The 72,089-nt window shown below is 33.9% G+C and overlaps 4 protein-coding genes and 1 pseudogene across 4 annotated transcripts; 2 read left to right on the forward strand and 3 right to left on the reverse strand.

Annotated features, from left to right (window-relative positions):
- Positions 1-5,522: 5,522 nt before the first annotated feature.
- On the reverse strand, positions 5,523-11,408 carry LOC107634941 (putative pectin methyltransferase QUA3). The gene is made up of 7 exons (XM_016338266.3): positions 10,689-11,408; positions 9,950-10,153; positions 9,653-9,863; positions 9,304-9,565; positions 8,758-9,132; positions 8,198-8,293; positions 5,523-6,058 (listed from the first exon to the last, which is right to left on the reverse strand). Exons 1-7 carry the CDS (start codon positions 11,136-11,138, stop codon positions 5,851-5,853), a joined length of 1,806 nt encoding a protein of 601 aa, XP_016193752.2. The 5' UTR covers positions 11,139-11,408; the 3' UTR covers positions 5,523-5,850.
- Positions 11,409-15,085: 3,677 nt separating this feature from the next.
- Positions 15,086-20,249, reverse strand: LOC107634942 (COP9 signalosome complex subunit 1). The gene is made up of 6 exons (XM_016338268.3): positions 19,678-20,249; positions 19,212-19,532; positions 18,084-18,200; positions 17,914-17,999; positions 15,780-16,014; positions 15,086-15,412 (listed from the first exon to the last, which is right to left on the reverse strand). Exons 1-6 carry the CDS (start codon positions 20,089-20,091, stop codon positions 15,233-15,235), a joined length of 1,353 nt encoding a protein of 450 aa, XP_016193754.1. The 5' UTR covers positions 20,092-20,249; the 3' UTR covers positions 15,086-15,232.
- A 2,079-nt stretch (positions 20,250-22,328) lies between these two features.
- Positions 22,329-27,230, reverse strand: LOC107634943 (putative methyltransferase PMT15). The gene is made up of 6 exons (XM_016338269.3): positions 26,114-27,230; positions 24,277-24,487; positions 23,874-24,171; positions 23,020-23,412; positions 22,824-22,901; positions 22,329-22,729 (listed from the first exon to the last, which is right to left on the reverse strand). Exons 1-6 carry the CDS (start codon positions 26,813-26,815, stop codon positions 22,489-22,491), a joined length of 1,923 nt encoding a protein of 640 aa, XP_016193755.1. The 5' UTR covers positions 26,816-27,230; the 3' UTR covers positions 22,329-22,488.
- Positions 27,231-45,206: 17,976 nt separating this feature from the next.
- On the forward strand, positions 45,207-46,102 carry LOC148569229 (uncharacterized). The gene is made up of 3 exons (XM_088484952.1): positions 45,207-45,269; positions 45,354-45,826; positions 45,886-46,102. Exons 1-3 carry the CDS (start codon positions 45,207-45,209, stop codon positions 46,100-46,102), a joined length of 753 nt encoding a protein of 250 aa, XP_088341078.1.
- Positions 46,103-71,488: 25,386 nt separating this feature from the next.
- Positions 71,489-72,089, forward strand: part of LOC107637060 (uncharacterized) — a 1,660-nt pseudogene continuing 1,059 nt past the window's right edge.

Raw genomic sequence — 72,089 nt, forward strand, 5'->3', positions numbered from 1 at the left:
TCACAGTAAACCAACATATAAAACTTTGTTGATAGATTTAAGTATTTATGGTCATATTGAGTATATATGCCTAATTTATTGAAAAAAGTAAATTAAATAACTATTTTATAGTTAATATAATTAACATTATATTAAGAAAAGAAAAACAATGCATACAAGTTATTCTTTTATTAATTAAATTATTATAATTAAAATGAAATTTAATATAACAACTTAAAATTATAATTTCAATCTTTTCGGCACGGGTGATTAAACTTGTAACGTTATTATATTTAGCCATATGTTTACAGAGTCTATTTTTAATTTGTAAGGCACCGAGATAGCTACAATCACGGAGCGAAAGGAAGAAGTTCTCCATCAATATAGTTGAATAATCGATTATATCAAGATTAAATTAAATAGTAGTCAAATGTTCAGTCATTCACATTGTATCACTGTTCCAATTTTGAGAAGAATCTAGTTAAATGTATTTCAAAAGACTTATTTAAGTCAACTACATGATCTTATCCATGCTATACTTATTTTTTTTGGTCAATGATATTTTTTGTCCTTAAAATTTAATAAAAATATTTTTAAATTTTATTTTATTTTAAATTTTTTAAAAAATTTTTTATTTTATTAAATATATTTTTATGGTTAATTTTTTAAAATATTTAAAATCAATTTAATAATAATTTTATAAGAATAATCTTTAACATTAACAAATTAAGCGTAATTTTTATGCATTATTGTTAGATTGATCTTAAATTTTTTTAAAATTAAGCCGTCAAAGATATATTTGATACAAATAAAAAATTTTTGGAACAATATTAAAATAAAATAAAATTTAAAAATATTTTTAAAACTTCTGGTAAATTTTAAGAATAAAAAATATACTTTATTTTTTTATTTATTTTTGTATTTTTGTTAATACTTATTAGTATCTCTTTATTATTATACTGGACTTTCAAGTAGGGGTGTGCATGAACCGGGTGAAACCGAATTTGATGTGACACAGACCCGACCCGAAAAATATATCGGATCTATTTATTAGATTCGAACCCGACCCTAGACCCGATGAAACCTATATACTTTCGGACCACGATTATACCGAGTAAAAACCGGGTGAAAACCGGGCCGTTAACATTACATTACCTTGATACCTTCTTATAAGCTATCATGTGAAAATATCCAAATTTTCAAGACTCCAACCATTATTTGACATGGTAAAATTCAATTAAAAAAAGATAACAAGAACCAACTCTTCTCTAAAATTAAAGTATAACCATAATCAATACTAATATTGTCTAATAATACCAAATATTTAAATCAATATAAATAACACAATATTATGCATTAGTCTAAAATCTTATGCATTTTAAACATAAAACATTAACTTATAGTCTTATAATAACTAATAACACAAAATATTAAGGTTTATAATACTTAAATTCCACATAATAATAGCCATCATCCATCACTAATAACACAAAATATTAATTGTGTATGATGACCGGGCCACCGGACCGACTTCGGATGACCCGAGCCATAACCTAGACCCGACCCAAAATAATGACCGGGTCTATTTTTGAGACCCTTATCCGATCCTAGACCCAGTAAAATCACACAAAAATAACCCCTAAAATATTCGAAAACGGACCGAATCTTTAGGCCGGGCCGTGCCATGCACACCCCTACTTTCAAGTGTGTATCGATCCCTTTTTTTCTTCTTCTCTTTTTTGACTTCTCATGCAATTTAATACCTACGTTCTTATTTAATTTTTGGCGGTATGAATGGTACTATGTCAGCTTTTAATTGCAATGTTTTTTTTTTTCGGTGGGGCTTTTAATTGCAATGTTATAACTTTTAAGTAGAGAAAGTTAACTCAAACTTTATACTTTATAGTACTTGAATTGTATGTAACTTGTGAAATTCTTAAATACATCATTAAAAAATATTAAAGGAGAAAGAAAGTATAACAAAATAAAAAAAAAGTAGTTAACATGTATCTTGAAAAGATACATTAAAATTGTTATTAGCAAAATTTTTTATTTTAATAAATATACAATAAATATATTGCAAATTTAATCGACAATTTATCAAGTGCTCTTAAAGTATATATTAGCTAAATCGAAAAGAATAAGAATTTTGTATATTATAAAGACAAACATTATTCTGTGATTAGATAAAATAAATTTGATTAGCAATGCATAAATAATTTATGATTGAACGTAATATTTGTAACATTTAAAATGTGTACGTATAGTGTGTTGATTGCAGTCAACAATATAATATAAAAAATATATAAATAATAATGAATATTGAATGGCATTGAAAAGAAAAGGCTCCACCTGATGATGAGTGATGAAGTATTCTGCCACTCTCATCACCTCTTCAATGCAAAGTGATGCTTATGGTTATGGATGTTACTGAATGTCTCAGCTACCTCTCATTCATTTATTCATTTCATTTCATTCACATTTCACAATGAATGAAGAGGGAACCATGTTTATTGCACTCTCTTATGCCATGTTAACTTCCACTTTATTATCTTTGAATTTTAAAGAGTCAGATTTAAATTCTTGACACTTGTTTAAATAGATTAGTGAATTAATTATCAGATCAATTAAGTTGGTTAATATAAAAATACTTATTTTTTTACAATTAAATTGAGTTAGATATATATTTATAAAAATATGAATTTTAAGTTTTTATTTTTAATTTAAATTTTGAGTTAAGTATTCAAACATCATCTTTATTTTGATTAAATTATATTGGATTTCCTATACAATAATCTTTTTTTAATAAGAGCTTTTAAATTTTAGATATATAATTAAAAATGACAACATAAAATAAACAGAAACAGAAAACAGTCCTTCACTCGTTCACTCTTCAATAATTTACTCTATACCCAAATTTAATTTCTTCATATCTCCATTCTCTTATCATCATAGAAAATACCCCTCTATATCCCTATTTTCCACGGATGTTAGATTATTTAGTTCAATAAGATTACATTATTTTAATATAAATAAAATTTAATAAAATAAATTTATATCTGTCAATGTCAATTATATCATATAATATAAAAGTATTCAATATCACAAATGCTAATTAAAGTATACAATATAATTATAAAAATAAAAAATTATAGATGTTGAACAGCTTATGTTTGAAATGCTTTCTAATCTTTAGATATTAATATATTTATCATAGCCCTCCTTTTCTTTTTATTAATTATTTATAAACCTTTTGTTTTACTACTTCCGTTTAATTAATATATGTATATTATAACGATAGTAATAATTCATTTAATGCAACACAAACAAACCACTTGAATTTGCAATCATTTATTTGCAGTATTATTAAGTTGGGTGAATAAGAAGATGCTAATAAATATTTTGGTACTAACTTCAAAATCCGTACTACTTCTACTACTACAGACTATTAATAAAATGGCAGTTCTCAACACCCCTCCCTCTTTATTCTTCATGATTTTCTTTTTGAAAATTATGCGTATAAGAATTTATTATTTTTGGTTATTAGCTAATTATTAATATTTAAAAATATAAAATAAAATATATTGTTAGATTACTAAATTAAAAAAATTAAACTAAAAAAATTGAGTTGATAGTTAAATAATGATAAAAATTAATAAATTCTGATAGTCCCTAACATTTCTCTTCCTTTTTTATAATCCTTTGCTAGATTTCTTTATTTAAGTTTAATTGGATCATGTAGTTGTTCATTCATTCCTTACCAAAAAAATATCCATCTATATAGCAGTTCTATAAGTGATTTCTTTTTCCCTGGATAAAACAGCTGAATTTTATTATGAAAAGTTCAAGTCTTCAAGACTTCAAGTGCTGTATGCTATACAGTGATCAGTGATGTTTCATTGTTTCTAACCTAATAATGCAACACTGATTCTTCAGACTGGGTTCATATTTAGCTGCTTTTCTTTTTTTCTTTTTCTTTGACAACGTTCATATTGAACTTTGAAGTAACGAAATAACGAATTATGCTCTAATTTGGTTTTTTGGATTACCACTATTGGGTCTCCTTACAAATTGTCCAACTTGATATCGTTTCTTAGTTTTTGACAACTTAGGCCCATATACATAAGCTTTGCAGAAACAACCAATTGGACCCAGCTAATGGTATACCATAGTCTAAACTCTAAATAGTAAAATTTTACTGCAGCGCTATACCAAAAAAAAAAAAAAATCTTACTGCAGGGAAGGCTTACACCAAGTGGCAATGACATTGCCTAGAAAACCTCAAAGTGTGGGTATGTGACCAGTGAAGTGACCAATAAAAAAGAAAGAGAAAAACCCAAATCAGCCCCTGACAATTACCTCGAAAGACAACGAGGCCCCTGACAAAAGAAAAACCCCAATCCGGCCCCTGACAAAAAAAAAAAAAAACTCAACCCGGCCCCTGACAATTACCTCAAAAGGACAACGAGGCCCCTGTGCCAAAAAAAAATTAATGTTATTTTTTTTGGTACAGGGGCTAATCAGTCCCAAAAAAAATTATCAGGGGCCGGATTGGGTGTTTTTTTTTCTTGGGGGCCTCATTGTCCTTTCGAGATAATTGTCAGGAGCCGGATGGGGTATTCACTCTAAAAGAAAAAGAAAAGTAAAACCTTCATAACCTGAGTCTGAGTCTGAGATTGAAATATTAAAATACTAAAATTTTAATAATATTTTTAAAAAAATATTTTTATTTAACTTTTTAAATTTTAAATTTATTTTTCAATTTTTATATTTATTTTAAAACAAATATAATATTAAGATATAACTTAATATTATACACTAAATACAATATAAGAACTTAATTTAGTCTTTGTCCCTTAGTTTTTATTTCTCAATTTTTATCTCGTCTTTGTCTCTTAGTTTTTATTTCTCAATTTTTATCTCTCAATCTTAGTCTTCGCTTATTGAACTAGTATAGTAATACACATGTCGACCCAATAACAATTTAAAGGTTTTGAACTAATCTACATTTCCCTGTCCAAACAGAAAAGTTCGGTTCATAGTACATTATATTACTCTTGTCCAATTACAATTCCTTATTTTCGAAGATCTAATTTCCTAGATTAATACACGTCTCTTGTTCATGCAACTTGACCATGCTAATGAATTGCATTTTTCAAAAGAGTCCTGCTAGGGAGACAATGGATTATTTGTACAATGTGTACAATGGGCTATTGAGTTACAAAATGAACATCCCCCATATTATCTAGAATAACCATCCGAGTACTAGGAATAATAAACATCTTCCCAAGAAAAAGCTTCAGCTGATGGAAAAATGTAACACTAATAGTTATATTTCTAATACTCCCTAAACCTCCATTGTACACATTGTACAAATATTCCATTGGCTCCTCATACTTTTCCTTTTCAAAATATATTATATATAAGCTTAAATAAGTTTTTGGTTTCTAATTTTTTTCTTTTGGTTTTAGTATAATAAAATTTAAAATATTTTTTATTTAGTCCCTGCAAAAATAGCAAAAGGTGAAGCAAAACGAAATCAATTTTGGTTGTGATTCTTCTTTAATAATAAGCAATGATTAACAGCTTCGAATTACATTTCATCCCTGAAGCCAAGAGGAAACACAAATAACATTGGCGTGTGCTCTTCACATAAAACTGCACAACGGCGTTCATATCTTTAATCAACACTCAAATCCTATCATTACTATCTTCTTTGTATGAATATTGAACAGGTTGGAAGGAAAAACTGCCCCCTTTTGATGCACAGAGAAGATATATTGGACATCCCCGCCAGTCAATGCCAACAGAACAGAACAGAGAGAAGGGAACTTTACCTAAATTACATAGCTGTGTTAGTGGTAATGACAATTATTGCTTCCAGAAGGTCTTTGTTGCAACTAGAATCTTTTCTTGGGCGTGTGATTCGGGCTCTTTATCGTATATGGTAGCCTTCCACCTCACTGCCTCGGAAACACGAGCAACTTTCTCTATTACTTCAGGGGTATCCCTCACCACAACTGTTCCCTCCGGCCGCAAAATTCGGTCCATTTCAACCATCAAATCAACAAGACTACATCTGCAATAGAGTCATGAAGCAATAGGAATGAGCTTATTACTTATGACAGACAATTGTTTAAATGCATGTTGGGACACATTATCATATGAAAGAAGAGAAAAAAAAATCCAATATTCACGCAAAGCTCTACAAACTAATTATTCAAACAAATGTAACCATGTTCCAGAAGTAATTATTCAATTTTACATTAATCAGCTTTGAACTTTTGATATTTGAGTGGTAGGTTTGAGAGGCTTCCATTGAATATATATAGAATTAGGTTGTAGAGTAATAGCCCAAATAGGTCCCTAAAGAATTTTACGCTCCGACAGATTTGTCCCTAAGAAAATTTAACTAGGATTTTGGGCCTGACTTTCTTCGTTATATGCTAGATACGTCCCCAGCCCAGTTTGACCTGGTTAAGACTAACGGCGAAGTCTTACGTGTCTGTTAACTTGATGACGTGTTCAATTAAGAGAGACGTGTCAAGCGCAGAACAGTTTGGTCCCTAGCCCACATGGCCAAAACGACGTCGTATCAGATGAGAATAGAACGACGTTGTTTCGAGGAGGACAATTTCATCCCCAGGTTGGATACTAGAGGCGCGAAACATTGCCGTTTTAAAGGGGGGACTTATCTGACTGATAAGGTGGTTTTGGGGAGGGACCTATATGACTGAGAAAAGGTTACATTAGTCTAAATTCCATTCGTAGACAATGTTTTGTGATTTTGAAAACACAAGTTGATGCATCCGGACCTGCTAGCATGCAAAATGCAAATCTTTCCTCTCATGTCACTCAAATTGAAAATCCTCCCTCTCATGTCACACAAAAAGTTCCAAATAATCTCATGGTAAGCTAATTGCAAATGCCTTCATATGTACGTTTAGTTGAAAATTGTATAATCCAGTCCCATAACAATATAAAGACAATTTTATATTTCTATCAAGGAAGACAGGCTCAGCAACCATTTAGACGTCCAAAGTAGACAATAGTTAGGCCCAAGGTTTAGGGGAGTGTTGGTGCTGAGACAATGGCAGCGGCAAGCAGTGGCACAGCATCCAGAATGTTCAAATTCATTCCAACTCCCGGACTGAACCTCTTTAAGAAGAAATGATGCTTTCTTGAATTAGTATGAAACTTATTATGGAGGGGATAAGACCATGTTTTGTTGTTGTGACGGAAACAAACCTCCACTTTTAATGTTTTTCTTCTTTCTACTTTAGGTTAGTGTGTCTTGAAGGAAATAGACCTTCTTTTGTTTGGTTTGGTTTATATTGCTACTAAGCTTAGCTACTTATTTGGATACAATATTTTGATACTCTGTTATGTTGGCATTTTGATATATGGTGAAACAACATATCTAGTTTGGATATACACTGTTTCTTTTATACTAATTCGCCACCATTAAATTCATTCATATTTAACTAGAATCAGCCATTGCAATACAATCATTTCTCAACCAGATAGGTTTCCCAAAAAAACACTTTTGTCAGTCAGATAGGCCCCAAAAAATATTTTCAGTCAGATAGGTCCCTCCTTTAAAACAGTTACGTTTCATGCCTTTGGCATCCAACCTGGGGACGAAAATGTCCTCCTCGAAACGATGTCATTTTGACCACGTGGGCCAAGGACCAACTATCCTGCGCTTGACACGTCTCTCTTAACCGGACACGTTATCAAGTTTAACAGACATGTAAGACATCGCCGTGAGTCTTAATCGGATCAAATTGGGCTGGGGACGTATCTAGCATATAACGAAGAAAGTCAGGCCCAAAATCCTAATTAAATTTTCTTAGGGGCAAATATGTCGATCGTGAATTTTTTGAGGACCTATTTGGAGCATTACTCTTAGTTCTATTAGATCAAGCATGCTAAGCTTCAATACAATAACACTAGTTAATATACGCTAACAAACATTTCTAACCAACTACAATAACCTTTCGATTTGGAAATTCAATCAAATTCTACTTATCCTTATAATGAACTAAATATCCCCCCCCCCCTCCCCCCTCCCCCTCCCTCTCTCTCTTCAACAAAATAAAAGAACGAAAACAAAAATGAAAAAGAAAAGAAAGAGGAAAAAAATTCCAAATGAAAGAAAGAAAAGAGTTCCCAATTCAATAGAGCAACAGCTATGCTGTTTTGTACATAAAAGTACCTGCTTTCGCCAGAAGTTGGATCTTTTATAAGCGAGCCAATGTTGGTAGCATGGAGAAGATCATAAGTACGAGGATACGTTGAAAAAGGTTCACACCTGTGTGCATAATCAGTACAGATTAGATGCAGAAAAATTCATCCATTACAACATCACATGCAAGTTCAAATGAGTTAAATGAAATGTTTTATAGAATATACTGAGCTTAACATCAAGTAAAAGTTCAAATAAGAGCTGACTGAGACATCCTCATGACAGTAAATGGAAAGGCAAACCACAAATATTGTGAACGAATCAAAACTTGAGGGCAAAAGCAACTTGCGTGCAAACTGATTCAGCCGAAATACCAGTTGAACAAAGTAGTTTGGCAGTAAGGTTAAAAGACAATTATCATTACAACAATATTTTTCTGCCACGTATCTGATTTCAAGACCTTAGCAACAACGGAAAGAATGGAAATTTCCGTGCCAAACAGTAAGACATTTGCCAAAGATCTCAATCCTAAAGATTCTGGACAATCCCTTTAAAACAGGATGCTTGAAACTCTCAGGAAAAAAACTCACCAATCATGATATAGTCCAATAAGGCCTCTGTCATAGATCACATCAAGAGTTGACGGCTTATCAGCAGGAACTACATTCATTACCCACACGGGATCAGATATCAATGCTGCTGCAAAACCTCCAAATAGAGCATTCATGTCCATAACATTGCGCACAGCTGGAGTCCCCAACTTTATGTGTAGAGATTTTTTATAGTGCATAACTCTCCTTATCCACCTTTTATTGTCAGCCTCGTACAAATGAGCCTCATTTTTCATTACTGTGGACCTTGGAGGTACAGTGTTAAGCCTCTCTGGCCACTTGGGAATCTGTCCAATAGCATATTCTCCTTTGACAGAAGATGTCCTTGTGACACACCTCTTCAATTTGAAGTACCTGTAAAATAAATAAAGCTTAATTTCACCCTTCAAAGTAATCAATGAGATCTACTAACAATAATGACATTCATCCAAGTGCTATACACCTATATCAATTTCGAAGTAGACAGAGAGAGTATCAAACATAATAAAATGAAAGATAATTCATAGTAGCTATACAGGAAATTACCAAGCTTGACTTGCATCATCTGAATCATCACATAATGCAAGACCAAAATCATTTTGGTGGGGGTGACACATTTTTCCTGCAGGCTTCTTCCAGATCGCAGTGTTACCATCTACAACTATCAGTTCATAGCACAATGCTCTTGCTACAGCCTGGAGATCAGACCATTCTTTATCTTGTTTAGCCCACTGAACAGGGGGGCCAGAAATGACCAAATATCCACCAGGACGAAGTAATCTATCCACTTCAATAAAATAGGTTGCATCTGCAAAGCATATTTTCTGCATTAGAGAAGCAGCAAGCCTTCATGATTCAAATATATGGAAAAGGTCAGTAGTGAAGAATAACTCACTGTAGGCTGTAAAAGGGATCAAACAGCGAGAACAATGAACTAAGTCAAATCCAAATGCAGGGAATGGCAGTCGACGAGTGCCAAGCATGGCAACGAAGGCTGGTATTCCTCTTTCCAGAGCAAATTGTATCTGTGATTTATGTGAATCTCTTGGAGCAAAAGACATGGCTAACATATTTTGGGCTAGTAAATATCCTCCAAAACTAGCAACCTGTAAAAGCAAGATATATATTTCATGTTAAACAGCAATAAAGTCTAGTACGATCTCAGAAACAAAAATGGAAAACTAGCTCTTACCCCGCACCCCATGTCAAGAGCAGTCCTCATAACACCGTCACGTATAGGAATGTATTGAGCAAGCTTTTCAATATACTGCTCTGCTCCATCTGGAAACATTGTACCACCACCAGGGAATATAAAGTGTTGACCTTCACGCTTCATCCATCCCTGGTGACCTTTCCTGTCAGCAATTTTGTTGTGTGGCATGTTATCGTGCCATATCTGCAAATTTGGAAGGGGGATTGAAGAATGAGCAACAAAACTAGCTTTATTTATTTCACACTTGAAAAAAAACACTTAATTCAACTATCTTTGATTTTCAAATGAATATGTTATAACTAAAGTGAGCTTCTTATATTCCTAGGAAAAACCATTTTTAAAAAGGAATTTAATTTTGATATACTGATATTAATGAATTCATAATAATAAAACATATGAAGCCCTACACATTAGGGAACTTTCTCTGTCCTAGTTACTCTAGAAACTACATAAGTTCAGTTCAACCGTCTAAAAATATCAGCAAGCATTTCGGTAATGAAAACTCTTAAGTCTCTAAATTAGATACATGCTTCAAGTTCACTTCTATGGCTAAGTAGCCATGTAGCCTTAATCCTAATTTTCTAGCTCCGAAGAGAAAGTATGTACGACGCGAAATTTTTACAATGCTATATCATTTCGCAACACGGAATCAGCTACAAGCAAAATCAAGAACGCTGCACTAAATATTAAACAAGCAGAGTTGAGAGCATAGAAGAACCTTATGCAAGCTCTCCGGCCAGTGAACCGGGATCCGGTACCCCTTGGGCGGCGGAATCAAGCAGAGAGGAGTATCAATATGGCGAGGGCAGTGTCGCTCTCTGTAGAAGTTCATCTCCCTACTCAGCAACCTGTTCACTCTCGGATCCTCGCAGGGCATGTGGTCTACCTCCTCCGCCGAGCACGCGTCAAGGAAGCCGCCTCCGCCACGTGGCTCCCCGTTCTCAATTGCCGAGACGAGGCGGAGGCGGTGGCGCGGGTCGGAGGAGCGGAGGAGGGTGTTGCGGCCCGATGCGGCGAGGGAGTCGCCGAAATGTGTGAAAGCCATGAGGAAGAATATGGCGACAAGGAAGAAGAAGAATAAGGTTATGAGGTCGAGAAGGCGCCATTGGCGGGGGTTGATTATGGCGGTAATGAAGCTGGGGCCGCTCCGTTTTGACGACAGAGCCATGTTTTGAGATCGGAAGTTGGGTTTTTGAAGTGTGTATGTTAAGTGTTTGACGAAAAGTGTGTGTGAGGTATTAGATTTGGATCTTCGCACTCACACATTCTCATACACTGTGGGATCTCATATTCTTGGCTAAATGCTGCCATCACATGTTATGCGTCGTATAATGTGAACCTGCGTTGCTTCATGGTAACAATGTCAAGAATTTTAATCACATTTTAAGTATTCAATTTAAAAATTAGTTATTTTAGTTATATCATAATACGCTGTTTTACGCTCTAAGTTCATAAAAGAATTTAATTACAATTATTACATTAACCAAGAATTTGACTTCTCCACTGTTTATTACGTGGGCGCGCTACACATCCATGTAACAAAGTTGGCCCAAGTCCAAATAGAGTCACTTACGTTAATGACGAGTGAAAACACGTGCTCGAAAACCCTTCGTTACTTCGCGCTCATTATGAAAAAATGTTACTTCTTCCTCAACATGAAACCGCTCATTCTCTTCGAATCTCTCTCAAAATCACTCAAACTTCAGTCATGTTCTCTACGAAAACACTACTAGAGAAGAATCGCGAGAAGATTTGGCAAGGAACAATCAGAAACGAACAAAAACAGCAACAGAGATTCGCCTTCCTCCTCCTCGTTCTCCTCCTTCTTTTTTGCGTTCCTTATTCTTCACGTGTTTTCTCTTTATCTTCATTCTTTTGTTGTTATTGCAGCTGTATTTTTTTTGTCTTTTCCTCTTTCTCTCCCTGGTGAAGAAGCAATAGAAGGTGAGGAGGAAAAATTTTAAATTGTGCAGAACAAAAATGAACCGAAATGACTAACTCCACTGAACCGAACATCATTCATGTGCTAAATAAAACGTCATGAACATTTAAGCATCAAGAAAAATATTTCTACATGCACAAGGACTCAATTGAACACACTAACAATCAAGTAAATCAAAATGAGCAACTCCACTGAACTGAGCAACATTCATGTGCTGAATAAAACGTCATAAACATTCAATCATCAAGAATAACATTTTTCCATGCAAAAGAACTCAACTGAACACATAACAATCAGGTGAACCGAAATGACCAACACCACTGAACCGAACACCAATCATGTGCTGAATAAAACGTGATAAACATTCAATCAGTAAGAAAAATATTTCTACATGCACAACGACTCAACTGAATACATTAACAATCAAGTGAATCAAAATGAGCAACTCCACCTAACTGAGCAAAATGTTGGTGTTGTTGGTGATAATTATAACGAAAGAAGAAGAAGAAGAAGAACCTACGTGCACGAATTTGAAAGAAGATGGAGGAAGAGGAGGAGAAATACTATTCTTGTTGATTGAAAGTTGATCACTATTTATTCACCACATGAACATTGTTCAGTTCGGTGGCCTTTGTGATTTTGATTCACCAAATGAATGTTGTTCGGTTCGGTGACCTCCTTTTACTTTTGAAGGTTGTAGAAAGGCTTAGAAAATGGGGGTTGAATCTATGGCCTTCTTTTAAGTTACTGTAATAACCCTTTTAAAACAAACTTGCCATCTAAATCTGTTTGAACTCAGCAGTGAAAAATTTATGAGACAATTTCATTTTGTCTCATGAATATCAGAAAACAGAACAGAGCAGGGAAGAGAGAAGCTGACACCATCATGTATCCTGGTTCGGTTGCCTTTGTGCAATGCAACCTACGTCCAATCTCCACCACAACAGTGGTTGAATTTTCACTATAGTTAAAGTATTACATACACCAATTCCACATGATTAACACAATCCTTTCACACTCAAGTTCTAACCTAACTTGACTTGGTTATGCTAATACCTAACCATTCACTCTTAGTGCTCACCCAACTAAGAAAGGGATACCTCACAGGTACAAGATATAAGACATAGACTTAACCTAAAGAAATCTGAAATAACTCTAGATTTTTCACTCATGTGTATCTCTATGCCTTTTTCTCTCTTAGGCTCTTTCAATGACTCTCTCATTCAGCCTTTTACCTCAAGAAATTACAGAAAGTTAAACATTAAAAAGTAAATTACAATCTGCAAAACATGAAGAAGATTGGCTCTTCAACAGTCCCTTTGCTATGTGATAAACCAGATTTGCTAGCCTCTGATTCAGTTCTTCATTCTGGCGGAATGCTCCTTTGACTAGGAAGCACTGTCCAAGTAGATGAACTTCTTCAGAGAGCTCTTCTCAGAACATACACCTCAAGAACACTGGTTATCTCTCCTTGGCTTCTGAATGGTGAACCAACTTCTTTTGTATCTCCTTGCATGTTGCTGAGTTGCTCTCTCCTAGGTCAACTCTCGAGCTTTGTGCTTCACCAACCCACCCTCTCACTTTTTTTCCATTAATTCTCAAAATAGGAACTTTGGTTCTGACCTTCTCTTGTTGACCGAAAGCCATAGGATAGCAGAAACATTTATTTTCAATGGTAAACTCAGATCTTGGCCATTGAAAAACAACTTGGTCCCCAAGAAACACTTATGACCGTAGATGCGCAGCAATGAAGAGCAGAGATCATCTTTCCCATGTATCCCAGAATGGATTGATAGAACGTTGAATATGAAGAGAAAAAGATACGATGCATGTATAAGGAAATGAAATCACCTTTTAGCTTCTGACTTCTTGATACAGTTTGATGTGGGTGATTAGACTTCAACCTTTTGCTTAACCTTCTCTTTCTTGCTTCTTTGGTGAACAACTTAGGGACTAAGCTTTCTCTTTCTCTTTCTAAGTTCTGACTAAATAGGAAAAAGTGAACGTTGCTATGAAAGAAGCAACTTGGAGGGATTTGCTTGCTAACGGACTTGGATCGGATATCCATCAAGCAACCCGTTTTATTTCTTTGGCTCAGTTGGTTTCATTGCCTTGAATCCTTTTGGGTTGTTCAATGATTTATAGCCCACCAGCCTTGTTTCTTATTTTTCATCCAGTTGGGCTGCTGTTGTATTGATTTTTGGCCTGCATCACTAAACCAAAATAATCAAAGACTAATTGGGTAATTAGTCCAATAATCTAATGTTTGTCATCATCAATTATGTTAGTTAATTTCTTAACTTAACAACTTTGTTAAGTGTTTAAGATTATTGTGATAGCATGCAACAATCATTCCCAAGCTGTCTCAACGTAATAATCTCATTCAACTGATTTGAAGTTGAATCATTCATTGTTTCCATTCAGAAGTGTAGATCGAAGAAGAAGAAGAAGGACGGAGCTTATTACGTTGAATTCAATGCAGATCAATAATGAAGAATGCGAGCAGAGAAGAAAAACGCGAACAGAGGAGAACGACGAATTTTATTAGGTTGAAGAACGAAAACGCGAAAAGAGAACAAGATTTACGTTATATGAAGCGCGTGTATAACAAACACGTAAGGGGGTTGGGGAGGCGCGTCTGATTGAAGTTACTTGGATAGCTTGGATGAAAAAATTACATGGATGTAGAGCTTTTTTGTTTATTATGTTGTTGGCCAAATCGCATTTTTAGATATAGATGTAATAATAGATTAATAGTTATAGGTAAGTTCCATAACCTAAAAATACCATGTTCAATTCTATACTATAATCGATTACAAACCATTCCCTATTATTTTGCAATTAAAAAAAAATTGTTATTCAACAATTTATAAGTTCGGATTCAACTAAAAAATGTGTGAATATATATATATATATCGAATTTTTTTAACCTCAATATACTTTGTTAGTTTAACCCAAAATTGTTGGATAATTTTCGGTGTTAAGATTTCATTGTTTTTGCATTTATAGTGGTTTGCGAAGAATGAGATGTTCAACTCTAGAATCTTACTTATATATATACTCAGAAAGCTATTTAAATTTCAGATAATAACCTCACTCCCACCTTTCTCATCAAAACACTACAATCTCAACTTTGTCCAATAGCTTATCAGTTATTAAGCAAATCAAAATATAAAATGAAGATCTAGGGATAAACTAATTAAAAATATGAAGTATATACAAATCTAAGTTTGACTATTCTTGAATATAAATTTAACCCCTTGGTCCATTATTAACTGACCACTGCATACAACCATGGTTCTGTTACCATCAATTCACAATCATAGTTTCCTACTTAATGATCTAGCATTATAGTCATACTTGATAAGATTTGTTCTCAGCAACATGGACCTAACATCCCTATCAAATACCCTTCCTGTTTCCAGAACCCTTTGAAAGGTGGCATTCCTTTGATCTGCGTGCCTTGCATACAAAATTTTGTTGTGTGAATCAACTCGAGCCTGCAATGGAGCAATGTATATATCAGTTATGTTATAAACTGTAGGCTTTAGTGTCTCAAATCATCTTCCAAAATCACAGTAAAACAAAAGTTAACCGAATATGATACTAGCACGTTTGCCCACGTTTGGCTAACGGGTAAAAATGAGGTGGAAATTTCCATGGACTAGTTTGATGTGTAAAAAAAGGAGAGGAAAAACAACACATGTATCGAACTAATCCCCAATAAAATTTCTTTGAGCGAGGATAAAACCGCACCTGTATTTTTACGTATGGAACTAATCCACAGAAACTTACACCTCATTTTTACCCCTCAACCAAACATACACTTGAAGTTGAGGCTAATGAAGAAAGGATAAAAAATTGCACCTGTATCTGATTATCAGTTATCAAAGCCACGAGTTCTTTTTCGAGCCCAGTAATAGTCGTCTTGAAAGCACTAGCCATCATTTGCAAATCAACAGACACAAATGGGAGTGTATACTGAATGAGAGCTTTGTGACGGATTTGATCATACAGTGTTTCAACGTGGTCATGCAAATGTATGTCAAGCAATAAATTCGCTTTCAGGTTCGCAAGGTACTCTAGGCATGATGCATAATGGCTGCAGAAAGAATGTGTAGATATCACTACTAACAGAGAGAAATAAGGAAGAAAAGAAAGCAAAACAATTTATTAAACCAAAAACAGAAAGTGCAAAACATCCATTCTAGATAATCAAATAAGTTAAATATTGCATGATGCAAATACAACATTCATCAATTAATTACACTAATATCAATTACAAGAACTAATGATCCCGGTAATACAACACAAATTCATCAATTTATTACCTCTGGCAAATATTATAGTGACCAAATCCCATATACCAAAATTGTATAATAGCAGTCTGCATTCATTCCAATCCAATCTCTTTTAGAACTAAGTTCATTTTCTCAGACAAAGAGCTTAGCAGCACATAAGAAAAGCCATAAGGCATATCTATTATATATTACTAATTTTACAACCAAAATGTATCACATATCACTCCCTCATTGCAATTAAAATCAAATTTTTTCCTCTAAAATTAAAAGTTCTCCCCTCCTCCTTCTTCCTTCTCTATCTCTCTCATTCCTTCACTCACTCTATCTCTTTTATATATATCATTATCAATGACTAATTACAAATTTCAAAATCAAAATATGCAACATGACATTCTCTAATTAAATTCAAATTAAATTAAAATTAAAATTGAAATATAGCTATATTATATATTAATAACTAATTTAATAACCAAAATGTGTCACATAACACTCTCTTATTAAAATTGAGAAGAAATATTTCTCACTAAAATTAATAAACTCCCTTCGTATATTCTCTTATCTACCTCTTTCCCTTTTTCTATTTCTCTCTACCCTTCCCGCTCTATATATAATTTATAATTTATATTTTATATTAATAATTTGACAAATCAAACTATGTCACCAAATATTTTTTTATTACATTAAAAATAATTTTTTTTCAAAATTAGCAAACTCCCTCTCTCATTCTTCTCTTTATCTTTCTCTCTCTTTTTTCTTATTTTTTTCTACCTTTTTGTTCTTCAAAAAAATAAAATTAACAAAATAATATAACTCAAATAAAAAAAAATTATTATTATATGCATATTTTTTTTACTACTTATCTTTCTAATTTATATTTTTCACTTATCTTCCGTCAAATATTTATTACATATAATTTGAAGAAAATACTAATGTTGTGATTAAAAGTTAGAATCAAGATTCAATTGTCTAAAAAAAATACTTTGAATTAATTTTATAACTATCAATATAAATTTTTTTATGCTAATATATAATTGTATTTATATATATATAAAGAGAAAAAATATTATTTTAAATAGCAAGCATAAAAATTACGATCCCGCTAAGGAACCAACTAGGGGTAGCCAACTAGTTGAAAAATAAGTCCATTACAAAAAAAAAAAAAACCTGCTTTTCTAATTTTTTGAATTTCAAAATTAAAAATAAAAGCTATTTTTCAACTAGTTGGCTCTAAATTGGCTACACCCTAGACTTTTTCAAAAACAAATTATTTCTATTTGTGCGACAGACTTAACACCTAATCAAATGTAAAAGTATACATGTTAAATTCTTTCAAATTTTTTATAACAAATGCTAAAATTAATTATTAGTAAAAAGTTAAACTCTTTCACATGAAAATAATAACTAAAAATTTTATTATTTGATTTTTTCAATTTACGAAGGCCCTGCCAACGGGGACTTTTGTCCCGTACAACTTTTTTATAATAGTTTGATTCTATAAATTTTTTGTGCCATAATCTACAATGTCAGGGCCAACGTAGTTTTAAAAGATTTATATTCCCGTAATGTTATTACGGGTATAAATACTAGTGTAACAATAATTTTACCAAATTGTGGGACTTCATAAATCAGGTTTCAATTCAATTAAACCCGGAAACTGTGACCACTCTAGTCTACAATGAAAAGAGAGAGCAATGACCTACCTTGAGTAAAAATCATTTATCAATTCTCTTACTTCAGGCACTAACTCCAAGAAATTCCTAAAGTTGATATTGTCTATAACTTTGGCCTGCAAATACAAAATTAAAATCAGAAAGACAAACGATATTTCACAATCGTCATTTAAAAGCATAATCATCGTAAGAGTACTTGCCTTCAACTCTGTCCGATCAAATGTTGCAAGTGCACAAAGTCCTCCGTATGTTGCAACATCTTGAGGTGCAATTACTTCGTTGTAGTGACTCCCCAGTTCTGGAGCCGTTTCTAGAAACTGCATTTGTAATGAAGGCAATTTTGCCAAAGTTATATATAGGGTAAAAGATTTTCCTTCATCATTATTCAGATAATGGTTCATGAATATTGAATCCTTAGACTATTACACAGGGATTTCACATTTGATGCAATATCCATAGCATCCACGCTGTAATTCGAGGCAGAAGTGAAGAGAAAGGTTATGAGTGAATATCAATTATCAACCATGGTAAAAATTGACATTCTTTTTTCAAAGGTGTATAAGAATGACAGCCACTATCATCCATTACATCCTTTCCGTGAATGTGTTTTTCATTTGCAGCTGCTTTGAATGAGGCATTTTCAACATGAGGTAACACCTCATTATTTTACCAAAATACTACCGTAAGAAGCAACAGCAAAAACACCAACATACAATGTCATCAATAAGTGGCACTATCAATAAAATTCCAAAACCAAAAGAAAGTGAACTTTCACCATCCAGATTGGAAAATTTTTTTCAAGCTCCAGAACAGCTATTCTGACAATCCTAATGCTCTCAATCCTCTGGGGCTCAATAAATTTCACCCACCTCAGCTCTTCATGGGAAGTCATGATAATTTGAGTCTAAACAGAAATACATTGACCCTCTATTTGTTCACAACAGGCAACTGGTCAAATTTTTTATTTTGTGCATTTTGTTCCCCCCGTACACCCCGAAATCTTTTTTGCACTCAATTCTAAATATCACATGATATGCTGAACTATGTGTTTTGTATCATGCAAAGCTTGGGTAAACCCTGCAGAAACATATTTAAAACATGGCTTTTGGGGATCTATTTAATTATCAGATTCCAGTATCTATGATATGAACAAATAAGGTAAATATCAATGCTACAAATCAAGGAGGTCCTCATTGCCCCAATCTACCTTCACAATTCATACAATTTCCATAGCTCTGAATAAATTATCAGCTTTCAATGAAAGAAAAACTCTCATCACAAAAGCAGTATTAAAATCACCAAGATAATCAATATCGCAAAGAATTAACCTTTCGGGCTGCAAGCTTGTACTTCTTCGACACTAGATTCGCCAATCCTGCAGCACAACGCAGCTTTGCAGCTGTAATCTGATCAAGGGCCTCATGTGTCTGTTCTGCCTTGCTAACATAGCTGGCAACATGAGTAAACTGACCCATTTCAATGCTGACCAAAATAGCACTCATACACATATGAATAATATGCTTTGACGTAGTGCAATAATCTCTGGTTCGAACATAACTCTTAAAAGCTTCCCCCAATTGACCATGCGCATAATAAAAGTCTCCAAAATCGTTGTACCCCATTCTTATGCTTTCTTTAATCAAGTTCGTCTGAAAAATTGAAAATGAGAAATTAAAGTAATAGATAAAGTGATAAAACAAAAGCCAGCTTTCATCCATAACGCTCTCAATTTAAACCTCCAAGATATCATAACTCACAAAATCGATTATTTCTAGAAGAACCGAATCCTCATACCCTATAAGCGTTGAGCTCGTTGTCGAGCTTCTCCTTCTTCTGCTCAGCCCTACGGTCCACGGCCTCACACCAAGCGACATCCATGGTGTAATCGGGTCCCAATCTCCCACCAATTTTGTTCACAACCTCCCTGAAGAGCTGCGTATTCTCTCCCTTCTTAATCTCATCGAAAGCCATGCGGAGGGCCTCCAACTGCATCGCCGAGTTGTCGCCGCCGCAGTGGTCGGCGATGAAGAGGAGGCGGGCGATCTTAGTGCGGCCGGAGTAGAGGCTGGCGTATGCCTCGATGTCGAACTGGTCGCCGCTGATGATCAGACGCCGGCTTCGCTTCTCTCCACCACCACCTTCGGCGGAGCCGCCGTTGGCGTAGATTTCGTCGATCATGGGATTGGATGATTCGTCGTCGGCATCCATGTGGACAGTGAAGAGGGATAGAAAGGAGAAAAAGTGGAAAACCCTAAATGGGGAAGATGGGATTTGGGAATTAGGGATTTTGAGGTTTCGGGCTTTAACTTTTTCAGTGATGACTGATAAGAGTGGCAGTGTTAGTGTATGTACTATGTAGTTATGCTCAGTATGCTTCAGTCTTCATGTTAGTTTTACTTTTACTTTTACTTTTACTCCCCAAACGGTTACTTTTTTATATGAAAAACTAGAGTTATTTTAGGATTTCTTTTATCTTGGACCCGCCATATGTTAAAAAATAATAAAAATTCAGGTACAATTCTTTTACGTGAATTTTTAATTAAATAAATTATAAAAAAAAGTTTGACTTTTATTGAAACTTGAAAGTATAATTTTTTTTAATTAAATACCATCAAGGCAAATTTATATAAGCAAGTCTATGATTTGTTCTTATATTTTTATTTCTTTTCCCTTCTCTTCGATATTTATTATTATCATTATTATATTTTTTCTTTTATTATTATCTTTTTTTTCTTTCTTTCAGTTTTTTTTTATTCTCTTTCTCTTTCTCCTCTCTTCTTTTTTATTATATTTTTGTTTTTGTTTGAGCTTTTTTCTTTTTTATTATCATCATCATTTCTATAATTTATTTCTTTTTTTTAATTAGTTTATTATTATATAATTAGTATAACAATAACAAAAAAAACTCATAAATTTTAGGTTAGCGACACAAAAAATATATTAAAAATGACACCAAAATTTTTTATAAATAACACAAAAAATTTTTAAAAAATTACCGATCTAAAATCTTAATTCTTAATTCACTCAACTAACAAATATATTTAAATATGTTTTGAAACAAAAAAAATTATAACAATTTATTATAAATAACATAGAAATAGCTAAACTCTTATATATAAGTTTAATATTACTCAATTAGTATAATAATAAGAAAAAATAGTTAAAAATTTTTGTGTTACAATTAAAAAATTTAAATGTCAAAATAAAAAAACTTTATATGTCAAAAAGTTAAAAGATTTTGATACTATTTTTCTAATAAATTTTATAAAGTTCAAAACTCTCCTTCCTCTTTCTCTCCTTTTTCATTATCATCTTTTTTCTTTTTTTTTTTATTTCACATTCTAATAATTCTTCTTATTTCACCCTCGTAATAAGAACATGTGTCATGGTTAAAACATTTCGGTGCTATTTCTAATAAATTCTACAAAATTTAAAATTTTCATCCCTTCTCCTCTTTCTCATCATCATCTTGTTTCACATTCTCATACTTTTTCTTATTTCAGTATTTCACCTTCTTAATAAGAATTTGTGTCACAGCTAAAAAATTTTAGTGTCAAAATTAAAAAATTTCTTGTGTCATATTTAAAGAATTTTGGTGCTATTTTTTGGAAAAATTATGCACAATTCAAAATTTTTCATTCTTCTCTTCTTCATCGTCATCTTTTTCTTCTTCATCTTTTCTTTCTTATTTCACCAACTCATAATTCTTCTTGTTTCATCCTCTTAACAAGAATAAAACAAGAAAAAAAGACGGAAAAAATCAAATAATAAAAAAAATGATGCAACAACCAATAAAATGAGGAGAAGAAAAAAAAAGTAGCAACAAAAGAAGGACAATGAGAAGAAAACAATTAAAGAAGACAAGGAAACACGAAGAAGTATGTGATTCACGCGCAGGTTGTGTGAATAGTTTTTGTTGAATTTAGACCAATTTAATTAGATTTGGTTAATAAAATTATTTAGATGTGTGACCGTCAAAAAAAACGTGTGATTCATACTTTTAAAATTAATATTTAATTTAATTAATAAAAGAAGTTTAAATAAAATTTTTCATTACGAAGTCAAATGCAGTTGAATGCAAAATTTGGCAGATAATGAGCCAATTTGAAAAGTTATTTAAATATAAAATAATTTTTAATACATACGAGTTAATAAAGTTAATTTAGACATATTATCTATTGTTTCTTATATAATCCTCCAGTTCTGTGGTGTGGGAGTACGTGTGACAATTTTTATAGTATCAAATCATCTCTCTTTGAAATATATTTGTCATTCTCTTGTAGCATATTACTGTGATGCTGCCATTCATTTGATCATTTACTTTGAAACTTATGAGAAATTTACATCATCAAGAAGTCTTTTTTTTTTTCACTAAGGTGAAGCTACCTAAACTTAAAAACACTAAAAAATATGAATGGTTAAGTGGAGAATAGTTGCTGTAAACATAAACATATTTTTCCAATTTGCACCACCCACAGGCCACAGCAACTGGGGTTGTAAAAGAATTGAATTTCTCAGTAAAATTCTTTTGAAAAGTGGCTAAAAGAAGAAGAGAAAAAAGAAAAATACACAAAGTTATAGAGTCCAGAAGGGTATATTATCAAACTAAAGCTTTCTTTGTTGATCTTCATCAGGTTGTGGTGCTGTCCAGTACTGCTTCACTGCTACTAGTATCTTTTCTCTCTGGTGAGGCCCCTTTTCGTGGTCGGCGATTCTCGCATCCCACTGCATTGCCTCTGCAAATCTCTTCACCTTTAGCAGCACATCCACATCGTCGCGCAATATGACGCTGCCTTGCGGCCGAAGAATCCGGTCCATCTCTAGAAGAATGTCCTCCATATTGCACCTGTGACACATTATCTTGATAAATTAGGACTTTGGAACATTAAAACAACATAGCGAATCTGAAATTGGTTTTAGCTAAATCACATTCTGCTTACTTGTTCTGGTAGAGGCTAAAAACAGAATCACCATGGATGAAGTCATAAGTTCTTGGATAAGTCGACATTGCTTCGCACCTGATAGGCAGAAAAGTAGTTATTACTTATTTAGCAAGTAAATTAACTTTAACAACCATGTGCTGAAATGTGTACTTAGAAATTAGAACGAACTCAAGGAAATGGAAGAAAGGTTTACCAGTTTTGATAGGTTCCAATCAATCCACGCTCATATATGGCACCAAGAGTGTTGATCTCAGCCTCCACAGGAACAATGTTCATCACCCACACCGGATCATCGATAAGCGCAGCCGCGAAGCCTCCCAAGTAAGCATTCATGTCGAGGAGATTGCGGTACCTACCACGCTCTGCTAGCTGATAGTCTATGGTCTTGTAGTATGCCACTCTCTTCTTCCATAGCTGTGTGTTTTCCTTGAACATCTCGGCCGTGATTCCCTTCAAACTTCCGCTGCTAATCCTCGGGGGAACTGCAGTTAGTCTCTCAGGCCATTTCGCCAATTCGCCGCCGCTAACTTGTCTAATGTCACTCACCTCAGGTAATTTTGTCAAGCATGTATCCATTTTAGTGTACCTATAACAGAAAAGTTAATGATGAAGAAAGAAAGGAAGCAACCAAAAAAAGGGGCCATCAAAAGAATATTCTCTTTTTAAGATGATCAAGAAGATATAATAGCCAAAAGGAATTGAGTAAGAAACAAGGTGGGAAAATGAAACACAAGATCTAACTAAGGTCTCTTTTTTATCCAAATGGTTTTGGTATCACAGCTATACTCTCTTTGGCAGCAAGAATAATTTTACTCTTTTGTACTTTCTGACAAATGACACTGCAAAAGTGCAAAGGCTATATATAAAAAAAGCAAAAAATCAATAGCATAAGGAACTAAGACTGGCAGTGATTGAATTGAATTGCAAGTCAATCTTTTTCTAAAGAATCGCCAACAAAAAAGTTTAACACTAAACTTGCAACCTAGTTCACCCAATGTGAAACTTTTAGGCATTGGTATCAAAAGTAGAAGAAAAATGTGAAATTACCATGCAGTGTCTGGATCCTGTGCCTCACAGAAGGGTCTGTTCTTGAAGACCTTCCTAGTGATTTTGCAATGAATGTGATTGGTTGGCTTCTGCCATATGGCGAGATCATCCTTCTGAATCAATTTCTTCCAGCATAGACTCTTTGCTACTCTCTCAATCCCATCCTGTTCCTCTTTGAGACTCTCCTGAGTCCTTTCCCAACCTTTCCAGTGTGTCCTCCAGTTTATCGGCGGCCCGGATAGGATCCAATAGCCTCCCGGCCGCAGGACTCTATCGACTTCGGTCAAGTAAATTCCATCTGCCAAGATCAAACATAACAAAAACCAGAACACTTCTAAGTCCTACATTCACAATGACTTGTAAAACCAACAAATATTCTGTTTCTAAGGAATAATGGATTTACCATATTGGCCCCAAGGAATGAGGCAACGTGAGCAGTGAGCCATGTCAAAGGATCTTGAAGGGTAAGGAAGCCTAATTGAGGCAAGAACTCCAATCAATGCAGGAACTCCACGTTCAAGAGCAAACTGAACCTGTGCTTCATGTGTATCCCTTGGTGCAAACGATATTGCTAAAATGTTGCGTGACAGAAGATATGCACCCCAACTTGCAACCTGAACATTAATTTCATACAATGAAATTATAGATATTTGAATTAACTATTTCCCATAGGAACTAACTAGAAAAGTGTAATGTAGTTGGTACACATTCCATGTTACCAAAAAATGTGACTAGTGACTACCCTGTACCAATAAAATGAAACAAATTGAACATGCTTGACATCTGATGTATAATCAAAACTATAGTCTCCAACCAAAATGTCTTCTAACACTTACTACATTTTCATTTATTTGAAAGGGGAAAGGGAGTGATGTGTGATTATGGAACATATAAATCAGGTGGGGTTAGCATGATTGAGATGGTTAAATTGGGTAGGCATTCCTCAACAAACAACAGAATTTCAAAGTTCAAACTGAATTATTATTATTATTATTATGCTTAGCACCAAGTGGATTATAGAAAATAATTTCAGCACTTCAATAATGCAATGTCTTATCAAAAGTATGGTTCTCTAAGTGCACTGTACTATATATGTTTATTTTGCTCCTTAGTCAAAATGGTACTTTACTTCAGTTTGAAGAATTTAAGAAGATTGTTTTGCAAACAAATTCTAGTTCATGATCAGCTTTATCCACAAAAGGACAAATTCATCATGCTTCATATTTCAGACTTTTGTGTAACCAAAATAATCCCTTTAGGCCTTATCTATATTTTTGTGTTCATCTAATTAATTAGAGCAAGATCCTATGAGATTATAATATAATAATTCCAAATAAATTTTGGTCACCCGTTTAGGATAAGACGGCCAAATCAACCACAATAATGATGTTATTAGAAATAGGAAAATTGAAATAGACGCCTTGACGGCGTTACATTACATAACATATAAAAATTAAAACATATAGAAAAAATCACACATGGAAATGAAAAGAATAAGTAGAACATAGTAAAACAATAGATGTGTGGGATTCGTCTAAATCCTAATATAATATCTGTTTCATAGCAGGATGAAAATGACAAAAAAAAAATAATAATAAATTTTCATTTTTCTATACATATCTGTTCCCAATTAAAAACTCATTGTAATCATAATGAATATTTACGTTTTTTGATTCGGAATCTAAATTAAACCATATCAAAATCAGACAACTATACAGATTATTGTTAATTGTAATATCCAAAACATAAATCCATTCAATGAAAAAAATAATAAGTAAAAAAAGAAATAAAAGAAGAAAATCCTCAATTGATGAGGTTCCACCAAATGTGGCCCAACCTCATTCCAATTTCTTCCAAGTTGTTAAACAACCCACTGGGGGAGTTGAACCACCCGGTTCAGTTGAACCGGCCAGCTCAACCATAACAAACCAGACCCATATGATAGTTCTTCAATCGAAAAATTAAAAGAAAATACTCAAAAAAAAAAAAAAAAAAACTTAGCTACTCTCTCAGTAATCAAAATTGAAAACATAATTTCAAATAATAATTTAATCAGAAATTGTTCAGTTTTAACTTTCTTTCTTATATCTGCCGTTTTTTCAGTTTGTTAGAATTCGTGATTAACTGATTATAACAAGAAAACAGTTGGCATTCAACAGAACCAGAAAACGCCACCGGTTTCAGCCGGTCGAATCAATCAAGAACCGTCAAAGTCAACGGAAAATAGTTGAAAGCATTACCCCACAACCGGTGTCCAAGGCGGTTCTGATGGACCCATCGCGGAGGTTTATGAGCCGTCCGATATCATCAATGTAGGCGCTTGCGCCACGTGGAAACATGGTCCCACCACCGGGGAACCTGAACCGGTCACCTTCGTAGTGAACCCAATTCTGGTTCTTCTTCTCCACAGTGAGCTCCTTGTGCGGCACGTTCGCGTACCACGCCGCATCGCGGCTCTCCGGCCACCGTAGAGGTATCCGGTACCCGAACGGCGCCGGAATTCGGCACCGGAGAATCTCGTTCGGCGCCGGACAGTGCCTCTCCCGGTAGATGAGTCGGTCGCGCGGGAAACTCAACGATCGCTTCACGTCCTCGCATGGCGTGTACTCGGAGAAAGAAGGATCGCACGGAGGCGCGTGAAACTCACGCGCGGGGGTGGAAGTGGGGTCTGGAATGGTGTGGTGCGCGGAGAAGTCAAGGGAGGCGGCGGTGGAATTGGAGATTGCGGGATCGGGGCAGGTGGTGGTGGAGAGGTATTGTGTGGTTGTTGTTCCGCCGGAGAAAGGGGTGGTAGAGTGTTGCCAGAGGCCGAGGAGGTAGAAGAGGGTGCAGAGCACGGTGGTGAAGGTGAGAAAGTATAGGTTTTTGAGAAGATTGGTTTGTTTCTTGGAGGTTAAGTTCTGAACAAGAACTGAAACCCAGTTATTATGATTATTCGCCATTGATCAACGTTACGTTGTTCAATGTATTTGCCTTCTTTCTTTTCTTTTTCTTCAGTTACTTACTGTGTGATCATAGAGAGAGAGAAGAAAGAAAGAAAGAAGAGAAAGAATTGGTGGAAGAAGAGTTTGGAGTTTCCAAGGTTTTTATATGTTATAAGAGAGGGATATATGATATATCTTTTCGATGAAGAATATTGAGAATTGAATATGGAACGAAAATGTTGATGGTTGTTGAAGAAAAATGAAGAGTTTATGCTTTTATAGAGAGCTATAGATTATAGAGGGAGTTGAATATAGTTTTTGTTGTTAGTGTCTTGGTGTGGATAATTTCTGTGGGTGAAATGGAATTCGTTGTATTTTGGTTTTCTCTCTATGTTTAATTACATAGTTACAACCTCCTCCTCTATTCCACCTCAATTAAGACTTTATTTCTCTACATCGGTAACTTATTTGTTGATAAAAATAATTATATTATGTTATTTTATTTTTTAATAGTAGTCGTTTGAATTGAATGTGCATAATTAGTAGGAAAGGTCAAGACGTGTATACATTATTTACATTCATCTAATTATATTACTAAAAATATTTGATTCTTATAATAATTATCTTAAAATTCATATATAGTTATATTTACAAAATTTTTTACAGACTTTAATTTTTGTGCAATGTAATTCGAAAGTTTTACATGTAATCTAATTAGATTTACTTTCTTTAAAGTTATTTTAAATAAATTTGGGCAACATCATCAAAATTATTATTTATACTTATTATAATAAAGTAGTAAAATAGGCTGTAAAAGAGTCTAACAAAAAATTCCAAATATATTGGTAAGCTTTTTGGAGAGTTATTTTTGTTTTTCAAAAGTATAATATATCGTTTTGTACCTATATAGTAAATAAAAATAATCATAAATTTATGTTTATGATTTTTTTTTAAATTAATTTATTTTTATTAAAACTAAAAATTTTTAAAAGATATTTAAATTTATCCTTATATTTATGTTTGTTATGATTTTTTTAAATTTGTTAGTAATTATCTAAGTCGGTCTTTAAAATTTTTAAAAATGAATATTTTAGTCTTTTTACTATTAGAATACACAAAACAGTCTCCAATTTTTACTTCTCTTAGATAATATAATCTCTTTCACTAGTCATTACCAGTGTGATGACATGAAACGTTAACTTGTACTCTAAATATATATATCTATCTACTTAATATACTAAAATTAGGTTTTATTCCAACTAATGAGAGTGAGGTGTCAATTTTTCATGAATCCATTTTTCCTCCAAAATGAATACATTTAATGAATAATATATCATTATACTAATTTAGAAAAATATCTTTATTATAATTATATAAAATCAATATTTAATACATTATTAAACTACTTATCAATTATTAATCAGAAATATTTTTAATAATAATAATAATAATAATATACTCCTACTTAATATAATAGAATTGAATTTTTCCCTAACTAATGAAAGTGATGTGTCAATTTCTTATAAATTCATTTTTCTTCCAAAATGAAAGTACTATTCTCTCTTCTAAACTTATTTTAGAAAAATATCTTTATTATAATTATATTACAATTAGCATTTAATGAATAGTGTATGATTATACTAATTTAAGAAAATATATTTATTATAATTATATAAAATCAATATTTAATGCATTATCAACTAATGAAAGTGAGAGTGAGATGTCAATTCTGCGTGAATTTATTTTCTTTCCAAAATGAGAGCACTATTCTCTCTTCTAAATTTATTTTAGAAAAATGATTGAATATACGTGGCAAATTAAAAAAATTTGGCAAGTTAATGGAATTAAATCATATTTTTATATTATATTATATATATATATATATATATATATATATATATATATATAAAATAATGTATATTTCTATTATATAAAAATTAAATTTCTGCACTTAATAATCGACGTGGCATACTTTTGAGCGCGTTTCTTAATTAATTTTTTATAACTCATTGAATGCAATTTATTACAGTAAATGAATTATATCAACTAATTGATTTGATTAGATATTTAAATATCACACAATTTATTATAATTTATATCAATTAAATAATTGTAATTTATTATATCAATTATTTTAATTCATTAATTTATAAGGTACATAATAACATAGATGATTTGTTACTTATACAGATTAAATACAATAAATATAGATTAATTTAGTTAAAAAAATCATTGTCTCCTATATTTTTCTATTTAATTTTTTAACTCATTAAATCCAATCAATTATAATAAATTAATTATATCAACTAATTAATTCAATCAACTATTTTCTAATTTATTTTTTTGAATTCAATAAACCAAATAATAAAATTAATTATACTAATTATTTGTATCAATTAGTTGATTTGATTAATTCTTAAAAATTATTTTATTTAATTTTTTTATTTATTTAAATACATGAATTATAACTAATTAATGATTTAATTTTATTAGGATAAATATATCAAATTCTATTCCTAATATAAAAATACAAAATTTTATTCATTCCATTTTTATTTTACCACTATAAAAGACCATATATGCTAGAAGAAAATATCATTCATTTACCAATTACTCTTTCATTGGGTAGCTTTTACAACAATTTTTTTTCTTCTTATGAGGCGTCGGAACAAGAAGGCAACTATCGTGGATACAAACCACCACACACTCTTCAACTCCTGTGCTCATCATTTAAAGCAATATATGATATATTATCCATAAAACATTTATAGACCATGGTATTTTCATGTATGCATAAATAAAAAAATTTCCGTAATTAAACTTAAGTCATTTATCTGTTTGTGTGGTATATTGTAGTGTGAAATTACTTTCAATTTGTATTGTACAATGATATTATAGTTTAATTTAAGCTTTTATTTTAGAATTGTGTTATAATTTTATCTCATCATTTTCTCTTAGATATCAATAAATTGATGTATTTTTATTTATTATTATTGAAACGGATGTGATATAAAATTTGTAAAAAAAAAAAATCTCACATTCAATTTATTTTATTGTAGTCTTCTATCTCTTTTATTTCTTTTTATTTTCTTCTTATTCATTTTATTTTTTTAAAATATTATATAATTTATTATAGTTTATACCAATTAATTAATTATAATTTATTATATCATTTAGTTTAATTCATTAATTTATAATATTCATAATAAAATAGATCATTTGTTACTTATACGTTTATTTTTCTAAAATCTAAATTTGAATAATTATATTTTTAGTTTTTGTTATGAACAAAATATTATTAATAATGAATAATAATTAACCACTCATACTTTTAATCAAACACTTTGGATGATTTTTATATTTATTAATATTAATTATTGATTATTTTTTCGTAAATAAATTATATTATAATTTTATGTTAGTTCATAATTAATTAATGATTAATATTTATGAAGTTATGTTATTCTAAATTTTATATTTTATAAATATTTTATTTAAATGTAACTTTTTAAACATAAAAATGTATTATTTTTAATAATATCATACTTTTATTTTTTTTAATTATTTTAAATGAATATTTTATCAAATACTAATTAAAGTCATCCTTCTATTTGCTTTTACTAATCTATTATCTAACTATTATATAAAATTAAAATTGTATTAATGAATTTAATATGAAAGTTACTTTAGCTTTTTATTTAGAGTATTTTTTTTTATTTTTTTAGTCTAATCAACCAAAACTATTCAATTATGAATAGTCACTTCTATCTTATTTTATATTATTAACTAATTAAAATTACTAAAATTTGATAATACAATTCTATTTTATATTTTTATATTTAGTCCAACCCATCCTTTATGCAAACCAACTGTTTGTTATATTTACTGCTTTGATTTGGATTAAGTCTTTAGCTGAGATTTTCGTGGATAGTTTAGGAAATCCTTTCTTTAACCATAGCATATTGTTGGCAGCAGTACACTTTATGGCTTTGGGTTCAGCTACATGAAACTGTTCCTGGAAAAAGGTACAACAGATATGTGGAGCTTGCTCAAGCAGCATTTGGTGAATTTATTTGATATAGATTATTTATTATATCACATTGTTAGGTAAAGTTGCATAATTAACAATGCAAGAATGCTTTACATATAATTGATCCTCAAAAACTATGTTGGGTATTCAAACCAAGTTAATTGAAGATTCATACACATATAACAGTCCTAAAACTATCATTGCATGATTTGAAAAGATAACCTTGCTTTTTCATGTGAAAGATTGGGGGTGTGGCTTGCTCTCTTTCCAACTGTTTATTTATCAGTAGGAATTACAACTGCATTGATCCTTATAGGAGGGGAAACCATGAAACTCTTCTTCCAAATAGTTTGTGGTCCAACGTGTACCTCAAATCCTTTAATCATAGCGAAGTAGTACCTGGTTTTTACTTCTCTATCCATTGTCCTGTCTCAACTTCTAAACCTCAATTCAATTGCAGGGATCTCACTCATAGGTGCTGTGACAGCAATTACTTACTCCACCATGGTTTGGGTTCTATCTGTGAGCCAACAAAGACCATCCTCTATCTCTTATGAACCTTTTCATCGCCATCATCTTCTACATCTTTGTTTCTTGCCTTGAATGCTCTTAGAATCGTAGCATTTTCTTTCAGAGGCCACAATTTGGCACTAGAGATTCAGGTACTAATAATGCCTTGCCATAAAATTTGTCTAATTAAACTTCTGATTTTTCTCTCTTTAGTTAATGAAAATATGAGCTTTTCTTCTTTTTCAGACTACAATATCGTCGACTTTTAAGCACCTGAGACCCGGCTCGGGTGCCAATGTGAAAAGGTGCCAAGGTTGCTTATTTCTTCATTGCATTGTGCCTCTTTTCTTTAGCTTAATTAATGGATTATGATTGATTCTTTAGGTAACTGCAGAACTTCAAATATAACTGAGTTGTTTGTAGTTGTTTATCAAAATTTGGGGATTTAGGGTTAAATATAGTGGGAGAGACCAATGTGAGTATAAATTGAAAATGAGCCAGCTCAGCTAGCCGTTGGAGTCATCCAGCGTAGTAAAACGATGCCACGTAAGCGCTCCGGTGATGAGTCATCACTAGAAATATTCCCAGGGACCATTATAAGTACTCGAAGCTCTATTTGGAGGACTACAGTGAAAAAATCGGGATCTTGAAGACTACATTAGGTAATTACGCGAATCTCAGGGACTATTATGGGGATTTACTCCAACTAATTGATTTGATTAGATATTTAAGTATCACACAATTTAAAATTGGTATATCAATTATTTGATTTGATTTTTATGATGTATAAATTTAAGGAATAAATTAAAATAAGATCATTTATTACTTATTTAAATTGAATATAACAAATACAAATTAATTTAATTAGAAGTTTACTATTTTCTAATCTTCTATACATAAAAATGACAAAATAAAATTGTAAAAATAATCTTTTTATCACTTTTGCTATTTTAATTTTATTTTTTTTACGTGTAATTTTATTTTACATTAACTTTGTTTATTTAATAACAACATATACTCATATTAATTTTATAATATAATAATATATTTTTCTCCTATGTTAATCGATGAATTTCAATAGTTATCAACTACCTCTAATAGAATGATTGAGAAGTAAGAACTACATACGAGAAGTTAAACCTAGGGTCAAAATGCTGAAATAAAGGAAAGAAAACAATAGATATATAATTAGAGAAAAATATATAATAATGAGAAATATACTAAAACTGGATTTTTCTCCAACTAATATAATTAAGGTGTCAATTCCTCATGAATTTATTTTTTCTCTAAAATAAAATCACTATTTTCTCTTCTAAATTTATTTTAGACAAATATCTTTATTATAATTATATTACAATTAGCATTTAATGAATAATGCATAATTATACTAATTTAGAAAAATATTTTTATTATAATTATATGAAATTAATATTTAATACATTATTAACTAATAAAAGTGAGGTGTCAATTCCTCATGAATTTATTTTCCCTCCAAAATAAAAGCACTAGCTATTCTCTCTTCTAAATTTATTTTAGAAAAATATCTTTATTATAATTAGAAAAATAAAGTCCAGTAATTTATCTTCCGACTGCACACATGAGTAGAATAACTTTTAAGGAGTCACGTATAGTAAATACGGTCGATGATTATAAAACTGTATACTAACATTGATATAATATTATTTCAGGTATATGTTTTACAGGCATCAAAGAAAAGTGCTAAGTTATTTTTTAGTGGGTTTAAATTATTTATTGTTTATTAGAGAATTTTCTAATAATTTATTATTTATTTTAATATATTCTTTCTTGACAGTAAAACAATATATAAAAATTTGTTGGTAGATCTAAGTATTATTAGGTTATTTATGGTCACATTGAGTATATTGTTGGGCCACCGTGGGGAGCTCTTGACCATTGGAGAGAATTCGGGAAGGAATCAAGTGAGAGAACATAAAATGAGAAGACACCACATCCAACTCAAAACCTTAAGGTGTCAAGTTAATGGGTCTCTCATCTTATAAACTCCTCACTCTTTCTTGCTTTTTTTGCCCCTTAAGTGTAAGCCTCCACATCAAGCATCAACTCCAAGTATTCGTCCATCACACGCCACCCGAATACCACTTGTTGGGGCTACCGTGGAGAGCTCTTGACCATTGGGGAGAATTCGGAGAGGAATCAAGTGAGAGAATATAAAATGAAAAGACACCACATCCAACTCAAAACCTTATGGTGTCAAGTTAATGGGTCTCTCATCTTATAAACTCCTCACTCTTCTTTGCTTTCTTTGATGTGGGACTAACTTTAACACTCCTCACACTTGCAACACTAACATATATATGTTTGATTTATTAAACAAAGTAGATTATTAAAACTAATTAATAACTATTTTAGAGTTAATACATTTAATACTAGATTAAGAAAAAACAAACAATACATGTTACATTTTTATTAATCAAATTATTATAATTTAAATTAATCTTAACAAGACAATTTAAAATTATAATTTTAATCTTATCACGTACATGACACGGGTTATTACACTTGTTAAGATTATAAATTTAAAAAATATTATTAAAAATCCAAAAATTTAAATTTTTAATGTATTTATTTGTATTTATTATAAAATCAAATTTAATAACTTTCATTAATAATAATCTTATCATGTGTTCTTTGACTACGTGTTATTTAAATCTTTAATTTTAATAAATATAAAATATCAAAGAGTCACTTATTTTTTAAAAAAAATATAAAATATATCTAATATAATATTATTAAAAAAATTTTAAATGGTCTCTTTTCATTTTTTTATGTCAGCAATTAAAGTTAATAAATTAAAAGAAAAATAAAAAAGACAATTTTTATGAGCGTCTAAATTTATTTTTCTAATATGTTTATATAAGTTGTAACATCCATCTATATATAAGGACTTTGGAAAAAATAGCATATATAATGAAAATTATAAAATTACTTAAGTAATAAAGAAAATATATGATCATATGATAGAAATATTATCCTTAATAAATTGGCTTAGTTTGGATTGATTTATATAGAGCACGGCACTCGTAGTTAGTTTGGGAAATTTTAAAAATTATTTTTTTAAATTTTTGACTTCCGAGAAGTAATAGTATTTATATTTGATATAATTTTTAAATTAAATTATAATTTATTAAAAAGTTATTTAAGTGTTTATAAAGAAATTAAAAAAAATAATTTCTCTTATAATAATTTTTTTATCACATTTATTTTAAAATAAATATTTTTAGAACTAAAAAACTAAAAATAAAATAACTTATTTATAAGCTACTTTTAATATAAACATTTATTATTTAAGCTATTTTTTCGGGCAAATCACTATATTAAGCCAGGAGAGAAAAAAAATTACAGAAATCCGCTAAATAAAAAACTGGTTCATGAATCAACTAAGAGCCATTTATATATAGTTCGAATAATCCTAATTCGAACTCTAATTACATGTAATTCGAATCACACTTATTTGAACTACTCGCACACGCACACACCCACTAATTCGAATCAATTTGATTCGAATTACACTTACACACGCTGCACATAGTAATTCGAATTGGCCAAATTCGAATTACTCATATTTAATTCTGCCCATTCTTTTATTAAAAAATTAATAATTAATTAAAAAAAATTAATAATTTAAAAATTAAAAAATATATATTTTATTTCATGCATTAAAAAAAGCTAACAAAATATTTAATTATGAGACTTCTTTAAAATATTAATGAGCTATCAATTCAAATTTCATACAATACTCTTTTGTCCATTTTTAATAGCTCATGAATATTTTTTTATAATTTTTTTAAATAAATTATTTAAATTATACCACAAAAAATATTTTATTCTATACAAAATAATTTAAAAAAAATGACTTAAAAGATGTTAGGAGTACTATAAAAATTTGTAATGTCCTAATGGCTTAGAACATTAAAGAAATACTCTACATAGTCAATAATAATTTAGAAATTAAAAAAATATAGTTATAACCAGTATTTACTTAAATTACTAGAATATTACAAACTTTTATAGTATTCCTAACATTTTTTAAGCCATTTTTTAATTATTTTGCATAGAAAATGGCTTAAAATGGCTTAAAATGCCCTTTATTTTATGTAAAATAATTTTAAAAAAATGGCTTAAAAATGTTAGGAGTACTACAAAAGTTTGTAATATTCTAGTAATTTAGGTAAATACTGGTTATAACTATATTTTTTTTAATTTTAAATTATTATTGACTATGTAGATTATTTCTTTAATGTCCTAAATTACAAATTTTTATAATACTCCTAACATTTTTTAAGCCATTTTTTAAATTATTTTGTATAGAATAAAATATTTTTTTGTGGTATAATTTAAATAAATTTATTAAAAAATTTTATTAAAAAATATTCATGAGCTATTAAAAATGGGCAAAAGAGTATTGTATAAAATTCGAATTGATAGCTCATTAAATTTTAAAGAAGCCTCATAATTAAATATTTTGTTAGTTTTTTTTAATGCATGAAATAAAATATATATTTTTTAATTTTTAAATTATTAATTTTTTTAATCAATTATTAATTTTTTAATAAAAGAATGGGCAGAATTAAATCATGAGTAATTTGAATCTGGCCAATTCAAATTACTGGGGTGTAATTCGAATTAGGTTGATTCGAATTAGTGGGTGTGTGCGTGTGTGAGTAGTTCGAATCAGTGTGATTCGAATTACATGTATATGAAGTTCGAAACAACCTAATTCGAACTATATAGAAATATCCATTGGTTAATTCCTGAACCAGTTTTTGATTTGGCTGATCTTTGTAATTTTTTGCGGCCCTTGGCTTATTTATGTTATTTGTCCTATTTTTTCAAAAGAAGCTTAATTAAGTTGTTTACCTAAATTGTGATATCTAGGACAATTTTCAAAACTAAATTGTAACTTTTTAAAAAACTATTTAAGTGCTTATGGAGAAGTTTAAAAAAAGTGGCTTCTCTCATAATAATTTTTTTTTATCATATTTCTTTTAAAATAAGCACTTTTAAAACTAAAAAACTAAACGTAAAATAACTTATTTATAAGCTACTTTTAATATAAACATTTATTATTTAAACTATTTTTTTAAAAAGAGCTTAACTAAGCTGTTTACCTAAACTAAAATTGGCTTAGCTTGAATTAATTTATATAAAACACAACATTCTACTAAATTGATTTAACATAGATTGAATTATAATGAAATGTCATTTTTTATGGTTTAATTACTTTATTGGTCCTTATAGTTTTGCGAAATTTTTAATTAGATCCTTATACTTTTTTTCCTTTTAATTGGATCTCTGTACCAACTTTTTTTTTTCAATTAGGTCCCTCTTGGCTGTAATTGGCTTAATTTTATAGGGACCCAACTAAAAAAAAAATTAGTGCAGAGAACCAAATAAAAGAAAAAAAAATATAAAAACTCAATTAAAAAAATTTTTATGCAAGGACTCAATTAAAAGAAAAAAATACAAAGACCTAATTAAAAATTTTACGAAATTATAGGAACCAACAGAATAATTAAACTTTTTTTTATTAAATCAATTTAACTTAAAGTGATTTATTATGAATGCATACTAAATTGGTTTAAGTTAAATCGATTTTTATAATGATAATTTCAAAACAAAAGTCAAAACAAAATAATTAGGTAATATTATTAAATGCCACACAATTTAAAGGAGTGATTTATCTTTAATTTAATTTAATTTGTAGATATCATATTCTATGATTATTCTTTAATAATGAAGAAAATAATAAATTAGTGTTGTTTGAAGAGATAAGAGAACTCCTATTTAATATAAAATTTTTCATATTCATAATTGAAAATATTTGTACAAATATTTATGAAAGTAGCATTTTAGAACTTGCATGTAATGCAGATCAAGTCATTTATGAAGTTAAATTTACAAGTTTTGGTCAACGACAAAGTCAATGCGGATAATTTATAAAATTCCAATGTGAAGCTACTAATACTTTACAACACTTGAAGAATAAATATCTTGATAAATTCAAGTGTTCAATTCATGTTTCTTAAGAAGTTTTAGGATTCACTCATTGTAATATTGCACAAAATATATATAAACTTACAGATGAAGCTATCTCTGCTATCATAGTTAGGAATTATGGCAAGAAAAAACAAATCTTTTTAATTTGAAAATATTTTTCTAATTTTATTTTAAAAAAAATATTCGGAAGGGGTTGTTTTAAAAATTTTCAGAGTTTGAAATTTTTAAACTTTTCAAAAACTATTTTGTACTTCATTCTAAATATTAATTTGTACCGCTTGAATACTTGGACATTTAACAATCATGTGTGTGCGTTAACATTTTATATCAATAGTAATTGTTAATAATTAATACAAGAGATTGTATTGTCTAACAAAAATAAATATTGATGACTATTTTTTATATTTTAAAACTTAAGGATTAAAATGTTCAAATTTAAAAATTTTAAAAATTGATTTGGATAATTACTATAAATTTTTAAAATTATTTTACTAAAAAATAATTATTCATATTTTTATTTATTAAAAATTATTTTTAATTTAATTTACTAAATATAAGTGTTTCAATTTTTTAAATGATTATCTTTAAAAATCAACTTTAATAAACCAATTTTGAAAACAAAAAATTTACCAACCCAGTCACAAGTCTCCCAACAAGACAATTAAAGTTGAAAAGATGCAATGGAGACAATGAGACAATGCTTCATTGCCTTTATGATGCTCTTATTTGGCAAATCATTCTCCCTAGAAAAATTTTGGATAATTTCTTTTTATTTGACAAACGGAGTCAGCTTATAAGAAACATGTCTATGACAAAGAATTTATCTTACCTATTTAGATTTGCTATTTTTTCATTGTGATATTACCGTAACAAGCTTATGTTTGAAGACAAAATAATTCATGTTGTGACTACTTTAAACTCAATTAAAAATCGTTGTGCTGAGATTATTAAGGTGATGAAGAGCCATATTTTAATCAAATCCTATAATTCAGCCCTTGACCGTCGTCTTATTAGGTGGTGCCCCTATCGGAGCATTGCTTCAAGCTAAATATTGATGCATGGCTCCTTCTCCCCGCAAAGAAATAGTGCAACTTGTGGTGGCGTGTTTCGAAATCACCTCAGAAGATATATCACAGGTTTCTCTTATCATATTAGTGTTGTTCAATTATCCATGGTAAGTTGTGGGATTTTATCAAAGACTTGCAAATAGTCATTGCTAAAGAACTCCAACATATTTACTATCGAGTCAGATTCTTGGACGATAGTGAAATTCATTAAAAAATGATGCCATGAATTCCACTCTTGCAAGCCTCTCACTCTTGGATGATGCTAAGCTTCTTATGGACTGGCTTAAAAAAAGTGAATATTGTGCACACATTACGCGAAGCCAACTCTATAGCAGACTTTCTTGCAAAAAAGGCTAAGACCTTCCTTTTGGTCTCCATCTGTTTGATGCTCTTCCTCCTAATATATGCCATGCCTTGTCAATGGATATTGGATTGTGTTAGTTCCCCTGAAATAAGGGATTGGAAAAAATTTGGTAACAAAAAACTTTCAATCATAATTAGCCAAAATTTTTTATAATTTATTTTATTTATATAATTTAATAATAGTCTGAGTTTTTTATCTTACTCTCTTATCAATCAACTTATTATATTCTTATCAATTCTACTTATTAATGATATTAATTATAATATCATATTCTTAATTAGTAGACTTTCTTGTAATTATTACTTAATATTTTTTTTATAATTTAAATTTTATATTTAAGAATACAATAAAGACTAATAATAAACAACGATAATAATAATATGCATTAAATGACTTTAATTGTAATTAATTTTTGTTTCTTTTAATTTATTTTTTATCATTCAATAGAATTAGCAAAAGTGAAAGCATTATATAATATGTTTATTATTGTTAATTTGTTAGAAGTTAGAACTTAGAAGGATTTTGAAGGCCGTATAACTTTTTGAGAGGCCAAAAATCACAATTCTAATTCAATTACAATTGGAACAAGCCAAAAAAATTTATAAGAAGTGGCCTTTATCATTGCAAATAGTATGATATTTGAATTCGACCTTAACGTGATATTTATGTTGTAAGGAGTTAAAGAATAATTTGAACATCACCCGATGAGATTATTGTCAGTCAACCAATTTTCGAGAATATGAAAAATCACACTAGCTTTGATGAGGTATGATAATAAATTGATTTAATTTTTTTTGTGTGTTTTTATGTGCATTTATAATTATAGTATACTAACTAAGTTCATACGTATAAATTCATAAGTTTATATACATAACATCCATAATTACATACAACTAACATCTAAAAATTAAATTCAGATTTATTAGATATTACATCTATACACATCATTTTTTAGTTATTACATAAGTAACTATCAAGTTAACATAGATGTTTTTAAATTTTATTATAATTGAATTTAAAAACATGTCAAATTTTTAAATTAATTTATTCAATTGATAAATTTACTCAACATCCATAATTCATACATATAACATCTATAATCTTGTACTTATAGTATTCATAGTTTTATACTTATGATGTCTATAATTAATAATTTTTTATAATTAATATTACCAAATTTTAAACTATACATCTTATTGTATTCTTCAAATTATCTCATATGTGCACTAATAGGTCATGATTTTAATTATTTTAATATTTTTATTTAATATTCATATGTTTGCTTATTTATTAATTTTAATATGATGAGTTAATAATTATTTTTAAAAATTTATTTTTTAATTTTTGTTTATATTTTATATTTAATTTTTTATTTTCTAATAGTTTATATTTAAAATATGAATAGTATAGTAGAAGTTGTTAAAATTTTTTAATTTGAGCTCTATAATTTTTGCAGAAAAAATTACATTTTAATGGATAATAATGTGATTGAGAGATGTTAGGAATTTGATTTGAAAGAAACTGAAATTAATTTTGGAAAGAATATTAATGACTCCAAATACCCAAAAAAAAGGTGGATAATAAGAAAAGTGAATGATAAAAAAGTATATGTCATTTACATATTAAGAGAATGAAAATTTTTACATAATATTTCTATATTATAATTATTCTTTAACTATTTAGTATCACCATAAAAGATAAGTAATTTTTTGCTTTCTCTTTTTTGGGGTCCTTAATCCCCTATATTCCCAAAAAAAAAAAAAGTTAAAAAGATAATGTGATCATCAATTTATCTCATCTTATTAACAAAAAATACTCTTTATTCATATTAATTTTTTTAGCATTTTCTGTTAACAAAAATGAAACAAATTTATAGTTAAATAGTTTTGTCAAATTTAATTCTTTTTTAGAAAATTTTTATTATTTTACTATTTTTAGATCATTTTTATCAATGTCTTTTTCAAGGTCTCTTTTGTAATTTATTTTTTGAATTAAATAATTTTATATAAAATTTTACATCAATAATATATTAATATTAAATTTATTATTTTATTATCTAATATTACATGATTTACTTGTGTTTCATAGTTGTGCCTTTTTTTTTCTTGTTACATATATCCTATTATTAAGATATGAATTTAGAAGTTCTTATATATTATTATACTATTCGCAATAATTTAGGTTGGTCGATCAGTATTTAATAATTTATTTATTTATTTATATAAACAAGTATTAAAAATTTAAATTTTATATTATGTATTTGATTAGTCTTTTATTTTTTGAGAGATATGATGAAAGAAAAGGAATAAACTATTATTTCTATCCACAAAAATTTTAAATGCCGATAAATTTATCCCATAAAAAAAGAAGTTACAATTGTACCCATAAAAAATAGGTTCTGTAAAACAAAATCATCTAAACATTGAAAAATCACCTAAAAATTTTAAATTATCCTTTCTCTAACCCTAATTTTAACACTTTTCTTTCAAATCTCAACCCTCCTTTTATTCTTTTTATGGATTTTACTATCTCCTTCACCAACACTACTGCTACCGCCACCAACTGTTAGCCTCACATTTTTTCTTCTCCACTGTCACAACAGCAACAACGACAATGATGATCGAACATGGTGATGACAAGGCAGCACCTATTTCACTTGACCTTCTTTTTCTTTTTCTTCTTCTTTTTCTTCTTCCTCAAAACGTGAGTTGATAGGGTTAGGGATTCGCAGAATCAATCATGTCAAAATCCAAATCCACCATTACCACCTGAGAAACCACAATCGCCGCTACTCCACCGTTGAACCAATGGGATCATCAGCGGTGTTCTTCGTGATCTGCATCCTTCATTCGCCATTAGAGTAAACTAATGGTTCTCTGCTTTTAATCTCTAAAAATCCACCAACGCCACAACCTCATCCCACCCATTCTAAATGAATCATTAATAATCGATTTTAACTAACAACATCAAATGCCATGGCAGATGACTGTGCATCAAACGCCATGGCGGATGACTGTGCATCAAACGACAGCACATCATTGCTGCAAACCCAATATGCGGAATCGAAACTAAAAAAATAGGAATAGTGTGAACAGTAGTTGTGCTGCTTGGTTGGATTGGAGGTCCTCTCGCAATACTTTTCTTCGCTTCCATAATTCTTCATTTTCTTTATTTTAAAAAAGAAAATCTGAATGTTTCTATGATTTGATTGTTTGCGAAGAGAAAGATGAGGCTGACGGTTGGTGACGATGGTAGTGGTGATGTTAGTGAAAAAGGTGGTGAACTTTATGAAAAGAATAAAGAGAGGATTGAGATTATTTAGGAGAGGAACGTTGAGATTAGGATTAGAAAAAGAATAATTTAGGTTTTTAGCTGATATTTTAACGTTTGGATAATTTTATCGTACATAACCCATCTTTTATAGATATAACTAGTGTACGAACCCGTGGTCAGCACGAAAAAATTTAAAAAAGTAAAAAATAGTTTTTATATGTTTAAATATTTTAAGAAAAAACACACAAAATAATTATTATCAAAATCAAAGTTTAACATAAAAACATCGAGTAATAATCATTTTACACTTTTTTTAAGTAAAATAATTATATATTAATTTTAATACAGAATTTAAAATAAAATTAAAATATTTACATTAGAATCCTATTTTTTCAAAGACTTCTCTATAAACAACATTGATGGTTGAATTTGCAGACATTCCTGCGTGATTTATAAGCAAAACTTTTAAACCTCTCTTACTCTTAACTCTTGAAAGTGTCGCATATAGTTGGCCATGTGTAAATCTAATATGAGATCAAGTTTGTCCCTGAGACTTATTAATTGTTATGAAAAACGATACTATTATGGAAAACTGTCTTTGATAAAATCTAACTGGCACGGTTTTATTTGTTGGTACCATATTCATTCTTGGAATCAAAGTAATATGACCAACATTGTTACTTATTAAGCATTCACATTCTATGACATGATTTCCAAACTTTTTAACTTGTAGCTTTGTACCATTATAAAGACTACTGGATTGGTCAATATTCCTCAATAACATCACAGGAACACCAACCTTAAGTATTAATTTATGTAGAGGTAATACTTATAGAGAGAGAATGCGAGGTAGAGAGAGAGAGAGTGGGTGGAAAACACCGGGAGGGGTAGAACGATAGGTCAGATAAGGGATCCTAGAGTTTGGAACCGAGAAGAGTATCAACGTCTAGAGAATGAGTCTTTCTCAATTTTCGTGGATAACCTCCCAGAAGACATATCGAAGAGGGAACTGTTCCATCTCTTTAGCTGGACTGGACGCGTAAATGACATATACTTATCAAGAAAATAGAATAATGGTAGTTTATACATCTTTGCGTTCATTTGGTACACTACGAAAGGAAGAGCCTTGAAGGCTATAACAGACATGAATCGAATGGGGTTGAGAGGAAAGGTCATCTTCGTGGGGAAAACTAAATACAGGAGAGTATTGGATGTGAGAGATACAAACAAAGTACAGCCACAAGAGGACAATCGAACTGCTACGGATCTACATGGAAATGGATAGACGAAGAAGGTGGAGGTAGTGGTGGCAAAAGAAAATCTGGACTGGTTACAAAAAAGCCTTGTAGGTGGATCGACAAAGGCTATTGACTTTAGGTCATTGAAGGATTCAGTTGCAAGGAACTTTCCTCAAGTTATTCAGGTGCGTGAAATGGGAGCATATAAAGCCCTGTTGACCTTTGATAGTCTGTTGAATGCGGAAGAGACTTACACTTTCAAAATGAATAGCCTTCTACAATTGTTTAATAGTGTATGGAGATGGGACGAGTCAGAGAAAAGTGAAACTCGAAGAGTGTGGTTGGAGTGTTTCGGGGTTCCGTTACATGCGTGGTTTGGGGACACCTTCAGATTATTAGGAAGCCAATGGGGTGAGGTGGTAGAGTGCGATAAAGAGACAGAATCATGCAGCTCCTTTAGTGTCGGCCGAGTACAAATTGATACTTGTGTGATGGATGTGATCAATTAATGGGTCCATATCACAATAGGTACTAGTGGGTTTGATGTTCTGGTAAAAGAGGAGGGACATGAAACATATGGAAAGGAATGTAAGTTGGAAACCGTGGGAGAAGATGCAAACAGATGTGAACAACAGAAGATGTCATCTGGAAGAGACAGTGATGATGTAGCCATATGGTTGAAAAGGACGGCAAATTCAACAAACTGTACAGATTAGGCTGCGGAGGTGATAATGGAGGGACGGTGGGATGAGGTTGAAAACGAGGCTAGATTGGTAAATTTAGAAACAATTTTGAATGAATGGAGTTATGAATATTTAAGTCTCAATCAAATGAAATTGGCAACTTATAAAAATATTAATGATGCTATTGAAGAAGAAACGGTTTTAGTGGAATGTCAAGAGAGCAATGATGCTGGGTCTGAACAAACTGTGTCTTGGGAATATTCTTATAATCATAATGTGCTGCCCAAAAATAACAGAAGATATAAAATGGGTGGCCCAGCTTATAAGCCTACTAACGGCATAAGAGGAAGTGAAAACACGTTGGGTCATGTAGGCCCAATCTCTAAGGGTCCCAAGTATGTTGAGGACGCGAACGCTGTACCCTCAAGTGGACCAGGTGGAGTTCGTTCGGGTCAGGCTGAGACACTCCTACAGGTTGGACACACGTCTGATGCTGCTGCCTTGGAGCTTCTAGACCTGGGAGGCGGCATGCACAGTGCGACGCGCGACCTGGCAGAAGAGGTCTCCAGGTGGCGATCTTCAAATCCACGTCCTGGCACAGAATGCCATGAGGACGTCGGTGATGAACCTTCACCCAAACTGTGCCTTACCCAGTTGAAGGATGGAGGAGGACCGAACCTGAGCGGAGGACGCCGGCTTGAAGACAGCGGTGAAGGAAGGTTGAAGGCACAGGTGCACAGCAGGAAGGTAATCGACAGGCCTCCGTTAGTATGCTAGGATTAACCAATGGTAATAGGGCTGTGAAGGTTGGAAGCGGAAGAGTTGCAGTGGTGGAAGGGTGTCGCAAAATGAACGAAAGGGAGGGAGGGGCTGAACAGGTACAAGGAAACGACGGGGCTAAATACGGGTATAACGGAAGGCACAATCCTAGCAATGATGCTAGAAGAGCTGGTCGAGTTTATTAAGAAGGTACTAAAGCAGGGGGCGGAGTTAAAGTGACTCGGGACAAAATTACACAGGACCATAACGATGGAGAAGATTACAATGATGATGAGGCCAGTGTGGGAGACAGAGCACAGACAAACGATGATATTGCAAGTGACACCGAATATTCAAGATTAGATGAGCAGTTGATAGAGAACAGAAGGACTTAGGAACAAGCAAAAGAGTCTGGAGCAGAGTTATATAATGAAGAAGATAACATCATGGCGATTCTCCAACAACAGAATGAAGAAATTGCTCAAAAGAGAAGATTGGCTAAACAGAAGGCAAAAGCTAGACAAAGCAGACCTAAAATTCAAAAAAGGTGTGTGATGATTCCTTAAAATGATCTTTAGTTCTTGGAATGTTAGGGGTTAAGGGGTGATGAAAAATTGAGGATGGTGAAGGACTTAAAGCAAAAATTTAGGTTGAACATGTTAGGCTTGGTAGAGACTAAAAGGCAGTTGGTGACTAGATTTGATATTTCAAAAATTTGGGGGAATGGTTACGCGGGTTGGGATTATGTTGAGTCTTTTAGTGCTTCTGGTGGGCTGCTACTAATATGGGATTATGAGTTTTTTAAAATTAGAAATTCTTATAAAGGTGAGAGATGGTTGTGTGTTGAAGGGGTTATACTGAAGAATAACTACAATTGTGCTTTTGTTTTGGTTTATGGTGCACATGATAGAAATGAGAAGCTTGTTATGTGGGAGGAGCTGAGTTACATAGCTGGTTTATGTCAGGTTCCCTGCTGTTTCATGGGGGACTTTAATGAAATTGTACAGGTGGCAGAAAGACGCAGCACTGATAGATTACCCCGTCGGCGAAAGAGTTCAAGAGCTGGGTACATGACATGGGTTTGGTAGACTTGCCAATTACAAATCGTAAGTTTATATGGTTCAGAGGACAATCTTGTAGTCGTATTGATAGGGCACTAGTGAGCGTGGAATGGCTCGAGGAGTTTCCGAAGACTCGACTACGAGGTGGGCCAAGGGGTTTGTCTGACCACTGTCCTGTTATAGTGGAAGATAAGAGGATCAGAGATGGACCGAGGCCGTTCAGAAGTATTGACTCATGGATTACACATGAGGGTTTCCTGAGGATGGTAAAGGAAGAATAGAGAGGATTAGGAGACGTGCAATTCACAGATAAATTGAAGGCTCTGACAATTCCACTGGGGAGATGGCATAAAGCCAATTTTGGCAACATGGACAAGAAAATTCTGATGTTTGAGGAAGAGATTAAGAAGATTGATGACATGGTGGGTGAAGGGATTTATGATGGAACGGTGGAGGCAAGAAGGAGGGCGCTTGTAGCATGCTGTGAGAAATGGTATGTGAGAAAAGAACTACATTGAAAACAGATGTCGCGCTCAAGACATGTGAAGGATATTGATAAGAACACAAAGTACTTCCACAACCTAGCTTCGTGATAAACCCCAATTTCGTGGTTTATCTTGTGTTTATTTTAGGGAATTTTATCACATTTTTCCACGTTTATTCAATGAATTAGCATAGTTTTGTTATTCTTCCTTAAATTGTGCTTAAGTGTAAAAATATGCTTTTTAGGCCCTTAAAATGGTGATTTTAATTCACTTTAATTCCATTTGATGCCTTGATGTGTTTGTTGAGTAATTTCAAGTTCATAAGGCAAGTATTAGATGGAAGAAATGAGGAGAAAAGTATACAAAGTGGAGAATGCATGAAGAAACCAAGATTAGAAGTACTTCAATGGGCGCGCAAGCGTACAAGGCGCGCGCGTGCAGAAGTGGCATCGCATGGCAACGCGTACGCGTACATGGCGCGTACGCGTGCATAAGAAAGCAGCCAATCGACGTGGACGTGCACATGGCGCGTGCGCCCCGATACTCGCATGTGACCCATTTAAAGGCAAAACGCTGTGGGCGATTTCTGAGCTGCCCAGGCCCAATTCCAACTTGTTTCTAAGTGTATTTCATGCATAATTGAAGCCCAAGCAAAGGGGGGAGCAATTGTTTGAAGTGTTAGCATCATGTAGAGTAGTTTCTAGAGAGAGAATCTCCCTCCTCTCTCTAGAATTAGGTTAGGTTAGGTTAATCTCTTCTAGATCTAGGTTCAATATCATGTTTTCATCTTGTTTCCTTTATGAATTCTTGCTTCTACTCTTTGATTTTCATGGTTTGTAGTGTTAATTTTCCTCTTATGCTCTCTTTTATGTTCATGCACTCATGTTGGATCTGGCTTACATTTAATGCAAATTGATGTTTGATATTTCTTTTATTGATGATTTGAATCATTGATTTACTTTTCGTGCAATTGGTAGTTGGTAGATTTATATTTCTTTTATGCCTTCCAAGTGTTTGACAAAATGCTTGGTTGGATGTTAGAGTAGATTTTTAGCATTCTTGGCTTGGAAAGAGTAATTAGGCAATCTTGAGTCATGAAAACCCAACTCATGTTGGTGATCTAGAGTTGTTAGCTAGTATTGTTTCCATTAACTCTAATCTCTTGCTAATTCACTTAGTGAGTTGATTAGGATCTTTGGATTGAGATTAGCTAGTCTTGTTAAACTTTCTTCGAGTGTGAAGATAATATGATACCTTCTTCCACCTTCGGGGATGACGTAATGAGATAAATTCTTGTTTATTATTATGATATGATTGATTAGTCTTGTTTGACATTTTTCCTATGTGAAGTTAACATGATACCTTCTTCCATTTGTTGGAGATGACTAAATAAGATGAATTAATCATTGTATGACTAGGATGGAAAGCCTATATTCTCAGTTCTTGTCATGAATGTCTCTCTCTTTATTAATTGCCTTCTTTAGTCACTTGTTTGATTTAGTCTTCTTGTCATTTAAAACCTTGTCATTTATTTTATTGCCCCTTTACCAAACCAAACCCCGTGTTCCTTCGTAGCCAGTAATTGACCACCTCATTGCAATCCTTCGTGAGACGACCCGGAGTCTGAATACTTCGGTTAATTTTCATTGGGGTTTGTACTCGTGACAAAACCAAATATTAATTTGATTCGAGGATTGACTATCGGTTTGGACTATACTAACAACGGAAATATTTTGTGGGATTCCGAACCGGTATAAATCCCTGCATCAAATTAATGGCGCCGTTGCTGGGGATTGCAATGGTGCTATGTTATTGGCTATTGTATATATTGTGAATAGCCTGATTTTTGGTTTGTTTATTGGTTTTCGCTAGTTGTAGGACTTAATTTTCTTTATTTCTTGTTAGCATTTATTTTTATTTTCTATGTCACCATGAATTCTCATCACTTTGGCTATGAGTGTAGTTCAAACTATGTTGTAGGAAATGGAAGCTTCAATGAGGATGTGCATCAAGGATTTGAAAGTCAAAGATGGGAGGAACCCCAAGCTTATGGGCAACCTTCTTGGCAACAACCTCCTCTAAAATCTTATGGGTATAATCCTAATCCTAATGCATACCAATCTAATGTGTGTGATGACCCTTATTGTGATTGTCAACCACAACCACCACATGCATATGAACCCCCTCCTCAACATAACCTTCAACCACACTTACAAGCCTTCTACCACCATCCACCTCCATATGATCCCAACCCATACCCACCATTCCAACCCCAATGCACCCAAGAACCACAAAGTCCACACACACCACCTCAAAGATTTCACCAGTATGAACCACCTTCCAATTATAACAACCTTCCATCAAACAATGAACCTTCTCTTCCACCATCACCTCCCGATGAAACCCCCATGCTGGAATTGAGAGATCTGGAATCTCATATCTTAAGGCAACACGAGGAGGATGAAAAGAAGTTTGCGAAGTTAAGAGTAAAAATGGCTATCATGGTAGAAGCCATTGGTAACATAGTCTCATCCCGCCTAAGCCTATGCGATCAAGGCGCTCCCATTGTTGAATGTGGAGAAGCAACCAAGGAGCTTAGTGAGTGAGTGAATTTGAAGCTCCATGGTGAGGAGGAGGAGTTAGAACAAGAAATACAAGAGGAGGAGGTAGAAATTAGTGAACAAAAAGAAGTAGTGGGTGGATGTTTAGGATATGTTGAGCACATAAAGGAATCTCAAGTTGAAGAGCGCTCTTCCACGGAGTTTGGAAGGGATGTTAAAGAGGAGAGTGATGTTGAGGAAGTGGATAGAGAGTCGAAGGGAATTGATCAAGAAGTGGATTCCATCATTAGTGATTTTTTGTCCACATTGATCAATCCCCTTGATGATCTTGTTAAGCCTTCTTCCCGTGGAATAGGAAGCAATGTTGAGGAGGACGTGCAACCTCCAAGGCTTATTGTGAGTGAGGAATTAGAAGAAGTGTCCCAAGAAACAAGCCCCTTTATATATGATGATTCCGCATCAACATATGACCCTTTCGAGCTTGAAGAGTCCTTCCCCAATATGCTTGGAATTAATGATGAGGTAGACTTTACTAAACCTCCTATCTAAGATGAGAGTGATGGGGAAGAGATAGAAGAAATTAGTGGAAAAGAATGTGAACTTGAGGAAGTTTGGCGAGAGGTAAAGCTTGAAGAACCTTGCCAAGTGGTGAAAACCTCTAGAAGAGGATGGACGGGAGTGGAGCGTGCTTTGTCAAAATCATTGGGAACTCTTCCACCTAGGTTGTTATCCAATCTTTCATTTGAGTGGGTAAAACTTCTAACTCTTAGCTTTATTATCCCACTTGAGTATGGTTTGCTTGAAACGGATGGCCAACTTAGGGCGCTTTGTGGAATTAAGCAAAAGAGGAGGATGCTTAGTGGTTGGCGTTGTAAATCTAGACTCATTATGGTTGGAAGCTCAAAATTGAGGAGCATGGATTGGTGCAGTGCTCAATTGAATGGGTCTAGGAAGGTAGTTTGGTGCTTTCATGAGAATTCAGCTTTCTTATCACCCGGACAGAATCAAGGCGATCAATTCGAAGACAGGTGTGAAAACAAAGTATGGGACCCCAGCTTACAAAAGGGAAATCAGCCTCGGAAGCCTATGGTTTGTGAAGAACTCCATCAGAGCTTAGAGTTATTAACTTTGAATGATGAAGCACAATAGAAATCCAAGCATTGGTGGATGTTCAAGGATGGATACAAGCATAAGCCACATTGACAAGGAGCCTCCTAAACGTCCAACTTAAGGACTTAACCAAAAGTGCTTGGTGGGAGACACCCCACCATGGTAAACTCTTTCCATTCTCTTGTAGATATAATGAATGAATGAATTGGGTTCCATTGTATATAGTTTCTTTACTTCTTAGTATATTTTGTTTTGCTTGCTAAGGTGTTTATATATTCTATGCCTTAATTAGGGATGATTCTTTGAATTTGAGTTTTTGCTTGGATTCCAAGTTTCCTCAATTTGTTTGAAAATTCCCAAAAATTCAAAAATATGGTTGGTTTTGCATTTTAGCTGGTTTTGAGTCTTAGATAAAGTTAGGAGGATTCTGAGTTCTTTCTAGTGTTTCTTAAAAAAAAAAACTGGAGAGAAGCCGCGCGCAAGCGCACAATGCGCGTGCGCGTCGGCTGCGCATTTTGAACTTTCTGGGCTAAGGACCAGAGAGTTGTGCCACTTTTGGGCCAACTCTATGCCTTAACCCGTGCGGACGCACGCTGTACGCATTCACGTCCTTTCGTGTGTCCCTACCTGCGTGTAGCCGCACTTGGCGCCTCCGCTCCCCATCATCGCCCCACCCATCCACGCGCAAGTGCACAGTGCGCGCGTGCGTTGATGCAGTTTTGCATCACCCAGGCCAAAGACCCGAGAGTTGTGCTAACTCTGGGCCACTTTTGTGCCTCTGGCCCAGCTCAACCCGCGCGGATGCATGTTGTACGCGTCCGCGCCCATGCCTACACAAATCATCTGCGCGATAGCGCAGATGGCGCTTCCGCGCCCCCTTTCCATTCTTCCATCCGCGCGGACGCGCATGGTGTGCGCGCACGTGTATTCAAATTCGTTAAACACTAACCACGTGATGACCACAGCACATTCGTGCACCACACCCACCTATCTTCCAACGTCTCTTCTCCTTCTCCCCCCATAACCATCACCATCTTCTCTGCAACCACCACGCCGGCCACACCACCACGTCGCCACCCCCCTCTTTCTTCTTCCCTTGCTTTTTCTTCCTCCCTCGCCCTCTCCTTCTCACTTAGCCACTGCTCTGTCTCCTCTCTGTTCCCTCCCACCAGCAACCTGCCCCGCCACCACGACCACGTGCGCCGCCGTGAGCACCACTGCTGGCAGCACTACATTGCTGCTTCCTCTTTCCGTTTCTCCCTTCCCCCATTTCTGCTTCTGCTCTGCTTCCAGGTTTCGTAGCCTGAACCACTATTCTGTTTTCTTTACTGCCTTATGTTAATTTTGTTAATTAGTTGTAGTTAGTTAGTTGGATAATGTTGCATGTTAGGTTATATAGAAATAATTACGGTTAGGTAGTCAGGTTGTGGTTAGAAGATTCTAGGCCTGATAATTGCTCCGTTCGTGTTTATCTATTGAAATGCATATTGTTTGTTTGCTGAGTAATGGTTCATGAGTTGCTCTGTTGCCATATTGATGCTGCTTTGCTGCTATTTCATTGCTGCCTGTTGAATTCTGTTTGTGACCTTCGGTTTGATGCTGCATATATGCAATCCTTTCTTTATCATGTCGTTGTAAACTCTTTTGGATTCATATACTTGCATTTTGCTGCTATTTGATATCCGGGAATAGCCAATTTACTACTGAAATGCTGCCGGATTTTTCCTAACCATGTTTCATGAAATAACATTGTTTTATTTGGTGCAACAAGCTTCTATTTGACGAAATTCTGTGTCAATAGAATTTTGTTTGCTAAATGGTTTTGGAAACTCCTCAGGAACTTGTTTACAAGTTTTGGTCATGCTTATAACATTCTATGCTTGTTTATAATGCTGATTTGCTTCTATGCATTGAGTAGTTTGAATGAATTTTCAGATTGACCATAACTTGAAACTCTTTTGAGATTTTGAGCCTCTTTTGCATAAACACACAAGATTGAAGGTTTTAAATCCATATGGCTGAATTGATTCATTCTATTCATACCTAATTTACATTAAGTCACGTGGATCATGAGGTTTTCCATTCTTGTTTCAACTTGTGACTTTTATGCCTCATTGAATTTGGTGTTGAATGTTTCTAGATTAACTTGTTTCTCAATGTTTTGATTTTACCAACACCAATTAATACAACCCTAGTGATCTTTACATTGATTGATGACTTGTTTTTATATTAGTTGCTTTTTGGCAATATCATATTCCATCATCAATGACTATATGCATTTTATGGTTGTGAGTATGCTTGCACCCCTATTTTGTACACTTCTTTTAATTGAGCCGATAACCATCATATCACTGATTTTTGAACTAATTTCTAATTCTAACTTGATTAACCAACTGATTTCTTCCTTTTATTTTCCACATAACTCCTTTAATCATTCTTTTAAATATGGCATTTCTTAGGCTTAATGAACAAGCGTTATGCAATTGTGGTTTGAATTCTTGGTTTGTGACTCGGTTTGAACTCTGAATTTTGTTACTTGCATTCCAAGAATTCTCTTTTCTTCACTCACTTCATGAATATGTCTTACCTTGAGTGCTATACATCTACTTGGCTAGTTGCTTATATCATATCATCTCTGTTTTTCAGGATGTCGGATAGAGGAAAAGCCATAGCTACCACCTCAAAGAAGAGGAAGTGCTCTCAAGCCTCTACCCGTTCACCTTATGCAAACTATACTAAGAATCCCCTGAATGACGTGGATAAAGAGAATCAGCTGCTGCCATCCATTGACCCAATCAAATTTCCCAACCTTTACTGTGAGCTTCGCTTCCCCAAATATCGGAAGACGAATCTGAACATTGAAAAGAAATTGGTCCTCCCCAATGATGTGAGACGCGCTGGAATTGGACTTGGACTTTGTTGATAGGGATTTGGGAAAAATAAACACCTCGTGGGTCAAGGAGTTTTACTGCAACTTCTTCTGTGCAAATCTTGATTCAGTCCACCTACGAGGTAGGGAGATTATGATCACTGAGACTGCTATTGGAGATGCATTGCTCTGTAGATCTTGTACTGCTGACACATGTGCCTATCAGCAGGCAGAGGTAGCTCTCCACTGTATGACGTTTGACTATGAGGTGCTGAAATGCGTGATTGCCATACTAGACGCCCCTTGGGTGATGGATTCTGGCAACAAGAAGCCCAAAGGGATGTTATTCACTTATCTGTCTAGAGAGGCTAAGACTTGGCAGCAGATATTCGCCCACTATGTCTTGCCCACTACTCATTTTTCTGAGATCCCGATGGATATGCTTGTTCTGATTGGCTGTATCATGGAGGGAAAGGAGGTATATTTTCCCCGGTTGATCAGGCATAGCATGTGGCGAGCGCACATTCGTGGCCTACTACCATTTTCTACATTGGTCACCAGCATGATTGAGCTAGCCGATGTTCCATGACAAGACGATGACGTGACACCACCACCCCCAGATGACAACGACAAGGAGGTTACTATTCCGTGGGGTGGGTGGGTGCATGAGAAGCCCTCGCCCAGACGCTGTTCTCGAGCTAGAGCGGTAGTGGAGGCAGCTAGACCTTCGTCCTCCACAGCAGCAGCAGAACCCTCTTCCTCAGCAGCAGCAGCAGCACCTTTGCCACCACCACCAGCACCCGAGCCGACATACCTGCTAGTACAGCGCCTATTTCGTTTCATGGAGCGCAGCGAGCGTCATATCATGCGACGTCTCGATCGCATAGACCAGGTGTTTGTATCACAGGGCATTGAGCTACCTCCTCTTCCAGACTCCCCCGTTTCCGATGAGCAGGATCAAGAGGAGGAGCATGTCGAGGAGCCGACTCAGCAGGAGGCACTCCCAGAGACACAGGCTACCACAGACGTCTAGCAGCCTCCTGAGGACCCACAGCCTGAGCCGCAGCCCGGCACAACTGTTGACCCCCATCATGAGCCTCAGCAGTAGCATCGAGGACGATGCTTCATTCTAAAGTGTGGGGAGGTCACCGTTCGTGACCGGTGGATAGCATATGTGTGGTGAACTTTCGGACATTTATCTTCTAGTTTCTGCTACTTTATTTTATTTTGCACTTTATCTTTGAGATCATTTTGGGATTATTGTACATATTTGCTATTGTGGATGCCCTTATTTTGGTTGTTGCACACTTTTATTATATATATATATATATATATATATATATATATTGCATTTTGGCTTTTGATTGTGATTAGAAAAGTATTTTGGATTGTTAAAACCTAGTTGACCCTTTTTGTATAAGAATTGTGTTTTGATTAAAAGGGGGTAAACTAAGGAAATTTTTAAAATAATTTCTAAATCACAACATTGCATTAGAATAAGCTTAGTCAATATGATGAAAATTTCCAAGAAATCCATTTCTAGGGCACCACCCCAATTGGTTGAAATTTTTTTTAGAACTTGCTTGAATTATACACTTTGTGAATCATGTTTTGAGCAAAGAACACAAGCATGTAAGTTTTGAGCCTTAATTGTGTGGTTACATCATATAACCACTTATTTTCATTCTTGTGCGCATTATTCTCTTCCTATGAGTGTAATCTTTGATCTGTTTGGTTCTTTATGTCCATTACTTTGTGTATATATGCATTTATATGATTGAGGCCATTATTTCAAATAGCTCACTTACCCATATAGCCTACCTTCTACTCTCCATTGTTAACCAAATTTGAGCCTATATTTAACCCATTTGTTCTTAATTGTAGCACATTACAAGCCTAAGTGAAAAAATAATAAATGCCCTTAATTTGGATCTTTGATTAGCTTAGGCTAGTGAGGGTGTTCATCATTTGATTTTGGGAAAGTTGAGAATATTGGGTAGAGATAAAAGTGTGTTTGTGTTTTTGTTGAAAAATTTTGGGAATTGGGTACATACTCATGTATTAATCATGTGTAAACCATATGCATTGATATTCTTGTATATATTTTAGTTTGAAAATATATATATATATATATAATAAAAGAAAAATATATATATACAAAAAGAAAGAAAAATATAGAAAAAGAAAGAAAAAGAAAAGTAATAAAAAGGGGACAAAAATGCCCCAAAGTGAAGTTCAATAATAATCAATGCATATGAGTGGTGATCAAAAGAGAATGCATGAGTCTGTGAAAAAGTGAAGAATGGATAGTTAGGTTTGTTTAGAATTGTATAGGCTTTCATAGGTTAGGTGGGAAGTTTAAGTTAATCAAAGATTCAAATTTCAAGCTCACTTGACCATATGCACCCTACCTTGACCCTAGCCCCATTACAACCTATAGGAAAGTCCTCATGATATTTGTATGCATGCATGAAATAATTGTTGATTGTTAGATGAGAAACAAATCTTAGAGAGCATGATTAGGGAAGATCGAGTGAATCGACCCCATGCACTTGAGTGCCTAGAGCGGATACACATCCGGAGAAGGTTCGATCGCTCAATTACATGTTTTCACCCATGATCATCTTTTCTTGCAAGTTTGTGAAATCTCTTAATGATTCAATTTGATTGCTATTGCTTTAGCCCTTGTGCATACATGCTTTCTTGGGAATTGATTTATTTTGACCAAGCAGTTGCATTCATTTAGATAGATTACATGTAGATAGGTTGCATTTAGTTAGTTTGCATTGAATAAATGTTGATACCCCTTTGCTTCTTTCTTGATTTTAGCATGAGGACATGCTTAGTTTAAGTGTGGGGAGATTTGATAAACCCCAATTTCGTGGTTTATGTTGTATTTATTTTAGGGGATTTTATCACCTTTTTCCACGTTTATTCAATGAAATAGCATAGTTTTGTAATTCTCCTTTAAATTGTGCTTAAGTGTAAAAACATGCTTTTTAGGCCCTTAAACTAGTGATTTTAATTCACTTTAATTCCATTTGATGCCTTGATGTATTTGTTGAGTGATTTCAGGTTCATAAGGCAAGTATTAGATGGAAGAAATGAGGAGAAAAGCATACAAAGTGGAGAATGCATGAAGAAACCAAGATTGGAAGTACTTCAATGGGCGCGCAAGCATACAAGGCGCACGCGCGCAAAAGTGGCATCGCATGGCGACGCGTACGCGTACATGGCGCATACGCGCGCATAAGAAAGCAGCCAATCGACGCGGACGCGCACATGGCGCGTGCGCGCCGATACTCATACGTGATCCATTTAAAGGCAAAACACTGGGGGCGATTTCTGAGCTTCCCAGGCCCAATTCCAACTTGTTTCTGAGTATATTTCATGCAGAATTGAAGCCCAAGCAGAGGGGGAGAGCAATTGTTTGAAGTGTTAGCATCATGTAGAGTAGTTTCTAGAAAGAGAAGCTCCCTCTTCTCTCTAGAATTAGGTTAGGTTAGGTTAATCTCTTCTAGATCTAGGTTCAATCTCATGTTTTCATCTTGTTTCCTTTATGAATTCTTACTTCTACTCTTTGATTTTCATGGTTTGTAGTGTTAATTTTCCTCTTATGCTCTCTTTTATGTTCATGCACTCATGTTGGATCTGGTTTACATTTAATACAAATTGATGTTTGATGTTTCTTTTATTGATGATTTGAATCATTGATTTACTTTTCGTGCAATTAGTAGTTGGTAGATTTATATTTCTTGCACTTTTACTATGCTTTCCTTTTATGCCTTCCAAGTGTTTGACAAAATGCTTGGTTGGATGTTAGAGTAGATTTTGAGCATTCTTGGCTTGGAAAAAGTAATTAGGCAATCTTGAGTCATGAAAACCCAACTCATGTTGGTGATCTAGAGTTGTTAGCTAGTATTGTTTTCATTAACTCTAATCTCTTGCTAATTCACTTAGTGAGTTGATTAGGACCTTTGGATTGAGATTAGCTAGTCTTGTTAGACTTTCTTCGAGTGTGAAGATAATATGATACCTTCTTCCACCTTCAGGGATGACATAATGAGATAAATTCTTTTTTATTATTATGATATGATTGATTAGTCTTGTTTGACATTTTTCCTATGTGAAGTTAACATGATACCTTCTTCCATTTGTTGGAGATGACTAAATAAGATGAATTAATCATTGTATGACTAGGATGGAAAGTCTATATTCTCAGTTCTTGCCATGAATGTCTCTCTCTTTATTAATTGCCTTCTTTAGTCACTTGTTTGATTTACTCTTCTTGTCATTTAAAACCTTGTCATTTATTTTATTGCCCCTTTACCAAACCAAATCCCGTGTTCCTTCGTAGCCAGTAATTGACCACCTCATTGCAATCTTTCATGAGACAACCCAGAGTCTGAATACTTCGGTTAATTTTCATTGGGGTTTGTACTCGTGACAAAACCAAATCTTATTTTGATTCGAGGATTGACTATCGATTTGGACTATACTAACAACGGAAATATTTTATGGGATTCCGAACCGGTATAAATCCTTGCATCACTTCAGCAAGAAGGAGAAACAACAGAATTGATGCGCTGGTCATTAATGGAAGACTGATAAGGAATCAATCTCGGATTAAAATTGCGATTGGGGATTTCTACAAGGACTTGTATCATCATGAGGAGGTTCCGATGGTAGGGTTCAGAGACGGGCTGGTGGAAAAGATCAGTGAAGAGGATGCTTTGGCTTTGGAGATGCAACCGACTATTGAGGAGGTTAGGGAAGCAGTATGGGATTGTGAATCTACCAAGGCTCCTGGAAGTGATGGGTACAACATGAACTTCATAAAGAAGTGTTGGGATGAAATTGGTCCTGAGTTCACAGCAACGGTGTTGGATTTTTTTCAGTCTTCTAGGCTACCAGAGGATGCCAATCTCACCTGGGTGGCACTTGCACCAAAGTTTATGGGGGCAAAGGAAATCAAAGATCTCAAGCCAATTAGCATGGTAGGGTGTGTGTATAAAGTCATCTCAAAGATGTTGGTTAGGAGAATGCGAGCGGTAATGCCAAGGCTAGTAGGTGAGACACAGAGTGCTTTTGTGAAGGGACGAAAGATTCATGATGGGGCTCTTATTGCTTGCGAAACAGTACAATGGATTAAAGTAAGGAAGAAGCAAGCGGCGATAATAAAGTTAGACTTCCAGAAAGCATATGATAGAGTCAAGTGGAGTTTTGTGGATCTTGTGATACAAAAGATGAGATTTGGTCGGAGATGGAGAGGGTGGGTCATGGAGTGTGTTAGTACATGTTCCATGTCTGTATTGATAAACAGTTCACCTCTAAGCCATTCAAGATGGAAAGAGACCTTTGACAAGGTGATCCACTATCTCCATTTTTATTTGTACTTGTTGTGGATGTACTACACAGGATGTTTGGGGAGGCAGTTAGAAACGGCCGCATATCTCCGTTACTGGTTGGTAGAGATCATATTGAGCTGTCGCATCTATAGTTTGCAGATGATACCATTCTGTTCTATCCTCCAGAGGAAGAGACTGTTAAAAATTATAGGAGGATCCTCTGTTGCTTTGAATTTATGTCGGGGTTAAGTATCAACTTTGACAAATCTAGTTTGATTCCAATCAACTGTGATGACCGATGGATACAGCGTATGTGCAGCGTACTGGGCTGCCAGGAAGCCTCTTTCCCAGTTAAATATTTGGGGATCTCGCTAGGAGCTAGCCCGAGATTGGTGAAGACTTTGAAGCCAATTATAGACAAAGTGAAGGACAAATTGAGCATATGGAAAGCCAAGGTCCTCAATAAAGCCGGTAAACTAGTCCTCATCAAATCTGTGTTAAATAGCCTACCTGTTTATTATCTAAGCCTATATAAGATGCCAAAGGCTGTTGTAGAGAAATTGATTTCTCTACAGAGATGATTTCTGTGGAGCAAGGAAGATGGTAAAAATGGTATGGCCTTGGTCAGGTGGGAGATGGTGCAGACACCGAAAAACTTTGGTGGACTAGGTGTTAGGGATGCCATGGTGTGTAATACAGCCCTTTTATTTAAGTGGTGGTGACACTTTTCTAAGGAGGAGTGCCCGCTGTGGAAGAAGGTGGTCTGCTCTTGTAATAACCTGAACCCAAATGTGATGCTGTCTTCCCAGGTATTGCCTGTTCGGGGAGGCCCTTGGAAGGATATATGCCATATACAGTTCAAGGATCAGCAAGTGAGACAGAAGATGGTTACTGGGCTGTCAATGGAGGTTGGTGATGGGAGAGGGACTCGCTTTTGGGAGGATGTCTGGTTGCGTGGTGGTTCTCTGAAAGATCGGTTTCCAAGACTCTTCTCAGTTTCAAACCAAAAAGGATCTGTTATAGGAAATTGCGGGTTTTGGGATGGGGTTGAGTGAATCTGGAATTTCCAATGGAGTTCTCAGTTTTCAAACTTGCTAATGGCAGAGAGGATAGAGTCGTGTAAAAATTTGATAAATAATGAGTATTTTCTACTAACTCTTTTGTGCAGGTTTTACAGGCGGAAATAACTCCAGAGGATATAACAAGCTACAGTTTTACTAGGACAATTTGGAAAGGGCTAGTGCCGCCAAGAGTTGAACTATTTGTCTGGTTTGTATTGACTGGAAAGATCAACAGTAAGGAGAGAATGAGTCGGTTTGGGGTCATCAACCAGGAAGATGTTATTTGCGTGTTATGTAAAAAAGGTGTTGAAAATAGTCACCATTTGTTTTTGGGTTGCAAATTTTCTTGGCAGGTTTGGTGTGCTTGGCTATCATTTGTTGGTAGGCAATGGACGTGCCCAGGGACGTTAAGGGATCATTCCCTAAGCTAGACTGAGATATCCTATAGCAAGGAGGTGCATAAGAATTGGATGGTGTGTTTCTGTGCGATTATTTGGAATATCTGGCTTGAAAGGAATACAAGAATTTTTCAGCATAAAGGAAAAGGGGTTGAAGAGATTACCCATATATGCTGTACAAACTACAAGGAGTGGCTAGGTGTGGATCCTTTTGGTTGTTGATGGCAATGCCGGAGATGACAAAGGATAAAGTTTATCGTGCTTGCCTAGTTTTCTTTCCTTTGTTAGTTTTGCTAATCTTGTTTGTTATTCTTCGTACGCTCCACTTGTTGTGTTGAGCTAGTCTCTTTCAAAAAAAAAAATTTATGTAGAGATAAACCAGAGTAATTTATGCTATTCAGTAATTCAGGACCATAGAGGGAAAGAGAAAGAGAGAGAGAGCTACCTTGTCTCTCACCCTCACGGTGTTCCTCTTCTTCTTCTTTCTTGTACCTCTTTCAAAGTTTGAAAAGCTGTATCTATCAATACTTTTTTATTATTGTGAATCTGTTCGTTCCTGTGAGGGGACAGAATCTATTGTTAAGATTCCTTAGAGGTTCCCTCAACTCTCTTTCATTCTCCTTTTTGGTCATTTCTTTTCCAACTCTCCCACTTCAACCTTGCTTCCTGAATCTGGAAAAAAGAATTCGTTCTTTCTAAATAGATCAGTAAGTTTTCATTCTTTTTCCTCTTTATTATGGGAACAGTTGATTTTGTTAATGTTATGTATCTCCATAGGTTGTTCCAATTTTAGGTACACAAAAATAGAAACCGACGATTTTTCATTAATTATTTTGGCTTCTATTATAATGATTTGTTATGTAGATTATCTCCTGTAACCTAGTTTTATTTTTCATTAAATAAAATATTCACACTCAAAAGGGTGCTAGTTTTTTATGAATGATGTTGACATTATTTCGCAGGTGAACATACAAATCTTGGTTTGCTTTATGAATCCAATGGTAAATAAAAATAGATTAAGTTCTGGTTCTAGATACAAAGTAAAGAGGGTCCATTATTGTGTGTTGCTGGTTCTAGAAGGCCTTGACTCTTGTATGTAACTGGTAACTTAGAAGACTGGTAAATTAAGTAGCCTAGCAAAGTAGATACTATAAGTAGAATACTGTTCTTTCCTGTAATTAGTTAGAATGCTCAATTCTGACTTGATCAATTTTGAGAGCGTAGATTTTCTCAACTTCTTCTCTCTTCTTTCAACCTTTTCTCTGTTCCCTCTGTTCCCTTTCTTCATCCCTCTTCTCTTCTCTTCACACCTGAACTCACACAATAGAGATGATGAGAGTGCTTTACCTTCAACCATAGCTTTTCCACATGGTGCGTGATGCCTGAGCATCTTATCTATCTTTTTCTTGTGAATTTGCACTTGAATTGCTTAGTTTAATCAAAATTTAAATATCTTTTGGCCACTATGGATGCTACTTTGAGTTGTGCACAATTCTATTTATTTTAGGTAGCATTCGGATGAATTTGACAGAGTTTTATAGCAGAAAAGGAAGAAAGCGAATGATGCTGTCAGTCCTGATCTTCTTGCACTCAAATAGAAATAACTTGAGCTACAGAGCTCCAATTGACGTGAGTTCAGCGGTGTTGGAAAGCTAACTTCTATGGCTTTCCAACGATATATAATAGTGCACACTTCTTCTCCAGCAATCTCTGCCTCCTCCACGTTGAACTTGGCCCTTGCCAAGTTCAGTGTGGACTTGAAAAGCTCCAAAGGGAATGTACTGCACTCACTCCACGCTGAACTTGAAAAATTCCAAGTTCAGCGTGGACCTCAATACCCCAAGTGGTCCCCAGGCGTTCATAGAAGGCTGCGCATGAAGCTAAATTAATTTTGATTGAATTTGTATTTTATTTTAAGATAGGAAAAGATATTATTTTAGTTTTAGGAAATAAATTTTATATTAATTAGGATTACATATAAAAGGGAAAAGAATCATCCCTTCGGGTTCACCTCTCTTCTCTTCGACCTCATTCTGCAATTTACAGTTTTTACGAATCCTAGTTTTCTCTCTGAACCATGAGCAACTAAACCTCCACTGTTAAGGTTAGGAGCTCTGTCTATTGTATGGATTGATACTATTATTTTTCTATTTTAATTCATGTACTGATTTATAATTCAAGAATTATTTTCGTTCTTTATCTTATGAATTTGGGTGAAACAGAAGTATGACCCTTGTTCTAATTGAGTTCTTGTATAACTTGGAAAAGCTCTTTACTTGAACAACAGCTTAAAAACATATTCTCCTAAATTTTTAATTATATGGACTTAACGGGATACGTGACATATAATCCTCTTATATTTGGGTAATTAGAATTTCTGTGGCATATAAACTGGAATTGAACTTCACCCTCTAATTGGAATTAAGTGACCAAGGAATTGGCAGTTGATGAATTTTAGATGAGACTAAAAAGGTCTAAGGAATTAGGGTTTAGTCACATATAGTTTGCCATGAAATAAATCTTGCATGATTAAAATAGTTAGTAAAAAAAGTCAATCCGGAAAATAGATAACTCTGAAGCCTTAACTGTTTCTCCATACATATTTCACAACCTATTTACTGCTTGCCTTCTAATATTCTGAATTTACTGTTTAATGCTTTTGAACTCTCAAACACCATTTTCTGTTTGTCTAACTAAGTAAATCACTTAACCATTGTTGCTTAGTCCATCAATCCTCGTGGGATTGACCCTCATTCACTTGAGGTACTACTTGGTACGACCCGGTGTACTTGCCGGTTAGTTTGTGGGTTATAAGTTCCGTACCAAGTTTTTGGCGCCATTGCCAGAGATTGACGGTGATTGACAACTACTCGTTGTTTGAATGCTTAGATTAGAGAATTTTTTCTTTAAATTAATTTTTTTAGTATTATTAATTTTTATTTTCTATTTCTTTTTTTTTCTTTTTGTTCGCGTTTTCCTTGTCCCCATGTCTTCTTTTCATTTTCTTTTTATTTTTATTTTTTTTATTTCTCTAACTTCAATTTGATTTTTTTAAAACTTTCTTTCGTTTTTTTTTCTATTTTTGTTTTTAATTTTTGTTTTCTTTTTTTAGTTTCTTAATTATTTAGCTGATTTTTTATTTTATTTTATTTTATTTTATTTTCATTTGTTTTCATTATTTTTATTTTTTATTTTATTTCTTTTGATAAAAAAAATTATTTATATATATATATATATAGATATTTTGTTAAACCAAAAAAAATCTTTCTGTTCTTTCTTCTTTGCTTTTCTATTTACCACATGGTGCGTTTAATTTTGTTTGGTGTTTTGTGTTAAGGAAAAATAATGGAGAGAGATCACATGGGTTACTATTCACACCCAAGTAGTGATTCATATTATTGTGGATGGAAGAACTATCCGAATTTTGGTTGGTAAAGTAAAAACCAAAGAAACTTCAATGCTCCATGTTCCAACTATCAAGAGCCACCACCTCCCTATTCATATCAAGAACCACCATCTCCATATGCATACTAAGAACCATCCTCTTTTTATTCTTATCAAGAACCATCATCTCCTTCTTATTCATATCAAGAGCCACCATCTCCTTATTCATATCAAGAACCATCAGCTCTTGAGCTTCTCATGAAAGAATTCATACATGATATAAGGACAAATGTCAAAAATGTAGAGAAATATATGCAGTCGATTATCAAGAACCAGGAAGAGGAACAATCAAATTCCTTTCCAAGAGATATAATATAATGCAAGATCCTATGGAAGAAAGTGAGGAAATCAATCAAAAGAATTCATACTCCAGTGAATTAGAGAACTTTCCACCCTCACACATGGAAGAAGAGGAAGATGCAAAAACAAAGGAGGAAGATGCACAAACAAAGGAGGTTGTAAGGGATGAAAACAATTATGAGAATCTACACTCCAATGAAGCAGAGAGTAGCATAGAGGGTGAGTTTATTGAACCACCAATTCAAGAAGTTCTTGATGAAGGGTACACTCTAACCATCACACAATACCCAAATTTTGAAATCAAAGAAGTGAAGGCAACCAAGGAAAGCACTAAAAAGGGAATTGTGACCAAGAAACAGAAGAAAATATCCATAAAAAAGAGAAGGTCAGAAGAAAACAATCCAACATCTACCCCAACAAGCAAGGTGAATCAAGCTAATCACAATAAAAGAAATCTTGTTAGGAGGAATTTATATCAGGGGGCACTAATTTTCATCTTTCCCCCCTTGGAGACATTTCTTTTAACCAACTGGAAAAAGAGGAAGAAAATTCAACAATCAAGTGTCAAGCTAGTGACATTAAAGAAGCGCTTGTTGGGAGGCAACCCAACTACTAGTATCCTTATTTTTGCAGTTACTGAGGTTTTAATTTTATAGTTATTTTGATTTTATCATTATAGTTATTTTAGTTTTGATTTTAAATTACTTTATCTCTTTTTTTTTTTAGAATTTATCTTGTTTTACATGTGTTTTGGTCATGCAGAATGATTAGAACAGGAACAGGAGCAATTAAGAAGAATTTTTGACACCCTGTTTTCAGATTTTCTTTGCTTGAGGACAAGCAAACTTTTAAGTTTGGTGTTGTCGCTTCGCTTTTGGCCTTTTCTGTTTATTTTAATAGCACTAAAGGGAGATGCATGTTCTTCATGGAGGAATGAGATGGCCACCAGCATAACTGAGGTGGTTGAGTTCCTTTCATTCTATTTCTCTTCCGTTCTTATTTTGTTGTCTTCTGTTTTCTGTTGCTTTGATTGCCTGCATGATCTTTAGTACTTCCAGTTCTTAGATTTAGTTTCATTCTGTCATTTGATTTTAGTTAAAAAAATTATCTTATATATTGCTCACTGAGCTTGAATTCAAAAGCAAAATAAGTGATGTATCGCATGAGAAATTGAGTTTATATTTAAGAGTAATCTTATTTACTTAAATGTGGTGGTATTATTTGTGATTCTGAATGAATGACATGAACAGTGCATATTTAAATTTGAATCAAGGGATGTTGATGTATGAGGAATAGGAATTCATAGAACTATTATGAATTCTCTGAAATAAACAAAAATTTAATCCTTGAAGCAAAAGACATAGCAAAATAAGCATAAAAGCAAGGTCCAAGGCTCTGAGCATCAATGACTAGCGAGTCTGAAATGATTAAAAACTCAAAGAATTGTTTTCCTAGTTATATGCTTGTGATATTCTTGTTTTAAGTAACCCTTGAAACGGAATATTTAGAGTCGTGACCAAATACATTCAGCAGAGTATGCCAAAGGCTTTGAGCACCACTGTCTGGGAGAAGTTGAAAGAGCAATCAGAACTTAGAAAGAGTTCCCCAGTCAAGTGCTTGTGGTGTTCTTGTTTCAGGTGAAGCTTGAGACAAAACATTTAAAGTCACGGCTAGGCTCAAGGTGCAAAGCACCAAAGAAAAGATAATTAAGTAAATTTTCTATGTTCAAGGATTAAACTGGAGTATAAAGATCAGAGAATTCATAATATGATCCGGATTCTAACTCCGGATGACACTGACATTCCTCTGATTCAAAAGAGAGTGAGATGCCAAAACTGTTCAGAGTTACAATGAAAAAACCCCATTTTAAGAATAGACTTGAGCATAACTGAACTCTCACTTCTCATGTAAATTCACATCTTAATCATGCACTTATTTTGGTTGCTTGAGGACAAGCAACAATTCAAGTTTGGTGTTGTGATGCGTGAGCATCTTATCATCTTTTTCTTGTGAATTTGCACTTGAATTGCTTAGTTTAATCAAAATTTAAATATCTTTTGGCCACTATGGATGCTACTTTGAGTTGTGCATAATTCTATTTATTTCAGGTAGCATTCGGATGAATTTGACGGAGTTTTGTAGTAGAAAAGGAAGAAAGCGAATGATGCTATCAATCCTGACCTCTTTGCACTCAAATAGAAATAACTTGAGCTACAAAGGTCCAATTGATGTGAGTTCAGCGGCTTGGAAAGCTAACTTTCAGAGCTTTCCAACGATATATAATAATGCACACTTCTTCTCCAGCAACCTCTGCCTCCTCCATGTTGAACTTGGCCCTTGCCAAGTTTAGGGTGGACTTGAAAAGCTCCAAAGGGAATGTACTGCACTCACTCCACGCTGAACTTGGAAAATTCCAAGTTCAGCGTGAATTCAAAGCTCAAAGGGAACGTACTGCACTCACTCCACGCTGAACTTAGGAAATTCCAAGTTCAGCGTGGGCCTCAATACCCCAAGTGGTCCCCAAGCGTTCATAGAAGGCTGCGCATGAAGCTAAATTAATTTTGATTGAATTTGTATTTTATTTTAAAATAGGAAATGATATTATTTTAGTTTTAGGAAATAAATTTTACATTAATTATGATTACATATAAAATGGAAAAGAATCAGCCCTTAGGGTTCACCTCTCTTCTCTTCGACCTCATTCCGTAATTTACAATTTTTACGAATCCTAGTTCTCTCTCTGAACCATGAGCAACTAAACCTCCACTGTTAAGGTTAGGAGCTCTGTCTATTGTATGGATTGATACTATTATTTTTCTATTTTAATTCATGTACTGATTTATAATTCAAGAATTATTTTTGTTCTTTATCTTATGAATTTGGGTGGAACGGAAGTATGACCCTTGTTCTAATTGAGTTCTTGTATAACTCGGAAAAGCTCTTTACTTGAACAACAGCTTGAAAACATATTCTCCTAAATTTCTAATTATCTGGACTTAACGGGATACGTGACATATAATCCTCTTATATTTGGGAAATTAGGATTTCTGTGGCATATAAACTGGAATTGAACTTCACCCTCTAATTGGAATTAAGTGACCAAGGAATTGGCGGTTGATGAATTTTAGAGGAGACTAAAAAGGTCTAAGGAATTAGGGTTTAGTCACATATAGTTTGCCATGAATTAAATCTTGCATGATTAAAATTGTTACTAAGAAAAGTCAATCCGGAAAATAGATAACTCTGAAGCCTTAACTGTTTCTCCATACATATTTCACAACCTATTTACTGCTTGCCTTCTAATATTATGAATTTACTGTTTAATGCTTTTGAACTCTCAAACACCATTTTCTGTTTGTCTAACTAAATAAATCACTTAACTATTGTTGCTTAGTCCATCAATCCTCGTGGGATCGACCCTCATTCACTTGAGGTACTACTTAGTACGACCCAGTGCACTTGCCGCTTAGTTTGTGGGTTATAAGTTCCGCACCAGTGCGGTGAGCGTGGAAGAAGGTAACGACTCCGATCACGAGATTAGGTGTGAAAGGTTTAAGCGTCTCACAGAAGTGTTACAAGATCTGCGCGATGAATCCATAACAATCATCGCCAACGATGACGAACTCGATAGGTAATCTTGATATTCAGACAATCACAAACTTGGTGAATCAAGTGAATCAACTGCAATCCATCACCAATCGCTCGAATATGAGCCCGATTTCGGATCCGGTGAGTCCGTACTATCTACATCCTGGATAAAGTCCAGGAACTCCATTGATTTCTGTAGTTCTTGGATCTAATAACTATCATGCTTGGGAAAATGCAATGTCTAGAGCTCTTATGTCCAAAAATAAATGGGAATTTGTTGATGGTTCTATCAAGAAACCAGTAAAGGAAGATCCACTGTTCAGAGCGCAGGAAAGATGCAACATGTATGTGGTGTCTTGGTTAAATCTGTCACTGAGTCTCGATATTGCTCAAAGTGTCATGTGGATTAAAGTGGCTTAAGATCTGTGGAAAGATCTGAGACACAGGTACTACTAGGGAGATATTTTTTGAATTGCCGAATTGCAAGAAGAGCTATTTGCAATAAAGCAAGGAGATCTTAGTATCACAGCTTATTACACAAAGTTGAAAGGAATCTGGGAGGAACTAGATAATTTTGATCCGATACCAACTTGCAAGAGATGCAGTGAAATTTGTGATTGTGGTTTAGATGTTATTCGAACAAAGAAGGAAGAGAATTATGTGGTAAGACTTTTAAGAGGATTGAATGACCAGTTCGCTGTGGTCCAATCTCAAGTGATGCTTATGAAACCTCTTCCGAGACTGGATGCTACTTTCTTAATGCTGCTTCAACAAGAAAGGCAGAATGGAGAAATTTTTTATTGCAAGACCCTAGCCACCACTGCTAATCCAAGATTTAATGGACAAGGATTTCAGCAACAAGAATTTCAACAAGCAAGAGGGGGAAGAACCTTTAGAGGTCGAGGAGGAAGGAATGGTGGCAGAGGGGGCAGAAGTTACAAGCAATGCAACTTTTGTGGTAGAAGTGGCCACATAGAAGATGTTTGTTACAAAAAGCATGGTCTGCCGCCTCATTTGAGGAACAGTAGCAGAAATGGCATGATAAATAGTGCTATAGCTAATGAGAAAGTTGAAATCAGCAACTCCCCCTCCACTTTTACTCAGGTAGCAAGTAATAGTTCTGAATTTTCATTCTCTACAGATCAGAAACTGGCACTGCTAGCTCTTTTGGAAAGGGAGAATACACAACATCCAAATCATAGCAACACAAAGCAAACCGTGACACTGCCATCTAACCAAGGTATAGCATATATTATGTTTCTTTCGACTTTCAGATCAGATTCCTGGGTCATAGACTTAGGAGCAACACATCATGTAGCATTTTCAATTAAAGCATTCAAATCATTGTATCAAATAAAACCTGTCTATGTAAATCTACCAGATGGAACCCAAACAATCACCAATATAGCTGGAGTAGTGCAATTTACAGAACACTTTCATTTAGGACATGCATTATATATACCAAACTTCAAGTTTAACTTAATTTCAGTATCAAGATTGACTGCTGAACTTAGTTGCAAATTCATTTTTAATGACTTTTTCTGTGAGATTCAAGATCAAATCTCCAAGAGGATGATTGGAGTTGCTGAGCAAAAGAAAGGTCTCTATGCATTTGGTAACCTCACACCAATTTCACCTTCAAGCATTGCATCAGCATTGGCATCTTCAAGCATTTCAGATCAAAGCAAGAATGATACAGTAGCCATTTGGCATTTTAGATTAGGACACATCCCAGATCAAAGATTAAAAATAATGCAACAGTCATATAGGTTTCTTGTCAATAAAGGTCAAACTGACCCTTGTGATTCATGTCATTTTGCAAAGCAAAAAAGATTGTCTTTTCCCATTAGTAATACAGAGTCTGTATCCTTGTTTGACCTAGTTCATATGGACATTTGGGAGCCGCTTGGCACTCCATCTATTCAAGGACACAAATATTTTTGTACTGTAATTGATGACAAAAGTAGATATACATGGTTGTTTTTCATTAAATCAAAGTCTGAGGTTACACAATTAGTTCAAAATTTTGTGCATTTGGACCAAAATCAGTTCAACACATCCATTAAGAAAATTCAAACGAACAATGGTTTGGAATTCAAACTGCCTCATTTTTACAACTCAAAAGGCATTGTGCATCAAACTACTTGCTTTGAAACACCTCAACAAAATGGGATTGTGGATCGCAAACATCAACACTTACTTGAAGTAACAAGAGCGTTAATGTTTCATTCTACAACACCAAAGAAATTTTGGAATTATGCTGCTGCACATGCAGTGCATATTATAAATAGGTTGCCAAGTACTTTGTTACAAAATGCATCACCATATCAAATTTTAAAAAACAAATTACCATCAATTGAGTATTTGAAGGTCTTTGGGTGTCTAGCATATGCATCTACCTTAGTGGCTCATCGAACTAAATTAGATAAAAGAGCAAGAAAATGTGTACATCTTGGACACAAAATTGGCACAAAAGGGTATATCATGTATGATCTTTCAACTAGAGATATCTTCATCTCTAAAAATGTAGTCTTTTATGAAAACTCTTTTCCCTTTCACACTATCACAGATTCTAATTTCGGTACTACATTGCATCCATCACCTTTGACACAGCTTTGTCCATTGCATTCATTTTCATCATCTTTGACACAGCTTGATCCTTTTGACACATTAACCCATAATGCACCACCTAACTTCACATCATTAAGATCTAGTCTATCCAATGCATCACTTCACTCACCTCATCACTCCTCAACACACATTGCATCTCATGAAAATGAAACCCAAAATCATTTTACAATCAATAGTGAAGCAACTGCTAACACTATTGGAGGATCACAATCTGATGTCTCAGGTTCGAATCCATCTCACAATGCTCACCCTGAGCAACAGCATCCTCTTAGAAGGTCCGAAAGGGAAAGGAGACCCCCCTCATACCTAAGAGATTTCCATTGCATGCTTTCATCTTTTAACAACTCATCTAACTCTGATTCATCACCAATGAGTAAATATCCTCTCTCTTAGGTATTGTCATATAATTCTCTCTCTTCAAAACACAAATCATTTGCATTAGCTGCATCCATGAATTTAGAACCAAAAACCTATGATGAGGCCGTTCTGGATTCAAACTGGAAAGAAGCAATTAGCTGTCTATATGCGACCCCCTCTTGGACTGTACCTCCTGGAACCAGACCTTGTATGCAAGTTAAATAGATCATTGTATGAATTAAAGCAAGCCTCGAGACAATGGAATACCAAATTGGCAGCTTCACTCACAACAGCAGGCTATAGTCAATCCAAGCATGATTATAGCATGTTCACTAAGCTCTCTACCACTAGTTTCACTGTTATCCTAGTTTATGTTGATGACCTCGTCCTTTCTGGTGATGACTTAGGCGAAATCAATAGGATCAAGCACTACCTGCATGATTTGTACAAGATTAAAGATCTTGGAGAGTTAAAGTACTTCCTCGGCATGAAAATTGCAAGAAGCAGAAAGGGGATTGCAGTGTGTCAACGCAAGCACTGCCTAGATCTTCTTCAAGACTATGGAATGTTGGATGCCAAACCGGCCTCTACTCCCATGGATTACACCACTCACCTGTCAAAGAAATTTGGAACGTTGCTGGCTTCTAATTCAGAGTATCGTAGAATTATTGGTAGGCTCTTGTATCTCACAAACACCAAATCAGAAATTGCCTATGCAGTTAGTAAACTGAGTCAATTTCTTGACTGTGCCACAGACAAAAATTTTGAGGCAGCCTTGAGGGTCCTCAAGTATCTCAAGGGAGCACTAGCCAAAGGACTGTTCTTCTCCGCCACAACAGATTTCACTCCATCTGGCTTCTCAGACAGCGATTGGGCTACCTGTTCAGATTCTAGGAGATCAGTCACTGGCCATTGTTTTTTCTTAGGGACATCAATTATATCATGGAAGAGCAAAAAACAGGACACGGTTGCAGCATCCTCGTGTGAAGCCGAATACAGAGCTCTTGCATCAGCCACAAAGGATGCTCAGTGGCTAGCTTACATGATGAAGGAACTTCAAATAGAGCAGCAGAAGCTGATAGTCATTTACTGTGACAGTCAATCTGCACTGCACATAGCAGTCAATCCAGTGTATCATGAACGAACCAAGCATATAGAAGTTGATTGCCACATTGCGAGAGATAAGTGGCAAGAGGGGGTCACTAAATTATTGCCAATTGCCAGCAGTGAACAAACAGCAGACATCCTGACCAAAGCATTAGCACCAAGCATGTTCAAGTCATGTGAAAGCAAACTCGGACTAATGGATATCCATAGTCCAAGTTTGAGAGGGGGTGTTACTTGAGATGTATTACTCAGTTAGCTAGAGTAGTTGTATAGTCAGTTAGATGTTGGAAGTAACTAGAAGGCCTTGACACTTGTATGTAACTAGTAACTTAGAAGACTGGTAAATTAAGTAGCCTAGCAAAGTAGATACTATAAGTAGAATACTGTTCATTCCTATAATCAGTTAAAATGCTCAATTCTGACTTGATCAATTTTGAGAGCGCAGATTTTCTCAACTTCTTCTCTCTTCTTTCAACCTTCTCGCTGTTCCCTCTATTCCCTTTCTTCATCCCTCTTCTCTTCTCTTCACACCTGAACTCACACAATAGAGATGATGAGAGTGCTTTACCTTCAACCATAGCTTTTCCACACATACCTCACTACTATGCTGAAAATGAACTCACTCCTCTGCCATCTCCACGGTTGGTCCCTTCGATCCCACCCTCGCCGCGTCTTCGATGCTATCATATTCAGCAATAAATTAGACATGCTTGATATAAGATGGCACGAGCTTCAACCAATTGTCTCCAAGTTCATCATCCTCGAGTCCAACACACATTCACAGGCATTCCAAAGCCTCGTTACTTTGAATTAAACAGAGAAAGATTCGCCTTGCCAAAGAAAAGACTGTCCACGGCACCTTCCCGGGAAAACTTGCAGTGCAAGGATCATATGAGGACCCTTTTCTGCTGGAGGGAAGACAACGCGCCACGATGAATTCATTGATCCGGCAAGCAGGGATATCCAATGGAGACATCCTTATAATGGCTGACACAGACGAGATTCCAAG

Source organism: Arachis ipaensis, chromosome B4, assembly GCF_059453495.1.
Source record: "Arachis ipaensis isolate K30076 ecotype BB chromosome B4, ASM5945349v1, whole genome shotgun sequence".
Classification (NCBI taxonomy): Eukaryota; Viridiplantae; Streptophyta; class Magnoliopsida; order Fabales; family Fabaceae; genus Arachis; species Arachis ipaensis.

Bases quoted from the DNA above. Each gene is read 5' to 3' on its own strand.
- LOC107634941 (XM_016338266.3), bottom strand. From the start codon at position 11,138: ATGGCTCTGTCGTCAAAACGGAGCGGCCCCAGCTTCATTACCGCCATA. The intron at 9,864-9,949 runs GTAAGAGCTAGT...TTGCTTTTACAG, and splicing joins CTCTTGACATGGGGTGCGGG to GTTGCTAGTTTTGGAGGATA. The intron at 9,133-9,303 runs GTAATTTCCTGT...TTTATTTTACAG, and splicing joins GATGATGCAAGTCAAGCTTG to GTACTTCAAATTGAAGAGGT.
- LOC107634942 (XM_016338268.3), bottom strand. From the start codon at position 20,091: ATGGATGCCGACGACGAATCATCCAATCCCATGATCGACGAAATCTAC. The intron at 19,533-19,677 runs GTATGAGGATTC...TCAATTTTTCAG, and splicing joins ACGAGCTCAACGCTTATAGG to ACGAACTTGATTAAAGAAAG. The intron at 18,201-19,211 runs GTTAATTCTTTG...TTACAAATGCAG, and splicing joins ACAAGCTTGCAGCCCGAAAG to TTTCTAGAAACGGCTCCAGA.
- LOC107634943 (XM_016338269.3), bottom strand. From the start codon at position 26,815: ATGGCGAATAATCATAATAACTGGGTTTCAGTTCTTGTTCAGAACTTA. The intron at 24,488-26,113 runs GTAATGCTTTCA...ATTAATGTTCAG, and splicing joins CCTTGGACACCGGTTGTGGG to GTTGCAAGTTGGGGTGCATA. The intron at 23,413-23,873 runs GTAATTTCACAT...TTTCTGTTATAG, and splicing joins CAGGATCCAGACACTGCATG to GTACACTAAAATGGATACAT.
- LOC148569229 (XM_088484952.1), top strand. From the start codon at position 45,207: ATGGCGATTCTCCAACAACAGAATGAAGAAATTGCTCAAAAGAGAAGA. The intron at 45,270-45,353 runs GCAAAAGCTAGA...TTGGAATGTTAG, and splicing joins GAAGATTGGCTAAACAGAAG to GGGTTAAGGGGTGATGAAAA. The intron at 45,827-45,885 runs GTACATGACATG...TATATGGTTCAG, and splicing joins CGAAAGAGTTCAAGAGCTGG to AGGACAATCTTGTAGTCGTA.